This window comes from Haemaphysalis longicornis, unplaced genomic scaffold, assembly GCF_048455015.1.
Source record: "Haemaphysalis longicornis isolate Haplotype H1 unplaced genomic scaffold, Haemaphysalis longicornis Haplotype H1 scaffold_2, whole genome shotgun sequence".
Classification (NCBI taxonomy): domain Eukaryota; kingdom Metazoa; phylum Arthropoda; class Arachnida; order Ixodida; family Ixodidae; genus Haemaphysalis; species Haemaphysalis longicornis.
Window position 1 is genome coordinate 122,871,414 of NW_027526295.1, and position 72,089 is coordinate 122,943,502.

Here is a 72,089-nt window from a genome sequence, read left to right on the forward strand (position 1 = left end):
GACAACAAATGTTTTGATAACCACCAGCGTGGTTTTAGAAAGTATTTTTCATGTGAAACGCAACTTTTAGTTTTCACTAATGATTTATTTTCCATAACAGACCGGGGTGCCATTGTCGCTTGTATTTTTCTTGATTTTCAAACAGCGTTCGATTCAGTTTCCCATTAAGTTCTTTTGTTAAAACTTAGCGCTCTTAGCATAGAAAGCAGCTTACTCAAGTGGATAGAGTGTTTTTTCTCTAACCGAACACAATATGTAAGTGCTAACAATTGTAACTCACCGTTGCAACACGTAGCATCTGGGGTGCCGCAAGGTTCTGTGTTAGGTCCCTTACTCTTACTAATTTATATTAATGACCTTCCTAACATTATTTCTTCTACAATTAGACTTTTTGCTGATGATTGCGTGATTTATCATGAAATAACTAACCCAGAAGATTCCGTCTCTATCCAACATGACATTAATACCGTATCTCCTTGGTGCAATAATTGGCTGACGCAACTTAACGTTAACAAATGTAAAATAATGAGAGTTTCTTCTGGCGTTAAGCAGTACAACCCTTCTGAGCTACTTCCGTACGAACTTAACAATGTACATTTATCTTCTGTCTTTTTTTATAAGTACCTTGGCGTCCACATTACCACTACTCTGCAATGGCATGAACATATTATGTTGCCAATAATGCTAACCGCATGCTTGGCTTCTTGCGACGTAATTTTGCTCTTGCCCCAGTGTCTTTAAAACTCTTACTATATAAAACCCTTGTTAGATCTAAATTAGAGTATGCATCATCGATTTGGGACCCTCATATGGTGGGGTTGTCTTCATCCGGGAAGCCACTCCGAACCGGGCTGCTCGATTCATTGTTACAAACTACTCACGAACCGCTAGCATCACGTAAATTAAATCTTCTCTTTCTCAGTGACCTTGCTGTTAGAAGGAAAATTGCGCGCTTGTGCCTCTTTCATAAGATTCACTTTACTAACCCCATTCTAAAACAGGCTCTCATTTCTGCTCAATCCTACAACTCCGCACAAAACGATCACAGGTTCAAGGTAGGGGTTCCTCGGTGTCGCGCAAACCCCTACTTTCACTCGTTCATTCCCAAGACCTGCGACGACTGGAACCACCTCCCCGCCTCCATCGCCAGCATTCCGCATCCTACATCATTCAAAACGGCTGTAACTAATATTTTATGAAATGTAACCACTCCTCTCTTCTCAACCACTCCTCAACGTGAGAAATTGAGGTAAGCTTTAAGCCAAGTGGCGTCACTTGCAGGAAGAATGTCCGCCAAAAATAACCCGGCAGCTATATTCTGTTGCACCATCCGGGTCGTTGGGTTACTAAATTCCCGATATTGTAATTTTACTTTATTCAGCGCTTCAATGTGGCTGTTTCTTCCAGTATCACCATTTTCACCAGTGCAACGCCTAATAACTGCATCCACCATCATCATCATCCACCGCGAAACTGGCGGAAAACAAGGAGGAAGAGAAGGAGAAGGATAGAACGTTTATTTTACATATTTAGAGCAGATGGACGGCCGCCTTAGTCCAGGTAACCGAGTGCTGTCGCTGCTCGGGTGGCCCGCTGGATCAGGTTTTGCAGGTCCTGCAGGTCCGAGCTGGTCAGCGCGCATTCCCATTGCTCGGGAGTAGGTCAGAAGTGTGGGGAGGGGTGGTGTGGGCAGAAGAATACGAGGTCGGGGGTGGTGTCTGGGGTGTGGCAGTCAGGGCAGTTATAGGTGAAACGGGTGGGGAGATATGAGAGAGGATGGCGCCGTTATGGAATGTATTTGTTTGGACACGTCGCCAGATGCCGGATTCTTCGTTTGTGATTGCAGGGTGTGGGGGAGGTATTCTAGGTGGGTGTGGTGATAGGGCGCTAAGATATTGGAGTAGGTGGCTGGTAGTGGATGTCGTGTCGGTCAGGGTGTCCAAGTCGCCCGGCCGCGTCGGCAGTGCCCGGTAGTGGAGTTCGCGGGCCGCAGCGTGGGCTGCTGCGTTCCCGGGGAGGGAGGCGTGACATGGGGTCCAGACGATGGTTACGTTAGGAGGTGATACTGCGGCTTGTAGAATCTTGAGGGCAGGTAGAGGAATTCTTCCAAGGAGGTATCTTCAACAGGCTTGCTGTGAGTCCGTGATGATCGTGAGGAAGTCGCACGTTGCTGTATGCATTGCTAGCGCTATAGCTGTAGCTTCCGCTGCAGATGGGGATAGTTGGCGGTAAGTGGCCGCTGTGTATAAGGTGCGGTTGGTGTCGGTGACCGCTAGGATCGAGTGGGAAGGTGAGTGAGCGATGTCGGTGTATCGGGTGTCGTTGTCCGATGACTACTTGTTATGTAGGTAGCGAACACGAGCGTTGCGACGTGCTTTGTTGTACTCGGGAGACATATGTCGTGGAATTGGGGTGACTTTGATGGTGGCCCGTAGATGAGGTGGTATCGACTGTAGTGCTTCATGGGGTTCTGGTGTAGGATGGCGAAAATTCTGGAAGACTGTGCGGCAAGTGGGGGTGAGCGTAAGGCGAGAGAGTTGGCTGGTTCTTTGGGCTTCTGTAAGTTCGGAGAGCGAATTATGCAGGCCAAGATGAAGGAGCTTGTTGGTAGAAGTGAAAGCCGGTAGTCCCAGGGCTATCTTGCAGGCTCAACGGATGAGAGCATCCAATCTGGAGTGTTCTCGGGCTGGGGTCGGACATAGGGAGTGCCATATGTAAGCCTGCTGAGCAGTAACGCTTGCACAAGTTGACACGTGTCTTGTTCTTTGAGACCGTGTTTGTGCATGCATATACGACAGATGAGGTGGGCGAGTTGCGATATAGTAGAGTGTAGTTGTGGTAGTAGTGCTCTTCCAGATCTATCTGCGTGGAAGCTTACTCCCAGGATTCGTAATGTGCTCACTTGCGGGACGGGTTCCTGGTGAATCATGACCTGAGGGTCCGGTGCCGGTTCAGGGGGTCTTCCAAGGGTACGTGCACGCAGAACGAGAAGGGCTGATTTTGAATGGTGACAGGTGGGACCGCCTGATGCTAGGTAGTTGAGGACGGTGTCCACCCCTTGTTTTAAAGCGGATTGTTGGGCGCCGGATGATCCTTTGGTGATCCAGAAGGTAAGATCATCCGCGTAGAGAGCATGGTGAAGGTTAGTGATTCCGGAAATATGCTTAGGCAGATCTAAAAGGGCGATATGAAACAATAAGGGGGAGATAATGGAACCTTGTGGGGCTCCCTTGGGGGGTGTTGAGAACGTTCGGGAGATCAATGATCCGAGTCGGATTGTGGCAGTTCGGTCGGCTAAAAATGCCCGTACATAGTCGAAAGTGCGTTGACCACAGTGTGTGGTGTTCAGCCCATTGAGGATGGCTTCATGGGTGACGTTGTCAAAGGCACCACGTACATCTAAACCTACGATTGTGCTGAGATGAATTTTGCTGAGATTGTCAATGACTTGTTCTTTTATTTGAAGAAGAATGTCTTCTGTCGAAAGGTGGTTACGGAAGCCAAACATAGTGTGCAGAAAAAGGTAATTATTTTCCAGATGGGCAGTGAGTCTTGCGTATACCATATGTTCCAGCAGCTTTCCGAGACGTGACGTGAGAGATGTGGCACGTAGGTTAGTGGGTGCAATCGGCTTATTGGGTTTCGGAATAAGAGTAATGTAGGCGTGGCGCTATTGAGGAGGGAGCGTGCCCGCTTGCCAGTGGTGGTTAAAGAGATCCAGTATAGATTCTTGGGCCACGTCGTCGAGATTTCGACGGAGGTTGTTGGTGATGCGATCGCGGCCAGGAGTTGTATTTCTAGTAAGCTTGCCGAGGGCCTTGTGTAGTTCCTCGGTGGTGAAGGGGTTGTCTAATGCGGCGTTAGTGGGACCTGACTGTAGCGGGCATTGGGTAGGTTGTCGGGTGCCCAAAGAGGTGGTCGCGGAGAGAGTGGAGGAGTTCTCGGGGAGGAGGAGTTCTCGCGGGTCTTGTGTGTAAGTGGCTTATCCTCGAAGTGATGGGTTGGGGGTGTCAGCCTCCTGTAGGGCGATGACCTGAAGAAGGCTTGGGGAAATTTATAGGGCTAGCTGATTTTTCTTGTTTTTTAATGACCAGCAGTTCCATTGGTAGATTGTGAAATCCTGGAACTCAGTTCCCATCGTTATAGGCAGGGGGTGGGGAGCACTCTTGCTCTTGGAATTTGGCTTTCTTCGTTTGCGGTTGGGGAGCAGGAGCAATTTCGGCCATTTCTTCAAGTTGCGCGACTTGATTGTTGATCGATTCAATGAGTGTTTGCAGGGGCTCTACGGTGGATGCTAGTTTGGCTTGGAAGGCTTCGAGGGCTTGGGTGATGCGCTGGTCAATAATGTGAATTAGCCTTTCGGAGACCTTTTCTACCATGACGTCTATCGGTGGTTCAGGGGGAGTGCATGAGGCGAGGCCCCGGACTGTGTATTCTAGGGTGTCAAGGCGTTGGCTGACCTGCATGCATTGTGGTTGTAGTTTTTGTAGCGTTTGCTGCAGTTGAGAGGACAGGGTGAATTCGGGAGTGGCGGAGATAGGGGACGTGTTAGTGGTGGGGAGGGATTTTGGGGTGTCAGCATTGTTAGTGGTGGACAGGGGTGGGAAGGTGAGAGAAGTGGGAGGTTGCCGAAGAATGGCTGACCAGCTCACCTTGTTTTGGTGCATATCTCGATGGGCAGTCTTCATGGTTGAGATGAACCGTTTCGGAGTGGGCGTGGGCAGGACTCGTTTTGGACATTCCTTTCTGGCGGTAAGGTGGGGTTGCTGGCACAATTTGCACATACGAGGTGGTAGGGTCGGCAGTGATGGAGAACGCAGCCCACTAGAACGTAGTAGGGGACGCGGGTGCCATTGAATGTCATGAGGGAAGATGTGGTGTGTCCCATTAGCCGAGCGTGGAGGAGGAGTGGGAGGTTGGCTTCTAGAAGTTCTTGGAGGGTTTCCTGGGTTGTGTCATTTTCCAGACCGTGGATCACACCACGGCCGGTGTTGGGTGGTCGCTTCATGTACGGGGCAACCTCGTAGTCTGCACTTCCGAGGCAAATCAATGTTACTTCGCTGAGCACGATCGCCAGCTGAGCATTGTCTGTGCTTGCCACCAGCAAGTTGCGGTCCTGTTGAGCTTGTACAATAATTTCGTGGAGGAACTGCTGCCTCGAAATGGCGCTTGATTCAGCGAGTCTTGCCGCAAGTGTTCGGGGAGCTCAGGACGCTATACGCAGACCAGAGCGCGGAGGGTAAATGACTATGTAGTGGTGGCTTCGTAGTCGAGGTAGTGGGGCGACGGGCGTGGTTGCACCAGTTTTTGGATCTTCCTGTAGATGGCGTGGCAGCTGTTTGGAGGCCGACGATAATTGGCGGGTGGCTGCTTGGCTTCAGGTGGTTTAGAGCGGGCGGCGAGAACCGTCTCCCGAGTATTTTCTGGGTGAAATGTGCGGTCACTTAGCTCGTAAAATTCATAGTGGCGGGGGACGTCTGGTGGGATGTTGAAGAATCTCTCTGGTCCAACGTTGTAGCAGTAGGGGACATGATAGATGCAGCGGTGTCACTAGGCCTGGAGGCAAGGCCTACCGTAGCTGGCGAAAAAGGAGACCATGAAGTGGCCGATACATCTGACCTGTTTGGGCCTGTGGGGTCACTCGGGCGTCCACGTGTTCCAGAAAACGTACCGGAACTGCTGGTTCTTGCCGTATGATGGTCAGAGAGAAAGGTCCATTATTGCAGCGAAATAAACGGGAGCCGAAGTGACTCGTGTGCGGTGCCCTTGGCCCCCTCGTGGCGGATCCAAAAGAGGAAGAGAATGATTAAAATTTTAATTTAAGCAGAGGATAAAACAAAGTTCGGACCTTCGGCCATGCGCACAGGTCGAGTTCTGTTTCCTGGGCCCAATTATTTCAGGCCGCTGTGCTTGCCAGTTGAACGACAGTCCTTTGCGACTCAACCCCCGGGCAATTCAGCCGGGCCGACTTCCACGCCTGTGTGTTAAAGGATAAAGTTCAATTCGTCTCAAATGCCCACACCATATGGAAACTATGAGAGACTTCCCATCTGTTCAGGGTCGAAATGATTTGCGACTGCAGTGCAAATAAATGTGATATACTACATGAACTGTGGTATTTGCAACTCAGCTTTTTTGATACCCCTAGCAGCGGCTAGAAAAAAACTGACTCCTATGGTAACATTGGTTCAGGATTTCTCCAAATCCCCGAAGCGGTTTCCCAATCGCCGAGTTAGGAAAGCTTTGGTGCGGCTCCAGCGGCGTGATCGCCAGGGTAGCCAAGCCTATTGCCACTTTGTCTCCAGGGCGGAAAGACCACACAATTACTTTAGGTGTGTGTACTACATTCCGCACCACTCATTTTAAGATAATGTGGGGAAAATAGCTTTCACAGGCTCGGCGTGAGTCCATAATTATATATCTGGACATTTGTTGCGAGGCTGCGAGCGTAATAGTTATCGCCTCGGCTTGCGCGCAGTTCAGAGCGCGGTGTTACGAATAAGCCCACCACTGTACTTTGTTTAAACACTCCTTGGCATTGCGGCGATGCCTCCACAGCGTGCGCTTTTCAAACAGGCCCTCCCTTTCGGTGACTCAAGCTTGCAGCAAGCTCCGACGTGCCTGGATCTCTGGCTTCACCTATCCGCGCGATCAACCTTCGGTGGCGTACCGGCGCAACACGCCGAGACTTGCCCCAAGGACGCAGAAGCCCCGCGTCCGCTGCGGAGACCTCCTCTCTCCCCTCTCTCGGACTCAGCGTGCGCCGCTACTACTGACTGCTCACGAACTCTGGAAAGAGCGTTCTGTGTGTCTGTGTCATTCGAATTGTGTGCCCAATCTAGAGAGAACGCTTGTTTCGACCTTTAGAACTTTGGGTATACAAAAGACCCCTCCAAGTGCTGTAGTTCATTCCTGTTTGAGCAGTGAATCAATGCTGGCACTCGGTTTGAGTCATGTACTGTAGCCTCGCCCATCGGGGCATTGTTCTCTGGCTTCGGCTCATCTTTCGCTATGAAGTAAATGAGTTACGTTTTGCCTACGGCATCTGGACTTCTTCGCGACTGCAACATTGGCTGGCGGCTCGCTTGAAACCACGCTACCACACGTATGTCGGAGGCGACGGAGCTCGGCTCGGGTCGGCCTTCCCGTTCGCAGCAACGGGTTGTCAGCAGTGGGGTGACAACGTTGCAACACCGGTAGTAGCGCCGGTCGACGTTCTGGTCTTTATTAATCCCAGCGGGAACGAATATTCCCAGAGGCGATCAACAATTGCGACGTAATCTTCGCAAGCTCAAACCAGCACTCGGCCTTTAGAAACCAGACAGCCGGTGGCAGCCCATCCCGGTACGACATCGGTGGAGGTAATGATTAGATATCAAAGTGCTCTGGCTTTATCTCTGGACCGCGCACAAGATTTTGAAATGCCGTTGGGTAATTTCTCCTAAACAATGCCAGGTAAATGAATGCGCATTTGGAAATAAATTGGCCGTATATGGCTATTACTGATTACCCGACTGTTCAGCCCATTGGTATAGCGAATTGGCTTCTGGTGATAGTGGTTACGCGTACGTACAAATGCACGAAAATCTCAGGATTTAGCCCGACGCATTCCCTAGACAAGAGAGTTGGACCTTTAAAATTAAACGGCTTAAAACGCGTAAAAGGTCGTATTAACGCCATGCCAAGCTTTTGTACTTACAGACTTGTATTTTGGAGTACAATCGAACGTGATGTAAGAGCAGAGTATGGCTGAATTAAAAACAAATTCCTGAGGCAGTTGGAAGGCGAAAACTATTTTGTTTGCGGAAGTTGTTTACGTAGCAGGCATGTTGAAACATCAAACTTCTGTGCGTTGAATAAGGTAATGAAGCGGATTTTATAAAAGTTGTTCTACAGGGTTGTTTTCTAAGCAATACCTGGATTTGGGTAAAAGAGGGATTTTTCTTTATAAAGAGAAGCTTTCTATGCCTAAAAGGGTCATGGTTTGGGCCTGTTGGTGATGCATAATGGAAACTGAAAGCGCAAAATGGACACGGACAAAGAAAGGGGACAACAGGACGAGCGCTCGTCCTGTTGTCCCCTTTCTTTGTCCGTGTCTATTTTGCGCTTTCAGTTTCTTTTCTATGCCTCACTGCTTGCGTTCGATGTCGTATAAAAACGCACTGCAAGAACGCCGTCTTTATACAAGGGTTTCGTAAAACGATGATGATAACTGAAGGCACATCAGTCACCTCAAGGAAAAATTGGCCGCGTATCTCATCCTTTCGTTGCAAATGCCGTCAAAAGACAATAGTCTTTCTAGACATTTGGCAAGGAAATGTCCCCCTTCGCTTTCCTGCTCACCTCTCATGCTGTTCCTGTCCCGTCGCGCTCATCCCAAGGTAAACACACTAAAGGATTGCTCAAAGCGATTTAAATTTACCGCATCCCACTGCTACAGGCGGGGTTCCTCGATGCCAGAGCTGCAGTACGGCGGAGACGCGCGTGAATCGAGGCGTCCGACTTCAAGGGTTATAGAACCTCGTTGCAGTGCTCCCCGTGCGTTCCAAGTAGAACGTGAAACCTAGCTAGTGGAACCTTTCTTTGCTGTTGCTGCGTGATTTCTCTTATGCCACCAGGAGGTGGCGCGGGCAACAGCAGGCGGTACGCGTTGTTCTGCAGTAGATGTAGAATATCATTTGCTATAAAAAAACCAAGCATCCATGCATTTTGTAATAAAGGAACACTGTAAATATCCCTCGTGTACTGATGTCCTGTCTTATATTTGCGTAATGTCTTGTTCTTGTTCAACAAAGTTGACACGTATGAACATATAACCGGGCTTAACGTTTACGTTTGGCTGTGAGTATATAAGACTATGGCGCAGTAAGCATTCTACCTTGGCCGGGTGGCTGAATCGAGTCATTGACAGATAGACAGACATACAGACAGACCAAATTTCTGGGTTTAAGTAGCCCAAGAAAGACTATCGTTTTTAAAACGCTTCCCTGGTCGTAATCGAACCTGGGTCTCTCGTATTACGAAGCCGACGCCTATCCGATGTCGCCATTACGACATGTTTGAAGCACATTAGATTTCGAAATTTGACTCACGTGTACGGGAGAAAGCTTCACGTTGTACCGATATTTCCGTTTTAAAAAGGGGCCCTTGATTTCTTCAATGTTGTGTTCACACCATTGATGTTTCCTCGCAGTTATTACCTATATAAATTTTTCGAAGCAAGTTTTACGATATTGTCGTAACAAACGTGAAAATGGGCTACAGGGCCTTTTTAGTTGCACACCAGACAAAGTCATCGCGTGGAAGATGTAATGTTAACGTGATGTTATTGTGACACGTGACGTCACCATCATACCTCATATTATTCATTATCATCGGCGGCCGCACCAGCCAGGCCCATTGCAGAACGAACGCCACTCCCTTAAACCAACAGAAGTCGTGATATTGTGAGAGAGTATTCGCATTGTGGCGTGCGAGTTCAGTAAAACTCAACTACTTTGATATGCTCCTAAAAAGTTAAATATTTGACAGAACTTTCGAGTGTAAAAGTTCTTGGTAGCGAAGTCAGGCAAGAGCGCAAGAGTTAACATGATTTCCGGGCGTAGCGGAAAGAATTGGCCGTCAAAATGCGATTTCTCGCTGTTTTGCGACTGATGCGTATTTTGCGTCAATTGTCCTTAATACAATGAGCAATACCGCACTTTTATCCAGATCTCAACACAGCTCTCTTCACTTGAAAGTGAATCTGGGGCAGCTGGAATGCTTCACGACAAGCCGGTACATGTTACTATTTCCCCACCAAGACGTCGTGCTGCTAAACACAAGGACGCGGATTCTATTGCCGGCCGCTGCGCGGCCGCTTTTCTGATGGAGGCTAAAAGCGAAAACGCTCGTGTGTACGAGATTTCGGCGCACGGTAAAGAACCCCAGGTGGTCAAAAAATTACCCCACCTTCCCGCCAGGGGAACACTGTGGAGATGCCAGGCATCTTGGGGTTCATTTGGTGTTTCCGTTGGGTTGATTCTCTAATTGCGTGAAACGTGTGAGGAACGCGTATGATGTATTCTTTTTTTAACACGCGGAGTAACGTTAACGATGACGGCCTCGTGGTCGCTGAAGTGTACGGGTAGTGGATGGTGAAGGAACGGGACCACCGTGCAATTTTCAGCGAAGATCAAGTCTATGCACGTGCCCGAAATCGGAACGCCGGTGCTGGAACGACCGCAGCTATGACGCAACGTGGCGCGGCTATGACGCAACACCATCCAACACAATCCACCTTAATCCAATCCAATCCAAATCCAATCCAACGCAAGCCAAATCAAGCCAACCCAATCGAATGTAATCCAATGCCCCTCGCGAGAGAGTGTTCGCTATCGGAGAGGAGAGGGGGTGAGCGGCGGAGAGCGCAGCTCGCGCGGCGAGGAGAATGGGGGAGGGGTGTGGACGGACAACAACAACGCCGTATGGAGGGACAAGGCGAGTGAATGAGTCAGTCGCATCTAAAATTAATCTGGAGCCCTCCAGTACGGCGCGCCTCATCGCCGGCGTTGCGTCGGCGTGTTAAACCCTCCAATCAATCAAATATTTCTACGCCAATAAACGAGACAATTTGACAAGAACCGACATAACAGAGAAAGAAACAGCCCGTGGAAGCCGCGGTGCTGTTTCGCCACCAGCCTAAGTTGCTATCAATTTGATTGTTATGACCATAGGATCTTTAACGTGTGCTGTAATATCACCACACGGGCGTTTTCACTTTTTGCTTTCATCCGAAACGAAGCCCTCGCAGCCAACGTCGAACTTATGTCTTTGGGCTTAGCAGCATCAGGCCAGAGCCACAGAGCCACCGCGGCGGGTGCCATTGCAATCTCGATGGGTCCTGTGCCTTTCCTCGTCGTGCTTGTACGCATTGCATAGAGGAGTGTGAGGGTACTGCAGCACCGCAAGGATGAAATAATGCTAGTTGCGGTGACGAAATTGCATTGTAGGGAATAACCGATGGAGCGATAATCGGCAACGGGCGCTCTTGACTGAGAGAAAGTGGCCAATGAGAGGCTTACTGTGAAAACTACAACTGCCGTGATGTACGAGAGGCGTTCGACAAACAGCGTGTAGCGGGCGACACAAGCCAGAGCAACAATTCCATGCCAGGTTAAGACACATTCAATGTCGCGAGAACATGTAGGGGATGGTCCCGCATTCCTAACACAACTGTTAATTACCCTTCAAAAACTTTAGGGTGGTTAAAACAGCGACTAGTAGTTAAATCTGCCGCGACACGTAAAAAACTGCCCTATGTTATATAGCTCTTTGGGAACCCGAGCGTGGTACCTTTTAAGGGGACAATTCAGATAATACAGAAAAGGCACCGTTACCTGTAGAAATATTTCTCTGCTACAAGGACGTGTGCCGCCAGCAGGCAGGAATTTTCAATATTTTACAGCACCATGAGAAAAGTAATAAGGACAAGTAAATCAGGCACGGCGTAACGACACAAGTGGTCTTAACACCAAACTGTCATAAAAAGTGTTGCTGTGTTTCTGCGTTCTAACAAGAGACAAGGTAACGACATTTTCCCGACGTATGACAGAACACGCAATTTCAAGTTTGTTCGAACCTTAAAGGAAATTAACCGGTACTGGTACATCATATTCGGTACAAGAATAGCGTGCTCGTAGTGGATAATAGAGGTGTAATTTTTAACATTTATCTACACTAGCTTGAGAGCTATACAGCATTTGGACGACAGTTGACTGTTCTGCAAAATGCATTGTGTCCCATTTTGAAACAAGAAGTCAGACACGAAAGTGCCACTTACAGCGTATCCGTGTACGGTTTTATTCTACAATACAAAACGCTCCATTATCTTTTGATTACCTCTGAGGCCGGTTTAGATATCGAACTCTTGTTTCCTAAATGAATACAAGGTACACGTGTATACTGAGTAAATTTACTGTTTGATTCAAAATTTCCTAATATGGAATATTAAGTTATTTTGAATCATTCCCGTCTGCGGCGGCCGCTTTTCTGGTCTAGGCGAAAAGCAAAAAGGCCCGTGTGTACCAAATTTCGACGCACGTTAAAGATCCCCATATGGTCAAAATTAATCCGGAGCCCTCAACTACGGCGCGCCTCATCGCCTGCGTTGCGTCGGCGCGTTAAACCCCACAATCAATATATCAACTTAATATGGAATTGGCGACCCCTATCAGATATACCTGCCGTAATGTTTGCAGGTCCCGTATTCCTTTGAATTCGAATTTGATGGTGATTGACCAGTACAAATCCTGCGTGCATGCGTCCCTTACCTGCACGGTAAATTCGAAAGTCGGGTGCGGTATGCGACAAGAGTTGGTAGGCGTCCAATCCTGGGCGTCATAACACCGTACCTTTCTTGGCGTCACAGGCACCCGCAGCCCCATTTGAACACTCGGATACTAAGAACCGCCGCAGTAGATGTCGGTAAATGATGGCGGATGTCGGAGAACTGTCGGGAAATGATCCAGTCTTCCCCTCTACTCCTATGTACCGGCAATTTCTCTGCATTTTTTCAACCGTTCCGGATGCAATTCTACTCTGCATTGACCGCTACTATATGTTTATCTAGAAGGCGTATGTTTAGCTTCGTTGCAACCAAATATATTTCGTTAAAATATTTCTGCCATCAACCATTGTCAGAAAAAGCTCACCAGTTGGCCTGTACCTCCAGTGGGAGTTCTTCCTGGATCGAGGTAGCAACCAGCGGAGTAGACGGCAACACTGTGTCCCGTCCTCCCTCTCAATAGTTCCGGATCCGAAGGCGCTAACGTGGGATATTCCGACCGAACACCCACGACGGACCGTTTCGGCACAACGCCGCACGTCGCATTGGCCACAGGGGCCACACCGCACGATGTTCGCCCTGGTGCGGCCCGGCAACTTTTGAACCCCCAAATGACACTGAATATGTTGATAGTGCTGCCATAACGAAGAGCACATAGCCGGTAAGGGGAATTGTTTAGGAAAAGTGCTTGAAGGAAAAGTGAATATAAAACATCATAAGGAGGTCAGACGTTGATTACCAAAAACATGGTAACAAGGTGAAGATCTGGGTGTAAAAGATCCTCCTCCTCCAAAAACCTGTCTGTGCAAGAAAATGAACCGGAACCTCTACGCCCGAAGGTATTTCCAAATTGTGACTTGAATTGTGCCGTAATAAAGCGTGCAGGACAGGTGATGAACATCAGGTTGACAAAACTTTTAGCAGAAGTTAGTGGAACACGTACGCTAAGTTTCATGATCGAAGAATGCGTTGTAGCGATTTATTGTTGAGTTGTGAAAGCGTGTGTGTAAGTGGGCATCTTGATGTCACCGACAAAAGTAAAAGTAATTGGTCAATTAACAATCAGCCTTTGGTGGCTGCTGTATGCATCACTGGCATATCCCAACAAGTGGGTGTGCCAGAATCTGGGGCTGGTTTCTCGACTTCGCATTCTAATGTTAAGTTGCGTATTGGCAGTAAGCTACTCAGGTAGCTAGCATCATCATTGAGAAATGTCATACAGTAGGTACGTTTAAATTCTGGATAGGAAATCGGGCAGTGCCGCGAACGAAATATCGGTGGGTGTGATGAGCATCAGCTTCTGGCAGAATAAGCAATAAGCCCGGGCTAATCCAGCTGAGTGCCTATGACATCGTCGCAGACCTGCTGTGAAGAACATTAGGTCGTTATTAACACTCTCAAGCAAGAAAATACCACCACGTAATGTTTAGGTTATGCGAACAACTCTCGAACGCATGCATCCTACGACGAAGACGAGGAGGCAAAGAATAAGTATATAAAAGAAAAAAATGCCGGAACGAACACCCCGGCCGCAATTTATGCTCGTAACGCGACTGCCGCATTCTGAATTCTGCTCGCTGCCACACGAGCATTGTTTCATCACCCGTTTTCTTCTGACGGCTCCAGTCATTTTCATTCGCAAATACGTCAAAGTCTCGGTGTAGTTAGGCCGTAGGGTCGCGAGAAATTTATTGGAGTGTTCACATACACACAGGCAACAAAACGCTTTGTGGACCTAACGGTGATTTCGCTCACAGGTTTGGCAAAGGGGGATTCTATTTACCTGCGTCGGTTCTTTCTGCACCAAAACGCAGACGTTACGTCAACTGAGTCCCGTAATTCTTGCGTGCGCTCATGCGAAAACCATACTTTGCACCACTTTCCCTCCCGAAGCAAATCGTTACCAAGAATAAACTCGAACAAATATTTGTGAGCAAGCCAAACCTGAACCGGAAGAGAAATGGCAAACACAATAAGTTACGCCGCATTTACGACCCGTTTGTGAGGATTACGTCGATGATACTCGCTATACAGCACCTGCTTCATTCCCCTTTCGCGTGATCTTTTCATGAGGGCTGTGATTTATCCACAATCGATTAATAAACTTATGCACGTGTATACTTGCACGTGTAAACAAAGCAGTTTGGGAAAAAACGGCTATCCCACGCCCTTTGTTGCGATCTTTGTTTCACGTTGACTGAGCCAGCAGGTACAGGGTCACAGCAGATGGCTCAAAAGCACCCGGCCAGCATGCATTAAAATGAGAACAGTGGTGAAGCAAGCGGTGTAAGAGAACATACCACCCAACGCGTTAGATCTAAGTCTTCACAAAGGCCACGTCCACAGACTTGCTCCCTGTTCTCTGGCAAAGTTCGTTTTCCGATCCTTCCAAAACCAACTTTGTGAGTGAATACTGGTGTACTAAATAAAATACCCGCGGGATTGAATTCCATCGTCTTAGGAACCGCTAATCAATTTCCGCAATGGGTTTAACAAGCCCATGATAATGATAAAAGAAAGCACATCAAGCTCATCGAGAAAGAAGCGCTTCCCGAGTTCAGATTATCCTCCCCTTTATGCCACTTTTGCCAAGAAATTGAATCCGAAGAGCATTTCTTTCTTTTTTGCCGCCGATTTTCTAACCATCGGAGAAGACTGCTGGAGATTCCCCTGCTACGTCTTGGACTGCCTTTGACTGTACCGGTGCTTTTGTCGTTTCGGGGAACTAGACTGGGCCGATGCCATAGGGACGTGTGCAACGCCATTCACTCCTTCATTTCGGAGAAAGCTCGTCTGCAGTGTTAAAACATTCCGATTAGGCTGACTTTTACTATAGTTTTCCTACTCTTCTCTCTGTTGTTTTTTCGTGTTTTCTCTCTCTCTCTCTCTGATTAACCTAGACCAAGTTCTTTCTTCTGCTCCATTATTTTGCCTCGCATGATTCATGATTGTAATGAAAACATAACTCTTCTTGGCCAATCCCCCTAAGTGGGTATGCGCCATTTTTCGGGCCACCACCACCAAACTGACCCGCCGCGGTGGCTCAGTGGCTAAGGCGTTGCGCTGCTGAGCACGAGGTCGCGGGTTCGATTCCCGGCCGCGGCGGCTGCTTTTCTGATGGAGGCGAAAAGCAAAAACGCCCGTGTGTACGAGATTTCGGCGCACGATAAAGATCCCCAGGTGGTCAAAATTAATCCGGAGCCCTCCACTACGGCTCGCCTCATCGCCTGCGTTGCGTCGGCGCGTTAAACCCTACAATCAATCAATCAAATCAATCACCACCAAACTGGGTCCATCGAGTTATGAAGCCCGTGACTGTTAGATGGCGCCATTCCGACACGGTCGAAAGAGTTTGGAATTATTACTGCGGCTCTGACTCAGGTTGAATTTGCGAAAGGTTCATATTTCAACCATCTTTCTCTTAGGCCACGGGGTTTGATTGTTTTTAGTATCTAGACAATACAGCCTACAGGTTGGTTGTTCGGTGCATGATAGAAATATTGCTACGCGCCGACAGGCAATAAACTATGCAAGATATGCACAATGCATTTAAGAGTACAGTCAGACCTAGTTCACTCGAACTCGTGACATATACAAAGAAATTAGCGCCCTTCCACTCGGTGAAGAAGGATGACCTGTGAAGCTAGACCAGGTACGCGAAATGCAAGAAACAAAACAAGTTCCTTTTTGTAATTTGCGATCTCGCAATTAGCACTTAACTGAATGAACCTTTGAAGGAGTCGAGATTTGTTTAGTGGTAAAACATGGAGCTGTCTTTTTCCCTCCAGCGTTGTAGGCATCTTTCCGTCTGCGTAATACACCAACCAAATCCGCTCAACCACTGAGAGACCTCACATTTCTCATTGGGGTGGTGGAGCTACACTTAAAGGGGCCATAAATTGCCTTTTGAAGGTCACTATTTCAATCACGTAATTTCAATCACTATTTCAATCACGTAAGGTCACTATTTCAATCGCAGGACACCGTATACCAAATCTTACACCTCTGCGTAAAGCAGGGGCCGCACAAACACGCAAAAAAGGTCGTTTCTTTTTTTTTCTTGTTTACCTACCGCATCCTTGTCGCCAAACTGCCTCGCTCCAACGTAGTTCTGGCTCGGACGCAGCCTCTATGACGCGCGAAGCACTGAACCAATCTTACGGCGCCGCTATTCGGGGGCCCCTCTAAATGCTGTAGCAAATCAGCGTTCCCAGGGGGTCTCTGGGAGAAACGCGGGCGCGCGGGTGTGGTCACGGCGGCGTATTCCCAAACCATATCCCTTAGGGGCCCAGGCCGACCACACCCCCTTCAAACAGCGACGTCACAGCGTGACGTCACTTTCTCATTGTGCGCGACTTCGTGCGACGTGGATTTTTTTCTCTCGTTTTGGGCGGCGGCCGATGGTTTCGCTTCGTGCGCGAGGCTGGGGACGCGGAGCAGGGGAGCTGACGTACATTTAGTAGAAGTTAAAGCCCCAACCACATGCAGCGTACTTTCGGCGTTTTCTCGCGTGGCGAGGCGAGCTGACGCGCGCGCGCGAGAGAGAGAGGATCAACTTCATCGAAACTCTGGTTTTAAGGAGAGGGAGTGGCTGTGGCCCATAGTGCCGCAGCGACGTCGAGGGCCCGACCAGGGACCAATTCTTGGCGATCGCGGTCCGAGCACCCCAGAGCCTGTACCCAGAGGGTGGGGGAGGGTAGAGGTTGAAAAGGATCGCGCGGACATTCGCAGAGCGAGTGATAGAGCGTGTCCGGTGCGTCACACAAGGAACAGTTGGGAGAGGGAAAGAGGTGAGGGTGCGTATGCACTAATAGAGCGCGGTGAGGAAACGAGTGCATCTGAAGAAGGCGCCACATGTGGGCAGCCTCAGCGGTTGGGGAGGGGTAGAGAGGAGGGAGTTGTCTGCGAAGGAGGCGGTAATGTTGGGTGATGTCCCGGTATGTGAGAAGTACTGAATCGGACTTCTCCGGAACGCCGTGTTTAGGTGTAAAAGAAGCGCCTGCCCGGTGTGTCAAAGCTCGGGCTTGGTGGTGGGCAGCCTCATTACCACCTATGCCGCTGTGGGCCGGGGTCCACAGCAGCGTCACGGGTTCGGAAGGGGGTCGAGTGCGAAGAATATGGAGCGCCAGTTATGAAATGGTGCTCTCGAGGTAACTTCGGCTGGCGAGTTGCGAATCTGATAATGTAATGAGAGGGGTGGGTGTTTGGGTAAGAGCGAGGGCAATTGCCGCCTCCTCTGCGGTAACTGAAGTCGAGGTGAGCACCGTGGCTGAAGCTTGCGGGTCGGCGGCAGGTTCTCCTGTGACCGCAATACCAAAAGCGGGCTTGCTCGGATACTCAGCCGCGTCTACATATACGACGTTCGGGGAAAGGGGGTAGCGTCTGAGGTGATCCCTGGCACGGGCTAAACGGCTGCCAATGTGGAAAGTGTGATTCATATTGCGAGGAAGGGGTTTGATGTGGGTGCAGGAGCGGATTGAGAGAGGGATGGTAGCCATAGGATCGAGTAGGATGGGTGGGTCGAGATGCGCTCGTTCAAGAATGCAGCGGCCGGTGGGCGTTTGGGATAGGCGAGTGATTTGGGCAGTGCGGTGCGGTTGGAGTAGCTCCGTCACCCTGTTGTGCAGACCTAGGGCTACAAGTCGTTCGGTAGGGGCGTGTATAGGCAAGAGAAGCGTTGCACGATAGCCACGTCTTAAAAGAGCGTCCAAGGACTGCTTCTGGGTGAGGGTGGCATACGGTAGGTGGCAGCAAAAGCCAGAGATGAGGAAGCTACCAAGGAGGCGAAGGCGATCAGATTCAACGAGGCCATTTTTACGGGTCGTGATGAGTTTAATGAGGCCAATTATCTGCGTGGTGTAAGTTAGAAGCCGAGCGAAAGTGTGTGTGCTACTGCGAGTTGAGTGTATGATAAAGCCAAGGATGCGGACTTGTGATACATGGGGAATAATGGTGCCATCGAGCGAGACCTGGATGGATTCAGCGTCACCGTGTAGGGAAGTGCACCGGGATCGCCGTGGAGGTAATATAAGTAATTCTAATTTGGAGACAGAGCAGGGTAGACCTGCAGCTCGGGCATGCTGGTGTACGATAGAGGCTCCTTGATTGAGGGTCTCTTCGATCATGGCATCACTACCGCTTTGCACCCATAGTGTGATGTCGTCAGCATAGATCACAGATCGGACGTTCGGGGTGTGTTCAAGTGCGCGAGCGAGAGGCGTGATAACTAGGTTAAAAAGAAGCGGTGAAAGGACAGAGCTCTGGGGCGTGCCACGAGAGGGCATAGGGAAAGTTGTGGAGAGGAGTGAGCCGAGGCGGAGTGTAACGGTGCGGTTAGAAAGGAAGTTTATTATGTAGGTGTGTGTGTTACTGCCAAGATGTGGTGGCTGACAGAGTCGAGGATGGCGTGGTGGGAGACATGATCGAAAGCTTTATGTATATCAAGTGCGAGGATGGCGGCGTTGTCAGTTTTAGGTGGTTGGGCGAGGATGTCAGCGTGAATCCGGAGCATAGCATCCTGGGTCAAAAGGCCATGACGAAAACCAGTCATATTGGGTGGGAGCAGCTGATTTTCGTCGAGGTAGGCAGTAAGGCGGGTGTTGATGGCATGCTCTAAGAGTTTCCCTAGGCAGGAAGTGAGTGAAATAGGGCGTAGATGTTCAAGTGCAGGAGGTTTCTTGGGTTTAGGAACTAGAGAGATGTTTGCGTGTTTCTAAGTGCTGGGAAGATCGCCGTGCTCCCAGTGGTAGTTAAACAAAGTGATGTGATCAATACAAGTATTGTCAAGATGTCAGAGTAGCTTGTTAGTGGTAGCGTCCGCGCCTAGTGCGGTTTGGCGGCGCAGGGAACGTATGGCCTGTATGATTTCCTCGCGAGAGATTTCAGTATCGAGGGTGGGGTTGGGAGCTCCGGCGTAGCATGCAATGGGTGGCTCGGAGGAATTAGAGGTCGGTATGTATAGGGCTTTAAGGCGGGATATGATTTCTTGCTTGGTGCCATCTTCCTTGTGGATAAGCTGTGTGATACCTAAGGATTGGCTGGATTTGGATTTGGAAGGGTCAAGCAGGTGTCATAATAGAGCCCAGGAGCGACGCATGTTGAGGGTACCGCACATTTCGTCGCAGAGTTGGTGCCAGTTGGCCCGCCTAAGGCATTCGACGTGTCGTGTAATTTCAGTGCTGAGGAGTTCCAGTCGTGGCGCAGGGCTCGGCGGTGCTTGTGTTTCCGCCCCCGTCGCTCGAGGATACTGTAAGACTCCCATAGATGCATCATTTTGCAGTCCACGTAGGCGGAGGGAATTTTCGGGTCTATGAGTTTCTCGTGTTGTTGTTTAGCGTACAAGTTGGCGACCCACTGCTCGAGGTCAGTGTCTTTGTCAGGGAGAGGGGGAGCGAGTGATATAGTGACTGTGTAGGCGAAATGCATCCCAGTTCGTTATATGCGTGTGCTGTGGGTGCTCGTGTGAAAGGATGAGTATCGTGGTGTGCAACTCGGTGATGAAGTGGTCGCTGCCCAAGGTATGTGGAAGAGGGTGCCAAGTGGCAGGACCGAGACGATGTGAGCAAGTGATATCGGGGGTTGTGTCGTGCTGTACACTATTTCCTATGCGTGCGGCGAGGTCGGGGTCGTTGTGAGTGGTGAGGTGGAGTCGATGGATCGCCTCCCACAGCAGGCGCCCTTTACGAGTTGTGCGGGAGTAGCGCCACGCAATATGCGGGGCATTAAAATCGCCCATAATGAGGAGGGGTTGGTGGCCTGCGTGCTGGAGAGCCGATTGGAAGATTTCATTGAATGTGTGTTTCGTGTTTCGGGGAGAGCTGTAGATATTAAGTACGTTAAGTTGTCTGTGTCCTATAGGTTTGGGTAGGATGGTCGTGAATATGCGTGGAATGTGCAGGCTGCGCTGCTCTACACTGCAGTTGCGGTGTATTAGAGTTGCCAGCTGAGGAAAATCGGAGTGTCGGTAAGCTTTGTAATTTAGCAGTTTGACATTAGGGCCCGTCTCCTGGAGTGCAATGACTGTAGGCGTGTGAGACGGTGTGGTGATGAAAGCTTGAAGCGATGCCCGCTTCGTCTTGAAGCTGCAGCAGTTCCATTGCAAGGCTATAACGTCTTTAGAGGTCATTTTCGGTGTCTATGGGTATGGGGACATCCGCCGGAGTTAGGTTCGTCGAAGCCGGTGGGTTCTGAGCGAACGAGCACATCCATTCTAGCATTTCCGAATGTAATTCCTGTGTGGACAGTTGTAGTGCCGTCAACTGGCCCTGAAGCGACGCGCACAGAAATTGACATTCAGCGCGGAGTTTGTGCGGAGTAAGAGGCGATGGTTGCGACTGGGTAGCGGATCCAATACGGCGCGATGGTACCCTGAAATAGGACCTGCACTCTCGTGGAGCCATGAAGTATTTTGGCGTCCATGATGCGTAGCGACGGATTGTACTGTATGATGCTTTGAAGGATGGTGTCGGCATCTTCCTCGGGGGGCACTGTGAATAAAGCGGCGACTGCTGTGGCGCTTGGTGGGGCGATGTGGTTAGCAAGCGCGTACACAGTGCCTTTCCAGTTCAAGGCAGCTAAGTTCAAGGCAGTCCAGTTCAACCGATCCCAAAGCTCATGGTAGTGTTGGGCTCGGCTTTCATTGGGGGTGCTCACCACAATAAAGTTGAACCGATAATGGAGACGAACCTGGTGTCGGGCATGGCGAGGGAGCTTGGCTTGGTCCTGAAGTACGTCCGCGAGATTCGCGGCGTTGACTGTGGTGAGGTAAAGGCCTCCTTGAGGGCGGAGGACCACTTTGGCATCGTTTTCAGGTAGCGGGTCTTCGGGCGGAGGAGATTTGCACCATCGGCGCTGATGCCGGCGTTTGCGACCGGAGGTCTGTTTGCTGTCGGGGTGTGCCGCCGTCGCGGCGTCAGGTGCAGTGGTTGCGGAGTTCGTGACGATCTTGAGGCAGAAGGTCAGCCCCAGGCTCTTCGAGAACTTGGGGGTCGATGTCCTCCCCCTCAACCACGCACTCACTGTGGTGGGAAGGCAAGGTAGATGTAGCGTTAGCAGCAGCATTGCGGTCGGTGGCTTCGGCCATAGCAGGAAGCTAGGCGAGGCGCGCCGACGAAGAGACGCTGTGCGCCAAGCAGCACGTGGCCGCCGCAGTGGTGAGTCCACGCGCAGGGCATGCACGCTTGCGCAGCGGCCAGCAGCAGGCCGGCCCCGCGAGCGCGAGCTGTGGTCGCCCTAGCTCTAGGTTTTAGGCTTCGCTGAGCGGCGGCGTGGCCGGTAGAAAATCTTTTCTCTCAAACGCGAGGATCGCTGGAGAGGTCGGAAAACTCACTGTGCTGGTTCCCGTGAGGGTATTGTCCAGACTCGTGAGGTTGGCATACGATTTTCAGGGACAGAAATGTCAAAAAAGAGACATTGAACGAAGCGATGTGGAATTGCGTTCGCACTGCTCGGCCGCCTAGCGGCGAATCGACGCGCGAGCAACGCCGATGTCTACACTCGCCAGATATCGGCGACGACGCAGCGGAAGAAAGCAGCGGAAAGCGGGCAGTAGCGGTCGGGCTTCACGTCCTTCTCGTGCTTTGGGGTAATTCCTTTCAGCAGAACAGAGTCAATTTCTTTTTAACTTGCGGTTATCGGCTGCCTTGAGACAAATTGCGAGCTCTTTTTGTTCGAAAGAGCTTATTCATTTGTGGCTTGTTTGGTTCTAATCGGGGAGATCCGGTATTAGCGATAGATTTTTTTTAGTTAAAAAAAAGAGCTCTGGCTACGTCGCTTGTAGTATTAGCATGATGGGGCTTGGCTGCAAGATTGGTGTGTGACTACCAAGCCTTATCAATGCCACAATGCTAGCGGCGCACGCAATTCCATTCGTTGCTCCTGTGGCTTACGTAGGGGAGACCGAGGTTTTGCGATAGCTTTTGTTGACTCAAATAAGGCGGCTGTGGTTACATCGCTTGTAGTAAAAGCATAACTGCCCTGAGATTCAAGATGGGTGCGTAAGAAACAAACCTTTCTAAGGCTGAAACTTCTCAAACACGACCAACGCAAATCACTCGGCAATATTCGTTGGCAGCCTCTGTTATGGTACCAAATTCTTGGCACCCGCGTCTTTCGGCGTGGTCGAGTGGTTGCGCGCTTGTGTCCTGGCGTTTTGTTTTGAAAGTTTATGGTTCGAATCTTGGTAAAACCTCGTTTTTTTTGCAGTGGGGGTTTCACCGGCTTTTCTTTTTGTTCAAGGCAAACAAAGGGGGCCAGAGTGTCTTGCCGTTTAACCTACAAGTGACGTTCGACGGTACCCTCAGTATGAAGGCAGCCCCACTATGAATTCATAAAGCTGCTGTCGGTACATAACATAAAGGTTAAATCAAGTAGCAGGTAAAGGTGTGCTAATTGCGTCTTCGTTCATCATTCTATCTCATTTTGTTCAGATTTCACGGTAATGACACAATTATAAAAACGGATCAGCACGCTCGCTGATGGTAACAGGAGGTGAGCGACCGACCTACGCGTGTGCTGTGGACCGTTTGGGAGCAAACGTTCTGCGCTTCGGTACGGAATCCAAAAGACCACCCAGGATCAAAAAACATTTTCGTCTTCACTGTAATGATCGAGAGTGTTCGCTTTCAGGAACGTAAACAATGACCACATGTACGCAAAAAAGCGTACGCCTGCGCGCGCACTTAGAGCACCGCGCCCAGCGTTAGCTTAACTTGGAACACGATGGAAGACGAGCGTCGGCAGGCTCTCAAGAGAGTGCGGAGAATGAGAAGCGACAATAGGTATACAAAGCTATACGTGCTTCCGCTTCACAGCGCGTACGTCATGCTCGCGCACGGAGAGAAAACCAGCGACCGGCGCGAAGCAACGTGACGACAAAAGACCAAAACAAAATTTTGTCTTTACTTTAATGAGAGTGCTTTCCGGAACGTATAGGTAAGAAAAGGCTAAAGTCTTAACTACATGGACGCAAAATCACGCGTCGTACGAGCGTCGCCGTCGTTCGACGGCAACGCGCAGACACGGGCCCTTTCAATCGCGATTGAACGGAATCACGATCGAGTTTTCAAACGCGCACGACGCACTGCCTCTGCTACACGGCACGTTTCAATCGCGATCGAATAGTTGCACTGGTTGCATTCGTGTACGCCAGATGGCGATAAGAATGTACTTGCGGCCGGACTCAGGTAACTATGCGTGGCCGTAGGTATACGTAACTATGTAAATGTTACCGCACGCTCATTTGGGTCAATTTGTGGCGTTAGTTGAAGTTGTCACCTTCTGTGCCGTTACTGAGCGGGGACGAGAGTATCGCCGCTTTCGTTCGAGCGTGCTTCGAAGCCTGGATCACGCTTGAGAAACCAGGATTGAGTTCGAGCGGGATCGAGCTCGATGGCGATTGAAACTGCCGTGTCACAGGGGCATGAGACCGGCGAAGTCACGCTATAGTGTATTAGTATAGTCGCGGGCTAGCCGACGCTGCGATGAGCTGCTGCACACGTTTGTATTACACATGCCATTAGTTGAAGTCATTTATGAGCAGTTATTGTCGATTGTTGAACTGCCGTTAACAAGACCCTAGCCTTAGAAAATATTTGCGGGCAAATGTTGACATCCTGCGAAATGTATTTCAAGCCATTACCGCCAAATCTGAAGCAAATAAGATAGGATGATGAACGAAAACGCCCTTAGGCACCACATTATTTGCTACTTGATTTAAGCTTGATGTTATGTACCGACTTCGGCTTCATAAATTCAAAGTGTGAGCAAAGCAAATGTCGGGGTTGCCTTGATACTGAGGTTACCGTCGAGCGTCATTTGTAGGTTAAACGGCAAGGCACTATGGCCCCCTTTGTTTGCCTTGAAAAAAAAAAGAAAATCCGGTGAAACCCTCATTGCAAAAAAACTAGGTTTACCAAGATTTGAACCATAGACTTTCAAAACAAAACGTCAGTTTTTATAAATCAACTAGAAGTTATGCTCACCATATGCATGTCCCAAGAGAAAGCTCAAGCGCCCATGAATGTTTTCTTACTTTTTTTGAGGATGTGTTTGCTAATCATACAATAATGTATCACTTCACTAGCGTGGAAGGTTTCTACTCAAGTTAGTCGGAATATAGGACAACCTAGAGGAGGCGAACACACAAGCAATGTGCTAAAGCTCGGCGTTGTTGCCTATTCTTTGGCTTTATTTGTTCACGGGGTAATTCAATGCGAATATTTCTTAACGACACCCTCACCAGGCTCACTCGCGAACAGGTACGACGACGGCAAAATATCATTATCTATATTGGCTGCAAAAGTAATGATTTCAGGCATGAAAAATACTGGTGCATCAAAATACCGAAAGATATATATACAGGGTGTCCCAGCTATCATGCACCAAGATTTAAAAAAAGAGAAATTGCGTAACTCGAAGAAAACCTAGTGCATACTGTTTGCAGTACTGTGAGGAAGTGGAGAGTTTTTTTTTTCGTTAATGAGACCTAATTAATTAATTGTAATTAATTATCTAACTCGATAAATAATGTCCTAATCACTAAAGTGTCAATGAGGCTCTTGTAGGTAACCACGAGGGGCATCTAACCGCGCTATTTTCAGCGACGAACTAATTGCGTACTCATTTATTCTGACTGATAAAGGAAACCCGCGAAATATGAAAAATTCCACGTGACTACGCTTACGCGCGCATTGTAAAGCAGCGTCCCCCAACAAAGCTGATTGAAAGCAACTGCTTCGCGTGTTACCCGCCCGAAGGGACAGCGCATCACCTTGATAATAGCATGCATGGAAAGAGCAGCAGCAGCAAGATTCGCGGTAGGCGTGTGCAGATAAGGAACAAACTCGGTCGCGATTTCTTCTTTCTTTCTTTTGTCTATTTCATTCTGGCTAACTCAGAGGCAGCCTGTTTGAGGGCGTTACTTTACGGTACGCGCGGAGGCGCCGTCACGTGGTATTTTTTCATATTTCGCGGGTTTCCTTTATCAGTCAGAATAAATGAGTACGCAATTATTTCATCGCTGAAAATACCGCAGTTAGATGCCCCTCGTGGTTACCTACAAGTGCCTCATTGACACTTTAGTGATTAGGACAGTATTTCTCGAGTTAGATAATTAATTACAATTATGAATTAAGCATCATTAAAGAAAAAAATACTGTCCACTTCTTCACAGTACTGCAAACATTACGCACCTGGTTTCTTTCGAGTTACGCTTTTGCTGTTTTTTTAAATCTTGGTGCATGATAGCTGGGACACCCTGTATATAGTTACTTCAGAAAGACCTTTTCCGAAATCTGCCTTTTGTTTACGACATTGTACCTCGGGTCTTTCACGTGAGCCTGACAGGAAGCCGAAAAAACCTATCAAAAATAGAGTGCGAGTGCTACGGTAATTCTTCCTTTAAGAGTCGTATTCTTCACTTGCTGAGAGAAAAAACCTCGGCATGAAAACAAAAACAAATGGCACACATCGTTGCGGTTGCACTTGGTTACCACAACTTGGTATTGAGTTTGCGAAATAGTTGATATCACGATATAGTTGTGAGAATAAGATGCGCCATGAATAAGAGCAGAAGAAAACGAAAAAGAGGGGATGGGGTGGTAGTTAAGGAAGACACTCACGGAAGTGTGCCTACTGTAAGGCTCTAATTAGACAGCTACTTTCAACGCCTGGCGGTGAACGATAATCTAGTATTCGATTAGGAGGCTAGCCAAAGATGCCTCCAATGTGTGGTATTGGTGTGTTGTGTTGGTGTTGTTCTCCAAAGGCCAGATAGCTGTACTCCCCTAAGTACGATGCTGTGGAGTGTAGTGTTACGCGCAACGGTTAAAATATTCATTTGGCATGTTCTAAACATATCGCTAAGTTCGACCTGTGCTGTTCATTTGAATGTGCCTCAGTGTGTTGGCGTCGTGATCATTCAGCTGTTATCGCGAATGTGACGTCATGAGACACGGAGCGGCAAAAACCATGTTGTTCTTTCTAAGCTGCTATTTCTTGCCAAGAGTTCCCACTCCACCTGCCGGTGCCCAAGAGTAAAGTTTCCTTTGTAGTTTCTAATAAATAAATGTGGCTCCGAAAAACTCTGCAAGTACTACTGTGCTGCAGGCATGCCAAAACTTTTTATACGCTGTTGCACTGCTAAAACGAACGTATGTCCTTACATATTTTATATGGACTTCCTTCTGTTATTTGCCAGAGCAACCCGCACAGCTGAAAAATGATATGTGAGTGCTAAATTAAGCGTATCAGCGTGACAACGTTTATTGTTGCGGAAGAAGCGTTTTAGGGAAAGTTTGGCGTGTGAACTCATTACAGCGCAGAGGTAGACAAAAACTGACAGAATGTGCATCTCGTCCCGTGTTATGTCTTACCCTTCATGTAAATTTGCGCTGTAGTGTGTTCCACGATGTTTAAGGTAATCTTTGCTTGGAGTAGTAGCCACAGTCGTAATATTGCTAACATGACGCATCGATTTGCGAGTCTTTCGGGAAGCTTCGTACAAATCTACAAAAGCGGCAAAGTGGGCTGCAACTCCTCACGTTCTCGGAGCGTACTGAACGTCATACGGCCATGTCACAATCCCTGACGTTTGATGTGGCCTCACACTTTCAATTATGCATGAATACAATATTAACACAAGCATAAAAATATGAAACTTAATTTTTCAGAACACGACTAACTCAGTAAAAGTCATAGACTGATGTTTTAAGCATTTTAGGTCACGGAGTGCAGAATTGTAAATAAAGGGTGAAACCAAAACTTCGACAATAACTTTCTCCAAACTACAAACGTACATCTCTATATGATTACTGCAAAATACTTCGCAATCAAGCCACAAAACATCAGCTTTAGAAGTTTTAAACACATCTGTTTTGTCTGCAAAAGTTCTCGTGCCATTTGTGCGAAGCTATGGAGTCGCATCGTGCATCGACATAATGAGGAGTGCCCTAGAGAAACTCACATTAACGAAAATTTTCGTTACTGAATCTTCTCCAAGTTACAGATTGGTCTCTTTTGAGCAGAAAATCATCTGCACTTTTGCAGGGACCTAGGCGACCTAGTAGCCACGTGAGCCCGTCAAAGCGTTGTGGTATTCACGCCGAAACTACGTTCGATCCAGGCTGTGGTTCCCGTTACTTGCCGTTGAGAAAAAAGGAACATTTATGGGGAGCCATTCTGCTCCTTGAGAGTGAATGATGAGCAAAGCTGCATATAAGCAACACAAACCCTGGATTTGCAACTTCTTCCTAAAACGGAAAGCCATGCATTAAACTACGGGTGCGGATGTTACGTACACAAAGAGAAGGTAATTTAAATCTTGATCAACTGTATGAATGACTGAATAAGTTTATGATGAAAGCAACTAAACCCACGAATATTTGACATTGAAACCACATTCCGTTTTAGGGAAACCTTGTCAACACACCCTAATGGCAATCGTCGGGCACCTAAACGGGGTGTTTCGAAACGCGAGAGCAAGATGTTACAGTAACATTTAAATAAGTGGCGCAGACAATGAAACTTTCTCGCGTGATGCCCGGCGCCTTCACATATTTTTGCCCAAACGTGCGTATGTGTATGCATCACGCACGAGTATGAGGCAGAGGGTGTTTTTTGATGGTAGCTTCAATATGAACGTTTGTTCCCATCTAGGCAAGGAAGGGTTGGTGCAGTTTGTGTGACATTTTTGTGGGCTAGTGGCAGCCATTTCAAGCATATTGTTTGGAGCCCTCATCACTTCTGGGTGAATCTGCAACATAAGCATGTCGTAAAATATAACTATGGCGAGGATCTGCCGTCGATTTTCCCGGAGACCTTAATGTGGATGCCCGCAAAATACAGAAGAGGTGTCCTACCCAGTGTTTTTGGAGTGAGATTTGGAGTATACGACACGCGAAGAGCGTTTATTACCCGGCCAGTCGTCCGCAACTGCATGTTGGATCAATGAGTAGGAACCATAGGCTATCCATCAGTGATGGTGAAGCTGGACGTGCAAATAGCGGCACCTCCCGGAGAGTGTGACTTGGTGGGAGGACGAATGAGACAAACCATAATGGTAATGGTGAAGCAATGTAGTTACGAGATGTCTGCCAATAAAGGCCCCGAGGCTTTGTCATAAAATATTCTCTTATATCATGACCGATTTCTTGGCTACCGGTTTGGAAGATATGTAGAAGAATATTTTTCAGGTGACAAGCAGAATGGCTGTCGAGGAACTTGTTCGCCAGGAGCACAAAGAAGGGGTCCAATCGCAAGCCTGCACCTCAGATATGTTTATTAGTGGTATTGTTTGTGTCTCTACAAGACTCTGCTCACAAGACTCTGTTCACAAGCAGTTCAAGATGAACAAGGGACGAAAGTAGTGGCTGGGGAAAAAAAAGGTGGACTGGCCAAAGAAACTTCATTTTTTTTGTCCAACTCACGTGTTACTGTGATGTATTGTTTTTACTTTTGAACCTATTACCCCGAAAGCATATCACCATCAACTCACAGGAGATGACGCCACCACCTTCAAACATACCACAATAACACATATCCGCACCGCACGCTTCATGTGCCATATATCCAACCGAATATCAAGCTACTTGCAGCTGCTGTGTAGCACCCTGTCTCCGGTACCATCAGGCATCGGCAGTAAACTCCGGATCTTAATCCTATGCCCAACCCCTCCATGCGAGAGTAGAGGGCGTGGTTGACCAACAAGAACCCTACGTTTTAGCTTGAAATGGCGAATAGGGCCCCCGCTGGCAGCCGCAGCCAGAGGATCCCGGACTAGGGATTCTGTGAATCGCGCGGGGTTTCTAACAAAAGCAACGCGTTGTTCTCGTTAGAGATTTTACTCACTCATTCATTCTTACTCACTCTTACTTACTTACTTACTTTACTCACTCAAAATTCTTCTTGATGACTCAGCGTCCTTTAATGTTGGAGAAAGAGCGAATTCCTTTACGAGAGACACTTGAAACGAGCAGAAACACAAAGGATTGAAGCAGAACCTAAGGAGCCACTGACCCCACCGTTTAGGAAAAACCACCACTCGGAATATCGCTGTCACAACAGCCTAGCAGGCACGTCAAAACTTTCCGTTGGATATTTCGGCCTCGGGCATTCGTTTCAGCTAGTATCGAAATAACGTTTACTTTTTGAAGCATAGAATGTACACAAAAACACTAATGAACTGGCTGATCCTCTGAGTTTGAGAAGAGAACGTTAGTGAAAGCCAGGTGCCTATTTTTTTTAAAGAGTGCGGCAGTTCGAGGGTTAGCCGAGCACGAGGGCGCGGGTTCGATTCCCGGCCGCGGCGGCCGCTTTTCTGATGGAGGCGAAAAGCAAAAACGCCCGTGTGTATGAGATTTCGGCGCACGTTAAAGATCCCCAGGTGGTAAAAATTAGTCCGGAGCCCTCCACTACGGCGCTCCTCATCGCCTGCGTTGCGTCGGCGCGTTAAAACCCTACAATCAATCAATCAATCAATCAATCAATCAATCAATCAATCAGTTCGAGGGTTACATTATTAACACAACTCTAACAGCGTGCCAGAACACAGGATATCTAGTAGCCTTCGTTTTGTCGAGCGCCCTGGCCTCGATAAGGAAGAGGACGCATGGGGTCGGATGATCTGGCAGTAAGCACTTAAGTTATCACGATTACGTCCAAATGCCCAGCGACTACTCTTATCAATCGCCGCAGGTTGGCTTCACTACAACACTCGAAAACGACCAATCATCTTGTCCAAATGTGCCCATTTGGCGAACGAGGAAGCCCAGCATATTATTAAAGCAAAAAATTGTATCTGCGCTGTGACAACAGCGCAAGGCGTGTATATGCGGTGTTGTTACGGCGAAAATACCATTTTTGCTTTAATTGTATGCTTGACGGCGTCATTCGGCAAACTTACAATTTGGTTGTAATGATATGTCATTCTTCAGTGTTGCAATGAAGCCTTCATGCCCTGATTTTGAGGAGCGGCTTCATTATTCTAATAGACTTGTCGGGAACCGCGGGGCGGCAGCTTGGGGAGGGCAGCTGCAGCGTGGGCAGCAGCATGGGGAGGTGCAGTGACGGGCGCGGTGCTGGAAACTGCGATGGTACCAGCACATAGACGATCTTCTAGTGATGCGCGAGCAAGAACCGCCCGGCGAAGACGAACGACGGCTAGGACGGGGGGAGGAGCCGCATCGGCAATCAGAAGACGTTCGAAGCGCTTTAATGGAAGCGGCGAGTTGATCGACCCGAGTCTCTAAGCGGGAAACGGCCGATGACTCTGCTGTCGAAGCCAGGGTGGAGACTGAGGGAGAAGTCGCGTCGTGAACTCTATCAGCAAGCTCGGCGGCGCAGTCGAGGGTCAAGTCCCCTGCAGCAGCTAAAACCATGCGAGTGGACTGTGGCAAGCGCTGCAGAAAGAGTTCTTTTAAAAGTGCACCGTTGGAGTCCACGTTGCTCGCGCCCACGAGCTGTCGCATGGTGTTGAGCAGCTGGGAAGGGCGGCGATCTCCAAGCTCTTCGTGGGTGAGCAGGTGCCGGAGGTGCGCGCTCTCGGACGCCGTGGTTCGGTCCAGAATACTCTGCTTGAGCCGCTGGCACGGAGCATCGTTCAAAGGTGCACTGATGACGTCTGCCACTTCATCAGCCACCTCAGGAGGCAGGTTGCAAAGCAAGTGGCGAAACCGAGTAGTCTCCGAGGTGATGCGGTGCAGATCGAATATGGCTTCGACCTGGGCGAACCAAACGTGTGGGTTCTTGCGCACGAAGGTGGGCAGACGGAGCTGTATGACTGCGACGTCCGGCGGCCGCGAGGAAGCGTCAGGCAAAAGAGGGCCCGAGGGCCCGAGGGCGCGAGGTTGCTGGGGTCGGTCATGACCTAGTCCGGTGTCACCACTGTCGGGAACCGCGGGGCCGCAGCGCAGCGCCACTGAAAGAGTACCAGCGTGGCAGGCTTTTGGAATCGAACTGCCCGTGCCGTGCTGGCGCACCAAGCACGCGCTGCTCGTTTCTTTATTCTCGTCTTTCATAGCCGGCACCAAGGTGCCGGCTAAGAGCGCCAACCAGAGGGCGCTACAGACTTTCCAAAGTAGCATCTGGGCATTCATTCTTTCCTACCGTGACCTCCCAAATCGGTATTGATAATATAAATCCGCCTTGTACAAAATATAAAAGGCGTGAATCTACAGCAATCGCTTATATTTATCGGCCTGTGTGCTTTATCATTGTCCTTTGTTATTTTTCAGCGCGCCGCTTACCTGTTCGAGAGTGCTACGCGCCTGCTAACAAAGTTTTGTGCAGTGCACCTGGACGAGGCAGAAAGCCCACCTTCCTCGAAAACGTGTTGAGACAGGCCTCTACCACGATGATTCGAGCCGCGGCAGTCGCAAAACAAAAAAAAACTGTTCGGCATTCCGAGACTTGAACCTGCCAGCGGACGCCGCTCACCCAGATCTCGTCTCCCTTTCTATCAGTCTTAACGTACTCTGCAACTGCCGGCCCTCAGGAATTTGGGAAAGAGTGCTCGTGTGAATTTGTGCTATTTTCGCACTGTCTGCAAAAGCAACAGGAAAGCGGCGGAGCCGGAATTGCTTATACGTACAAAACCAGTGGTTTCTGTGGCCGATATCAAACCTCATCGAGCTTCAGTTAAGAGCGCAGATGTGTCGAGCCGTGGTGTAAGCTCGACCGAAAAGGTGAGGTTCATTAACCGACGCTGTTCATCTCTACCTATGCACTAAAAGCAGCGAAGTTTTCGTTAGGCGTTTGGTCGTCAATATCAACACAGCAAAGTTTGCTGGCCGCTCGAACATTGCGCTACCACACATGACGGAGGCGACTGAGCTCGGTTCTGCGAGGCCTTCCCCAATGCAGCAACTGGTGCCAGCGGTCCGTGATCCGATACCACCGATGTCCCGGCGCTTCGGACTTCACATAATTCATGGAGGTCAAGGGGAGTGCGGGACTTTTCTTCACCACTTCTACCAGACTTTTGAGAATATCTGGTAGGACGTGTGTCCATGTTACGTGGGTTATTCGAGCCCAACTATTTTTATGCAGTGGGAAAGTACTATTTGAGAGAGCCATTAATTGCAGAGCGTTGAAAAAACGCTTTTTTTGGAGCTTGTAAAATAGTTTCGCTTTGATGGTTCGTGCGAGCTGAGAAGGCCAGAGCCGATACAGGCAGCAATGCTCACGGTTGGGGTGACGATGATGAGCTGTCGGAATGAATTGTGCTGATTAATGAACGGGAGACAGCGACACGCCAGGCTTCAAGGACATAACAACAGAGAAGGCAAGAGAGGGAACGCGAATTCCACAAAAAAAAGCTCCAGCTAGAAGAGCGAAAGCGAGAACAAGAGATCGAGAAAGGCAGAAGCAGGAGCTTTAACTGGAGGGGTAGAAGCGAGAACAGAAAATCCAGCCCGACAGACAGAAGTGAGAACAGCTTAAACTTCAACTCCAGGAGGAGGAAGCCAACCAGCAACATGAGCTGCGGATGAAGCGTCTCGAGGTCAAGGCGTCTTAACCTAAACGTCATAGAGGCCGCAGCCTGCAATTTGTGGAGATTGCTCAATCTACGTCGCGAAGGAGTAACCTAATGCGACACTACGATGCAGGAAACAACGCTCCTTTTTTGTCAATAACGAGGGTACGTCCGAGAAGCCACCGTTTAGCCGAGAAAGGTGGGTACAAAAGCTGCTTGCGGTTTTGCCGTGTGAGGCATCCAACGCGATGGCCCGCCTGTGAAAAGAGGAGGCGTAGGGCTGTCTGCGGAAGCATTTCGCCATAGAATCCCTGAGGTCTAGAGAGCTAAGGGCGCGTCATAATCGGAGTTCCCCTATAAGCTGATTGCGAACATGGAAGAGTGGCTCAAAGAGGCACCGGCTTTAGGAGAGCACGAGGATGTGGCTGAGTGCTTCGGTGTAGAGCAATTTTCCCGACGACCACCGGAAAAAGTTGGGCACTGGTGGCACGACCAGCCGGATATAAACACCGTGGGCCGTGCAGCTCACCTCGTGGGTGAGCATCACAAGACGCGGTGCGAAGGTGCCAAAAGACAGCTAAAATGAGTTTAGGCAGCGGCCTGACAAGTCAGGACAAAAAGGCGGAACGTCCTTTTACAAACGCGAGCCAACGCGATCGCTTTCAGGGAAAGTGAAACGAACCGGGAAAACAGAATGGCATAAACGCAGACGAGCAGCGCCGAAACAAACCTTTCAAAACGTGCGAACAGTGGGAGGGGTGCAGGGTTCCACTCACGGAGCACACTGTAGACGGCGTTGCGAAGTTACCGAGCGTGCCCCGAGCGGAGGTGCCTGCTCACCGGAGGGCACGTCGGCGACACGGATTTGTCGTCTGCTTTAGCGATGGTTGTTTTCGGCCTGTTTCGGCGCAACTTCACGTTCATTGCGCGCTTCCTTTGCACGGCTTGATTAACTTGTTCTACAGCTCCTCCAGGGTAACCCGGACCCGACGGAATCGTTTCGGTATAATGCAACGAGACGTTAAGGAATGGTTTGTAGGCGCGGAAACAAAATTTAGAGACCACATACAGACATCTGGCCGCTACAGAAACGCTTCCGTTTGCGCACGGCTTTCCACGAATGGGACTCCATTTTCTAAAGTGGTGAATGAAACTAGGTTATGTTTTAAGAGGTACTACAAAAGGCGAAAGGAGCAAGTGGTTCTGATAAAAAGTGAGATTAAAAATTCCCTAAGCTTTCTCGCTATTCTCAACTTACTATACTAACTAGTTTTAATCGGCATAGATGGGAATCTCTAAGCTCACATGCCGAATTGTTTTGCTGTCTGCGCTTGTGTCGTGCGGTGGTGTAGCTCCGAGATAGCACATCAGGGTAGCTAGGTTGCGCTGTCTCACCCTTCGAAAGACGCTCCCCTCCGTTTTCTCTCCCCCTACTCACGGCCGGGCTACAACGCCAGCGTCCGCCGCTCTAGCCCGGCCATGGCCGACTGCTGCTGCGTTCGGGATGCCGCCACGCGACTTGCGGGTAACGGCTGCAAAATCTCTGGTTTCATTCTTTGTTGAGCCAGGTGTGTGAATTCAAGTGACGTCGCAAGGGCAATTGTTGTGGGTGTCGCTTAAAGCTTTGCTTTCCAACCAGCTTCACAGCGTGGGTTGGCGCCAATTTTTTCCCGATGTATGTTGCGCCCGTTACGATGCCATTTGTTTTTGTGTAGGGCATTCCCGATCACACATTATATCACCCTTTCAGATTCGTGTGCTTCGCCAAAGTACTGCTGGGCTAAAATGTATTTAGTGTAGTTAGTTCATTACATCATGTTGTCGCAACTGAAATCCTGGTAGAGCTTCAGAGTGGAATTGTCTTCACACTTGCAGGCGATGCAGCTGTGTTTTTTGTGTTATTCTCTCGCTTGCCTGACCAAGCTAGCGACGTTCCAGGAATAAAGTTTCCTTCCGTGACCGGCTCGGTGAAGCTATTCTTATTGGCTGTACATAAAGCGAGCGTTCAAACAAGACCGCGATAAAGATTCAACGTTATCAAGTGCTACGACGTCATAACTACGACAGTTATACTATACATGACCCGTTCGTGGACTGGTGTTTCCTTTTAACGCGATAGCGTTATTAGGCTCATTTTTCTATTCTACCGGGGCTCGTAGCCATCCGCTATCCTACGTGCCCGTGAAGAATCCACGGAAATACGTCACCTCTGCAACCCGGATGCTACGACCGAGGCAGCAATATTCGAGGCCTCCGCTGAATCGTAATGTGGTGCAACGGAAGCTGAAGGTCTGACTGAAGGACAATGATACGATGGCGGATAAGAAACAAATAGCACGCGTTTTTAACAGGTGCCGCGCTTGCGCTATGAAGTTTGTTCAATGTCCAGTCGGTTTAGGCATGCTCGGCTGCTACGATCGCCATCCATGCTGGAAACTCGGGCCACCACAACAAAGCGTGTTTTCGACAGGAAATAAAAAAATATAAATTTACTATTTTCCATGCGCCTAAGCTACACTTCGGCTACGAGGTGCGCCATAGTGGTGGTTTTCGACATAATTTACACCACCTCCGGGTCCGTATAGTACCCCGAAATCTCGACACACTGACTCTTTTACTTCCCAATCTCGACCCGTTTCCACTACCTTTTGGTTTCTTCCTTTCATCAGGAAAATGGCCGCTGCAGCTGGGAATCAAACCCGCGTCCGGGAATCGAAGCAGCGCAACGCCTTACCCACTGAGCCACTGCGGCGTGCTTTCCTCCGGACCTTTTGCCGGCACCAACATTGGGTGACCTAACTAGAACACGGGAAAAGAATTTAAGCCAGTAGCTTGTGAATCAAGGAAGGCACAGATTACAAATAGAAAATAAAATAAACTTCACTATATGTTTTCAAAATACCCTTCGATATTCCCATGGTTTTGTCTCTGCTGCAAGCTCCATTTGGAGAACGAGAGATGGCGTCACGCGGCAAAGTTAAAAATCAGGTAAAAACAGGTACGCATGTCCGCCAAAAGGACAGTCACATAACAGTGCTAACCGTGGCTCCAGCGACAAGCAGTTGTTTCAAACTCACAATCACCCCACTAATAAAATCTTAAATCAATTGTCCACAAAAGGCCCAACCAAGAGGAGAGCAAGAAAAAGAAAAATCAACAATAATGTTGGCGCAACAACTGATCATGACCCCAATGTTACAGAGCCTACCGTACCACAAGTTTACGTGCATCAGAAAGGGTGAAAAAAACACCATCATAAGGACAGCATATAAGGCAGTCCTCAACCTCGCAATTTTGAGCATGAGACGGACCGACGGCGGGTGGGCCACTAGGACAACAGAATGGACATGCATAGACGGGTAGGAGAAGGTGAAGTACAATTACTGAATGAAGGGATAAAATACTAATATTCGGAGCAAAGAATGGACTCGGGAAGTGCACGACAGGACAGGGTGCAGGTCAATCGGATAGGATTTGGTCCTGCAGTCGTCCTAAATAGCATGTTGGTGAAAACGAAGAGTAGTACGTCCTCAACTTGTGTCGCTGTAGCAGATTTCAACAAATTGGAGATAACACTCTCCTTGCACCAAGAGAGCGGATTGAAAAACAAAATCGAGAGGCGCTTCGTATAGAATCGAGGCACCACTCCCCCATTCTGAAAAGAAACTACTGCGCGGAATGATAGACATGGCCCCGATGCAGCCACTCTGCATAAATACTCTCCTCTACCAAAATTACGTATCTGATCCTACACAAGAAGAGGCGATATGGGAGAATCAAATTCAATCGGGGAGAGTTCAGACCACACTATACGCCTCCCCGGGATGTACGAAAGCACGAGGCTAAAATTGTCGTAGTAGTCCTTAAACATACCGGAACAAGGTCGAAGTTGGAGCCATCTGCTCGGAAATCCGAATAGCTCAAGTATCAAACACAAGCATAACAACGTTACGGACTCTAATTGGACAGTACACTCTTTTCTACAGGAAGTATGCCTAAGCGCTTCGGTAACATATTCCCATTAACAATGCAAAAAGTTAAAAACTTTTAAATGGACCGCCGGACAAAATCGTCTGGAAGAGAACAACGCACTGACCAAGAGGTGCACAAACTTGCATTCTGTGCTCTTAGTGACCACGACAACCACACTGCCCTCTTCGAAAAACGTTAAAAAATTGTCCTCATTCATTGCCTAGGAACAGGATCTTTCCCCTTGCAACGAGATCTCAGTGATGAAGGATCACAAATTCGGTGGATGCAAACCTGACAAAAGTATCTGTGTGCGTTAAGGTGATCGATAGAAGCGTAATACATTACCCTTAAACCCGGCAAAAATTGGAGAAACAACCTCCCTTTTGCGCGCAACCCAGTGATGTCTAAGGGTATGGTCAGTTAAGAACAACTCAAACATAATATCATGTACTTCTTTGTGAGATAGGAGGCAGCATTGACCAGCTCGTTACCTTAAGGTCCACGCGAGCTGATTGAGAGGGCCAGAGAAGGAGCTACAGCTTCTGGTGCCCTAGACTTCATGTTCCACCCTTGAGTTCGAAGCCGTCTCTTTGCCCCATCTTACTAAACCACAACTATTTCTTCCTGAACCAAAATAGTTTCTCTCTCTCTCTCTCTCTTCGTAAAAAGCAACATTTTTCAGCTGGAACCAGACATCAAAGAATAAAAATTTTGGAACACTGACACTGACGCCTCCTCGCTCAAACTGACCAACACATCGCAGCCGAAGGCTTTCACGCCCCCATTTTTAGCCACAGAAGTACAGAGAGCGTTTATTTTCCTGTGCCACTGCGATTCAAAACCCTTGGTGATAGTTTTTTCTCTTCAGTGACTTTAAGCGCTCGTGAAGCATGGATAGGACATTCAGCAACTACGTACCGAAACTCTCCGTGGGAGTCAAATCATCAAATTTCGCACCTTACATCTTAGTATACAAAGGTAGATGTATCTAACTTTTTTCAACAAGGCCGAAGCACTGTCCACACAGCACGAGCAGTGAGCGCTCTCCTGAAGGGCCACGCGTGGTTTAGATGCGGTGATTTTAGTGCGGGGCAGACCTCAACCGCATCGAGATTGTCTGGAAAATAATAAAAATGCACCTTGCCAACAGAAATGACTGTGGCAGCACGGATGACGAGCTCTGGAATGCAATTGCAGAGGAATGGGAACGCATTCGCTCCGGTACCGAAATTGTAAAGTCTCTTTACGGATCGCTTCCCCCACGCATTGTCAAGGTAATAGACAATGACGGCAAGTTTGCACACACCTAATCGGCTTGTAGGAAACCACTCGTTCTATCGCCTTTTATGAAGCGAATAAACCATACCAGTTGTTTTCGCGGCTTGATATCAATGACACGTTTGTTAAATAACAACCAGCACTGGTTCTTTTTCACTCACTTGCTTGAACGCCAGTTTTTCGTAGTCGGTGAGGTGACAATAAAACAAGCTCCCGACAACATACTGCAAAGATGAACGGCGCCGATGTGCATGTATGCGTATGCCACACGCCATCGGCAGCCGCAAAAAATTGTGCCGAACGTTCGGAGCACCACGCACAGCACCGGTGGTTGCCACATTCAAGAAAGACGAAGTGCTGCGGGCGAGATCAAGAGAACTGATATACATTGACTGGACGGGAACATGCATGCGCCCTCGGCTCTCTCGACAGGAGGCGCCCAGCCCGAAGGTTTCGCGCTGATAGTTATCGCGCACCGCTCCCTTGGTCCGGTTTATTTTGTGACCGCGAGTACATTCGAACTATTATAATAGTAAATGTGATACCTCCGCCAATTCTGCTATTTTGTGCATATCGGGGGCGTTACACAGTTGTTCTATTTTGGCGATTTTGCATTCGTGTTTCCGTTGTTTTTTCTAGGCTTTCAGTTGTGCCTAGTTTTTTAGGTGGTGTAGTAATACAAGATTCATTTTTTTATTTCCATAGTTCCCTTTTACTTATTTTCACTTCCAGCTTGGTTCATTCTGCTGATGAGTTACCTGCATTTGCACTACGACAATGGTATAACGCGTGAACTCGCCAAATAGAAATTTGTGCGCGAATGCATGGTGTTGCACGTTTGGGGCTGTAACGTTATTCGGAAAAGAAGCATCGAAAGCAACGGCTCCTTAGCTGTAGTAAGAGATGTGGTTAAAGCGAGGGTGATTAAGCCGACACCGACCCAGCGACTGAAAGCGTCCTGTCAAAGGGCAAAAGGTCAGTAGGCCCGGATGTAGCAAAGGGGTTGAAAGGGTGGGAGAGCCATGCTCTCGAAATGTTTCCCAGTATGCCTGCTTGAGCATGATTTCCATTTTAAGCACAACTGCCTACCTTTATGCCCTCCCCTTATTCCGGTTGAAAGCCCGGCACGGGGCAGCTTGAGTAATCTTGGTGACGGTAAGTGGCGACACCGCGTACCCCGAGCCCCCCATACTTACGCTGTCGCCTACCGTGGCTAGAAGTTGAAAGGTGAAGGGTTAGAAGCCGTGAACGGTGGCCGTGGGAGCCTTGGTCAAGCTCCGGCCGATGGGCTCCCTGCCTGTCTACCAGGCAGGGAGCTCCGGGACCTCTTTGACTACCAGGGTAAGGTCAAAGGAGAAAGTAACCCCGTCTCCCTGCTTTCCAATGTATCATATGGCATTTTCCAACCCCCCCCCCCCCACCCCCAGACGTGATCGGCCCCCGAAAAGGGGCCGCACCAAAGTTTCTTTTCCTCCTTTGCAATCGATCTCTCCGCCAAAGCCTGATAATTTCTCGCGGTTTTTGATCATGGAATCTGTTGACAAGACAAAGCCCATCACTTCCCAGTCTGTGCTTCTAATCTCCAAGTTTCTTGAAAGCCTTATCGGAAAGTCGTACAAGCCTAAGAAACTAACAACGGGAGAAGTTTCGATAGAAGTAGAAAACAAACAACAATCCTCTAACCCCCTCAAGCAAACGCGCATGGTAGATGTTGACATCAAGATCACGCCCCATCCCAGCCTCAATAGCTGCCAGGGCGTGATCTCTGATCGGGATCTAATGAATGAGACTGAAGCAGATCTGCTCGAGGGCCTCCGAGATCAGGCGTGACAGCAGTGAGGCGAATCACCATACGCCGAAATGATAAAATAATTCCTAACAAGCACATAATCTTGACACTTGACGGCTCTAACCTTCCTCAGTCGGTCAATGCAGGTTTCTTGAGATGCCCAATCCGACCCTACGTGCCGAACCCACGCCGCTGTTTCAAGTGTCAGCGGTTTGGGCACGGCACAACCTCTTGTCGTGGTAAATTGACGTGCGCAAAATGTGCAGCACATGATCATCGAACAGACTGTAGAAAAAGAGGTAGAGGAATAAAGAGACGAAGAAGAAACTGCTGGGAACGGTGGGCTCCTGCCTCTCTGCTTCTCTTCGCCCGCCTCTTTCTTAACATTTGGTGCCGAAAACCCCGTGCGGCAACGATTGACTTCTACGCACGACCTCAAGGGCCCGTCTTTCATCTGCTCCGCCCCTTCGCGCTGCGAGTGGGGGAGGAATCGTTTAACGAAGTGGTCCTGGAACGTCACGGCTGGGGGGACGATTAGGTGCAGCCTACCGCGTAATGGAGCGACTGAAGAGCAAGATTTCTCCGCGAAGAGCCAAGAATACGAGGCTTATAAAGGAAGCTCGCTCGTTGCTCGACGCTGGATGTCAAGACATCGCCAAGCTCACGGGCTTGCAAGATCGACTCATGGCCAACCACGCCGAGCTCTTGAAGATCAGCGAGGAGCTCGAGGCCTTCCTTACGGCGGAGGAACAAGACATCGAGTATCAAGCGGCCGAGGAATACAATGATAGGACCCTCGACACGTTGGCGGAAATTCGATGCAAGATCGACTTTCTTGAACGAGCCGCTCAGAACGCCCCACATTCGCCGGCTGTTAACGAAATGGTCCCGTTCAGACAGGAAAGTGCGGCCACGACCTCGGGACCTCGGCTTCCGCCGCTGGACGTACCGGTCTTTCGAGGTGAGCTTCAGCTTTGGACGGGTTTCTGGGAGCAGTTCGAGCAAACCATCCACAACAACAACGCTCTGACGCCCACGTCGAAGTTTTATTATCTGCGCCGTTACGTGATGGGGGAGGCGGCTGCAGCAATCGCAGGCTTACCGACCACAGACGCCTGTTATGCGGATGCTATAGAAATCCTCAAGCAGCGATACGGGAACAAGCGAAGGATTCAGCAGCATCATCTTTCCGCACTGAGGAATCTGTCGCCTGTAAAATCGTCTGCTGACATACGGGGGCTCAGGCAGCTCTACGATGCGGTGCAGCTGCATAGCCGCTGCTTGAACTCTCTGAAGGTGCCCACCTGCAGCTTCTCTGCCATGCTCGTAGATATATTGCAGCACGCGCTCCCACACGATATTGTGCAGAATTTTACTAAAGAGAAGCGGCATCGAGAGCTGACCTCCTCCCCAGGGTACTGCCCTCCTCCAGCCAATTCATCGCGAGAGCTGAACCCTTCCCCAGCAGACGAGGCACTCCCAGCCCGCTCATTGGCAGTGACAGCTGAAGCGGACGATGAATTGAAAGAGCTGCTCACCTTTGTGAGGATGGAGCTAGAGAGCCGCGAGCAGTGCTGCGAGTTGCCCCAGCGACAAGTTGCTGGCAACCGACCAGAGAAGCAGCGAAGTTGCCCCTTCACGGCGTCGGCATTACACGTCACTGCCCGCAAAGACCGAAAGGAGGAGTGCTTCTTTTGCCATTCCTAGAAGCACAGCACGTGCATGATGCACCGCCGACCTCTCGCTGGCTATTAAGAAAGAGCATCTCGCAAGGGACAGGAGATGTTTTAGGTGCACGACCAAGGGTCACCAAGCGAGAAACTGCAGGGCCAGATTGAGTTGCGCGTCGTGCCACGGGAGGCATGCAACCACCGTGTGCGACCCTTCGTTCAAAGGCAATAATGCAACCGAGGGTGCACCGGGAACAACGGTCTGCGTATCGGCCCCGGTTCAAGCGTCTGGAGAGAGCAGCAACGAACAGTCGAACGATCGTTCTAAAGACAATGGGGTGTACCTTCAGACGTTCCGAGCATGGTTGAGCCACGACGGGAGGAGCCGACTCGTTCGAGGTATACTCGACGGCGGAAGCCAGAGGTCGTTCATCACCGAAGACCTCGCAACCAAGCTGCGTTTGAAGGTTGTGAACGAGACGACGGTCGCATTCAACACGTTCGGCAATGCTTCTACTCCGTGTGCGCAGAAGCGAAAAGTCGTTCAAGTTCCCCTTCGGAGCCAACACGCTACAGATGTCCACTCCATCGAAGCGATAGTGGTACCTGTCATCTGCCAAGATGTATCAGTACCATCAGCTGATATCTCTTTCGTAGAAGATCTGCGAAGGCAGGGCAAGGTCTTTGCTGACCAGCAGATGTTCATAGGAGTAGATTCAGAGCCCGGCCTCGGTCTGCTCATTGGATCCGACTACCTTTGGCGTTTGCTAACGGGAGAAGTTATTCGGAGCCCGGATATCGAAGGCCTGGCGGCGATAAACACTATTTTTGGGTGGACGCTTCAAGGTCCGTCTCGGCAGAAGGCATTCCTAGATGGGGGAACTCACCTCATGGTCTGCGTTCTGAGGGTGAGCAGCGTCACGGAGGACGAATCCGCGTCAGAGCTCTTGCAGGCTTTCTGGCAACTGGAATCAATGGGCATAGCGGACTCGAGCGAACAATCTACTGATTGCCTGGTACAGTTTAAACAAACAATTCAGAAGAACAACGGAAGGTACACTGTTGCACTCCCCTGGAAAGAAGGCTGGAAGAATTCCTTGACGGACAATCGTGACATCGCACTGAACCGGCTGCAGAGATTAGTAAAGCGACTTTCTCACCAAGAAGGGCTGCTACAGAGGTACGACACAGTGATCAGGCAGTACTTGTTGCTCAACCATGCTGAAGTCGTACCCAAAGTAGTTCCTGACGATCGGGTGGTTTACTACATGCCGCATCGCGAGGTCGTGCGCGAGGAGTCACTGACAACCAAGCTGCGAGTTGTTTTTGACGCGTCCTCGCATTCACAAGGTGTACCATCCCTCAATGACTGTCTCGACAAAGGAACGACCCTCAACCCAGAGTTACTTCAGGTTCTGCTGCGGTTCAGGTGGTATCCCATAGCTATAAACTCGGACATAGAAAAGGCATTCCTTCAAATCGAAGTGCAAGAAACGGATCGGGACGCTTTCAGATTTCTCTGGTTTGAGAACATTCCCACCAGTTCCACGGAAAAGATGGTCGAATGGAGAATGACGAGAGTGCCATTCGGCTGAACCTCAAGTCCCTTTCTGCTCATAGCCACTATCCACCATCATCTGGATACAGTGAGCGAGGACGACCATGACTTCGCCAGAAAACTGAAGAAGTCGTTTTACGTGGATGACTTACTCATAGGAGCGGACACATACAACGAAGGATCGGACGTTTACGAGAGATCGAAATCTATAATGAGTAAAGCTGCTATGAATCTTCGTAAATGGAAAACTAATAACAAGCAGCTTCAGAAGGTTTTTGACCAGAAAGAGGAAAACGTTGACGGAGCATCAACTTCTGGGACCGTGCTGGGAATGCTTTGGAATACAGAGCATGATTGTTTTGACTTATCGCCCAAAGCAGTAACCCAGTACTTGGCTTCGGTCACATCTAACTCGAAGCGTTCTTTGCTGAAGACAGCGGCCAGGATCTTCGATCCACTTGGAGTTCTCGCGAAATTTTCTGTCACAGCTAAGATCCTGTTTCAACAATTGTGGATGAGGCAGGTGTCATGGGATGCTGAGCTACCCACCGATGTAGCTATGTTGTGGAAAGCTTGGTGCGCCGATTTACTCCAGCTGGTTTCGATTAGGATCCCACGGTGCGTGAGACATGGGCTTGACACAGTAGTGAAAGCTGCTGACATTCATGTTTTCGTAGACGCCAGCTTGAAAGCATATGGAGCGTGCGCATACCTCAAGGCTTCAGACACCAATGATCATGTTGTCACTTCCTTGATTATGGCCAAATCTCGAGTGGCACCGATGAAAGCCTTGACTCTTCCGAAACTGGAACTGATGGGCGCAGTGGTAGGAACGAGAATGGTGAAATACCTGCGAACATCGTGGGATACGTTGTCGCTGAGCGTTGTCATGTGGACGGATTCTACAACCGTACTCAACTGGATCCGAGGGCATCTGAACAAACAAAACCAGTTTGTCCGGAACCGAAAACTTGAAATTACAACTGTAACCAAACCAGAGGACTGGATATATTGCCCAGGTGAAGATAACCCTGCAGATTTGTTGACGAGAGGTGTGTCGGCGACTACTCTACGTGAGAGTCGAATATGGTGGAGAGGCCCAGAATGGCTGCCGAAACCGCGTTCTGACTGGCCTACCGACCCAAGCAGATTGAAAAACGCTTGCGGGGAGCAGATGGTGCCCCCACAGCCGGGTGATTAGGTCTCTCAGTTTGCAGGGGTGCTTCTTCAGACACAGGAAAATTCAGAGCCCATTTTATGCCTCGAGAGATTTAGCAGCCTGCGAAAGCTGCTGCGTATCACAGCACAGGTCTTCAGATTCATGGAACGTTGTCGACGTACGCGAAGGTCGTTTCCTGCGTCGATCACCGCCGAGGAGATGGACAGGGCCGAGATTTTCTGGATACGGCATACCCAAAATGAAGTTTTCTACCGAGAGATCGGGCAACTTCGATGTGGCCATTGTGTCGACAAACAATCTGTCCTGCATAACCTCCACCCATTTTTCGACAACAACCGAGTTCTTCGTCTAAGTGGTCGTCTTCAGGGAATGAAAGCTGCCTACGAGGAAAAGCATCCGGTCGTACTACCCAAGCGGCATGCCTTCACAAGGTTAATGGTTGTTGAAGCCCACTGTCGTGTATTTCATGGTGGCGTAGCGAGCACTATGGCCCAGTTACGTCAACGTTTTTGGGTTATTCATGCTCGGCAGGAGGCGAAGAAGGTGACTCGTGCTTGCTTCCTCTGTAAACGATTCAGCAGCAGACCTGTTAACGTACAACATGCTCCGCTGCCTGAGGACAGACTACTGGCTTCCAAACCATTTGAGGTAACTGGACTCGACTTCGCCGGTCCACTTTACGTGAAAAACACCCCGGGCGCAACTACTTCAAGGACTTATGTATTGCTGTTCACGTGCTCTACCACAAGAGCTGTGCACCTGGAGTTAACAACCGGACTCTCTTCGGACGCTTTCCTTCTCGCTTTTCGTCGGTTCCTGGCACGCCGAGGGGTACCGTGCACTTTGTACTCCGACAACGCGATCGCATTCAGAAGAGCTTCAAGAGACATCAAAGAGGCACGGAGGATAATGGGCACCTCTCCGTTATCCTCATTTCTCGCCACCAACCGGATTAAGTGGAAATTCATAGTCCCAGCAGCGCCGTGGTGGGGAGGTTGGTGGGAGAGGCTGATTCGCTCCGTAAAGTCAGCCTTGCGGAAGGTGCTTGGAAAGACGAGCCTGAGCGCAGAGGAGCTGACCACGCTTCTTACAGAAGTAGAAGCTGTCATCAATTCAAGGCATCTTAATTATACGTACACCAGTGCGGAGGAGCCCTCGCCTATATGCCCTGCGCACTTTCTCATTGGAACTTCCTTGCTGAGCATACCTGGCCCAGGCACTGAGGACGACTCCTACAGCAACCAGGTGACACGTGAAACCACAATTAGCAAGCTTCGGTACCGGCAGAAGCTTTTGGACCCCTTGTGGAATCGCTGGAGAAGAGAGTATATCCTTGAGCTGAGGTCCTTTCATCATCATCCAAGTGCGTCCAACCGAAGTTTACAAGTTGGGGACGTGGTCTTGGTGGAGGCAACTGGCACCCCCAGGAGCCTTTGGTTGCTGGGCCGTGTTACAGAAGTTTTTCCTGGACGAGACGGGCTCACTCGGGCCTGTAGCTTGAAGACGCAGGATGGGAAGATAATTAAGAGACCGGTGCAGACACTTCATTTCCTAGAAATGGGACCTCCATCTTCTGGGGGGGGGGAGAATGTAGAAAAAGAGGTAGAGGAATAAAGAGAAGAAGAAGAAACTGCTGGGAACGGTGGGCTCCTGCCTCTCTGCTTCTCTTCGCCCGCCCCTTTCTTAACACAGACAATTGTAAATCCGAGAACATCACCTGTGCTAACTGTCAGGGGCCACACGCTGCCTATTCTAGGAGCTGTGAAAAGTTCAAACAGGAAAAACAGATAATTTCCTTGAAAGTCAACGAAAACATCACCTTCCCAGAGGAGCGGAAGAGGTTCGCCTCTTTCCCTCTGGGGAGGTACGCCGATGCAGCTCGCCGGGGGCGGATCGGCGTCTTGTTTCGGCGGGGACCCAGTACCGAGAGTCGGACTTGGTCCCGCTCCCACCTCCCCCTGGGTTGCCTCTTGCAGCCCAACCCGCCTTCACACTGCCCGCTGAGTCGGCAGCGGCTGTGGTGGCAACCACGTCTGGTGGGGACGCTGCTGCACCCACTGTTTCCTCTCCTCCACCGGCCCGAAGCACACGCGAGGGCCCGGACGAGACGGAGACGGAGGCAGTCGCAGCGACCCCCTCCCCCGCATCACTGCCTGTGCCATCTTTGGTGCTCGCCAAGCGTGCGGCACTGGCAGCGCAGGCAAAGAACACCCGAAAGGCTACCACGTCAAGGGGGCCCAGTCCGCTGGGCACCCCCTTGCCTTCAGATGACGACATGGACGTCGAGCCCTTCCGGCTTTCATCGCAACGAAAGGAAAGGGCTGCGACGTCCAGGTCAGCAGAGAAGGCAAAAAAGCCCCTCCCAAGAATGCAAGCCCCGAAAGACCCTAAATAATTAATCACTCTCCAGTAGCTCTAACACATCCTAATGGGAAGAGAAAACATAGTCTAATGGAACTCCAGAGGCCATCTGAATAATCTTGACGACGTGCATGAGATTCTGCATGCCAACCAGCCAAGTTTAATGTGTGTCCAGGAAACACATCTGAATTTCAAACACACAAATTTTTTGAATAGTTACCTGGTATATAGGAAAGACAGGGATGGCTGCACACACTCTTCTGGCGGTGTGGCCATAATTTCCCGCAAATCCTTAGCATGCCACCCTGTCACCTTGAACACCGTCCGTGAGGCTGTACCCGTCCGCACAATATTATTTAATAGGTTGATAATGGTATGCTTGATGTACATCTCTCCTTATCTTGCACTTCTGAGCTCTGACCTTGAGGCGCTGGTCGACCAGCTTCCTGAACCGTACATCTTAACAGGCGACTTCAATGCACACAATTCTCTTTGGGGCTCTTCTCGCACAGATGCCCGAGGTCGCCTGATAGAGAAGTTTTTAACATCCTCTGGAGCATGCCTTTTCAACAAGAAACAGCCTACATACCATAACATAGGACACAATACATACTCAAATCTTGTCTTGGCTATTGGTGAGGCAATTCTCTTTCCATGTCTTGAGTGGGGTCTGGGCTCTGACCCATATGGCAGTGACCATTTCCCCACTTCATTAACGCATATAGGTACAGGCCCGAGCAGTCCATCTTCCCACAACAGGTTCACCGAAGCAAGAGCTAACTGGAAAACATTTACAGAGACATCCAAACTACACGACACATCCATAGGACACCTACACGTTGAAGAAGCTACCCAACTGCTCACAGCGCACATCCTCGACGCCGCCGAAAAGTCAATTCCCCACGCCTCTGGTACCCTGCGCAACTAGAGGAGGCCGTGGTGGAATGAGGACTGTAGGCGAGCGCGAGAGGCCCAGAACAAGGCGTTTGGTATCCTCCGTCGGTACCCCACGTCGGGTAACCTTATTTTCTTCAAACGGGCCAAGGCGTTCGGCAAACGTGTGCGCCGTGAGGCAAAACGAGAGAGTTGGCACACCTTCTTGACATCCATTACTTCATACACGGACACACACAAAGTCTGGACACGTATACGTAAGCTCAAAGGACAGCAGACACATAGCCTGCCACTGGTTAGCACAACAGGGGACACACTGGAAGACCAGGCTAACACACTCGCACAACACTTCGAACACGTGTCCAGTTCAGCACACTACACAAACACTTTCATGAAACACAAAACATCTGTAGAAAAGAAGTCCCTGCGTGATAACAACAAGTCGCACACTTCTTACAATTCTCCTTTTTCAATTCATGAGGTGGAGGTTGCTCTGAGCACAAGTAAGCCTTCAGCTCGATGTGCAGACAAAATCACGTACACCATGATACAACACCTACACCCAGACACTCTTGAAACACTCCTACATCTATGCAACAACTTTTGGCTTTCGGGACACATTCCTCGCTCTTGGAGGGAGGCCATAGCGGTGGCTTTCCTGAAGGAAGGAAAGGACCCTTCCTCTCCCGCTAGCTATCGGCCCATCGCCTTCACAAGCTGCCTGTGCAAGCTCCTCGAGAAGATGATAAACAGGAGACTCGTGTACTTTCTTGAGTACAATGGTCTTCTCGAGAGCTGCCAGGCAGGTTTCAGGGCGGGGCGGTCCACCAACTACCAACTCGTCGCGCTCGAGTGCTATATAAAGGATGCTTTCCTCCTCAAACAATATTGTATGACGGTATTCTTTGATCTGGAAAAAGCGTACGATACCGCGTGGCGGTATGGCATCCTAAGTGACCTCAAGTCCTTCGGCATAACAGGTAACATGATGAACACACTTGCGAGCTACTTGTCTCAAAGAACCTTTCTTGTGCGAGTTAGAACTGCACTCTTCGTGTGCTGGAAAACGGCGTGCCGCAAGGTGGAGTTTTAGGTTGCACCCTTTTTATTGTGAAAATGACTTCTATTCGGAAGGCGCTACCACCATCGATTTCATGGTCAATTTATGTAGACGACGTTCAACTCTCTTTCAAATCTTCTAACTTGTCTATCTGCGAGCGGCAAGTCCAGATCTGTGTGAACAAGCTTGCCGGCTGGGCAGATAGCAACGGTTTTAAATTTAATCCAGAAAAGTGCACTTGTGTTTTGTTTTCCAAGAGGCGTGGCGTACGGCCGGATTTAGACATTCAACTCCACGGTGTCTCTATTCCTGTAAAAAAGGAACACAAGTTCTTAGGTATTATCTTTGACGAAAAGCTCACATTCATCCCACACATAAAACAACTAAAACATAAATTCTTAAAAACACTGGCTATCCTGAAGGTTCTCTCGCACATTTCTTTTGTCGCTGACAAGCAACTCCTTTTACGTGTTTTTACCAGTCTAATAGGTTCACGATTGGACTATGGTAGCATTGTTTATGGGTGAGCAAGTAAAACATCCCTCAAAATGCTGTACCCAGTGGTCCATCTCGGGCTCCGCTTGGTGTGTGGTGCCTTCCGAAGTAGTCCAGTTGAAAGCCTGTATGTAAAGAGCAACAAATGGAACCTACAACGTCAGCGAGAATACACAGACCTCCTTTATGCTTTTAAAATTTCATACATGCCTCACCATCCTTTTAAATCAGTTTTTCATGATACCTCCATGACTGAACTCCTTTTAAATCGACCATCGTTCTCTGCACCCTTCTCTTGCTGTCTCCTTTTTAGATACTATCCAAACCTCTCTAACAGATTTTATAGCACCACGGCATCTCCGCCCTGTATCATGCGACACATCTTTCGCACAGGTAGATAAAAACCGAGCTCCCACATGTGCAATTCTGCAGCACTTTTTGTATTTGCAGCAGAAATACCAACGTTCTGAATTTTATACGGACGCCTCTAAAACTTCCACCTCGGTGTTCTGCGCGGCGCATGGGCCCGGCATTAGTGTCACGAGAACTCTTAACAGTAGTAATACAAGTATCTTTAGGGCAGAGGCTTACGGTGAACTTCTAGTTGTTCATCATATCCTTCATAGCCACATCCCACAATCCATTATCTATACAGATTCCCCCAGTGTTGTGCGGGCACTGTCGTCAAGAATGCCTTCAAAAAACCACGTTGTCAATCTGATCGTCAAGGGTATTATGTCTGTGTATGTAGGCAAATTTGAACTGGTTCTTTGCTGGGTCCCTGGGCACTGTGGTATAGCCGGGAACGAAGCAGCGGACCGAATGGCTGCTGCTGCTACACTCTTGAATACAGTAGACATAACCACATTACCCTACACCGACGTGAAAACACACATCAGACAACAACTTCGCAAAACATGGCAAACACACTGGAGTGAACAAACAGACAACAAGTTACCTCACTTGGGACCATACACCACCGACACATGCAATAGATACTCTGAAGTCGCCTTGGCCAGATTACGGATATGGCACACACATGCAACGCACCCGCACCTTCTCACTGCATCTCCAAGACCTTTGTGCAGCAGGTGTGGAGAGGCCCTATCCGTAGTGCACATACTAATCACATGCAAGGCACTTCACACAACACGACACAAACACTTCAGAGAACTCTACAGACAACATATCCCACTATATTCATCGCTGTTTCTAGGTGATGATGCCATTGTTTCTGTGAAACGTGTGTTTAAGTATTTGTCCGACGTTAAGTTTTTAAACCTCATTTCCTGTCACGCATAATCAAATCTGGCCCTATACACCAGCCATCACCATTATCTTTAACTGATTTTACTATGTTCGGTTGACACGTTTTTTTTTTTCCTACCTTTTTGTGGTAACCACTTCACTTCATTAAAGTGGCACTGACACAAAATTTTGAAGGCGAGATAACGTCGGAGATAGATTGGTGGGAACACATATACATCATCTGCAAAATATCAGCGGCGAATACAGCCTAGAACATATTTAAAATCAATTTTGAAGTGTGCGAAACGCAACCGAGCAGCCAGCAGAGGACCACGCGCAATTGTAAATAAACAACATCCAAACACGTCACGAGTTTGGGTTTGCCGCTTCCGCACTACCGGCGTTTTACGCGGGCTCGCCCGGCTCGCCGATCCAATCGGAGGGCCGGAGGGCGGAGCTTCTGCTCTCGAGAACGAACGACCCGATCGTTGGCGGCGGAGGCGCCGTGATTTCGTCAGCTAATCGGGCAGCTGGCCGCGTCCAAAGTTCTACAGCGATTCCAGGCACTCTGTTTCTATTACTGTTTATTACCATTGGATGCGAAAACACGCCGGAGGCACGAAAAGCCCACTGAGCTAGCCGCACGGTCGCTGTGCAGGCGGCGGCCACGGCCGCGAAGTGGCCCAGGCCGGTGCAGGTAGCTCGAGTGATAGCTTGTTACCGCTGCACGAAATTGTCCCCAAGTCCTGACCATGGAGGTTTACATGAGAAAGGAGTTAATGATGCGATGGCGGGTTGCATTAAAAATTGTCATCTGCACCGCTTACGAGAGCGGCACTCGAATATCCGCCGCAGTGCTGAGCCGAACACATCTGTAGGCGGACCTGTAGGCAGACCGGCCGGCTGCTCCCAGCGCGCGTCTTGCCACCCACCGCCTCGAGCGTCGCGCGTCGTTCTTTAGCCGCGGTAGCATTTTCACTCGCAGCGCCTGCGTCACATCCACGGTCGCTTTTTAATTAAGCGCCTCACGAGATCAGTACGTGGGGGCATTCGCAGAAACTGCCGTCGATGCGGATTCGACAGTGCTACGGCGGCTCTGCTCTGTGATATGCCTCCGACGGTCACGTGGTCAGCTTTGTTCACACAAAATCCACAAAATCCATCGTTTCGCGGCACTCGCTGAAACCGAAACTGCGACTGGCCGCATTTAAAATGCCTCTAATTAAACAACCATCGCACGCTGAAGCAAATGAGGTTTCTACAGGTTATAAGTAGTCACTAGCTACTTATCGCAACGAAAAAAAACAAGATGCTAAATTTTTGTGTCAGTGCCCCTTTAAATAAACTTTCCTCTGGCGCTCTTTTCCCTTAGTCGGCCTTGCGCCATAAAAACCCAACCATCATCACATTCTGGTTGAAAGCACCTGCCGGGTGAAAGCAAAGACATTTTGTGTGCCACTCCGCAGCGCGGACAATAAAAGCCCTGAAACGTTGGCCTTTTGATTCTTGCTGACCTTTTTTTGACAACACCTGCTTGCTCCAAGGGAGAGAATCGCGGGCCGACTCTGTTGCCCGTGATGCAGATAATGTTTAAAAAAATTGCTATGGCCTTTCCGGTTCGGTTGACTTAACTGCGAAATCAGGAACATTTTGTTAGGTCCCTCATGGCCCCGCTCAGACAGAAAACAATCTCACTGAAACAAAAGTGTTCTCCGGAAGGCCTTAAACAAATAATTTCAGGGCAGCACGAGCATCAAAGTAATTAAGCAAAGAAATCATTGAGTATTCAAACAACCCAAAAGGCTAAACGGTCGTTTTTTTCTACCACATTACCAGAAATGTTACGTAATAACCCAAAACGATTTTGGAAGACTATTAACCCTAACCACCCCACTTCGCTGTTGCTAACCGACGATCATAACCACCCTGTACCAGCACATGATGTCGCCGAAATTCTAAACAAACCTTTCAGCTCCGTCTTTACCAGAGAACCTGTGAGTGAGTTACCTGACACCCCTTTCTTTGACCACGACATCATGCCATCATTAGTGTTTGATCCTAATGGTATTTTGAAAGTTATAGAATCATTGTCACTATCATCTTCCTCTGGCATCGACGGAATCAATTCAAAAATACTAAAAAACACAAAGCATGTCTCAAGTATCATTATGGCGCACATTTTTCAGCAGTCTCTTGTATGTGGTGTGGTGCCGCTGGACTGGAAGGTGGGCAGAGTTATCCCAGTGGCGAAAAAAGGTACTCCAAATTCAAATAATAACTACCGTCCCATTTCATTAACTTGTGTTTGTTCTAAAATCATGGAACATATAATCTACTCCCACATTGTAAAATTCCTAACTGCCAATAAATTTTTCCACCCTCACCAACATGGCTTTCAGAAAGGGCTTTCCTGTGACACGCAACTCGCGCTATTTGTGAATGACATCAGCTCTAGCATGGATACTAACTCACCGGTAGATGCCCTTTTCCTAGACTTTGAAAAAGCTTTTGACAAAGTTCCACACAAACGCTTGCTTTTAAAACTATCCCGCCTAAATTTAAGCCTTCAGATTTTCGATTGGATCCGTGACTTTTTGACTAACCGCCAACAGTTTGTTTACGCCAACAATATTGCTTCAGATATGTCCCCCGTTCTCTCCGGAGTTCCGCAGGGCACTGTTCACGGCCCTCTGCTATTCTTGATTTACATTAATGACCTTCCTACTAACATTCAGTCCAATATCAGGTTATTCGCTGATGATTGCGTTCTATACCGCTCTATACGTCATCCTTCCGATTCCGCAATCCTTCAGTCCGACCTAAACCTCATTCAAACATGGTGCGAAACATGGTTAATGCGCCTGAACGTTAAAAAAACTGTACTCATCTCATTTCATCGCAAGCAGTCACACCAAACATTTACGTATTCCATTTGCGGTACCGCAATTCTTTCTGTTAGCTCCTATAAATACCTAGGCATCAATCTAGCGTCCGATCTTTCTTGGTCATCGCACATTTTGCATAATTCTAACAACGCTAACCGTGCACTCGGCTACATTCGACGAAATTTAAAACTTGCTCCCCCTTCACTAAAGATCCAAGCTTATATTACACTAGTTCGGCCTAAGCTAGAGTCCGCGTGCGCAATTTGGGACCCCTTTCAATCTAATCATACGTACACACTTGAAGCCGTTCAAAACCGTGCGATTAGATTCATTTACTCCGACTATTCACATCATACTAGCGTATCTGCCCTCAAACGCCGCGCCAACCTTAAAACATTAGCTTCACGACGAAAAACCTCTCGCCTTTGCCTTTTTCATAAATTCTACCACGCATTGCCTCCTTCATCTGCTATCACACCCGCCCACCGGACGTCATGCCGCACTAGCCATGCAAAAGCTGTTTATCCTCCAGCAGCCCGTACATCTGCCCATCTGCACTCGTTCTTCGTGCAAACAGCCAAAGACTGGAACAGCTTGCCCACCGACGCCATCCAACACTCCGACCCTACTAAATTCAAGGATTTCATCGATCACCTTATCAACTGATGTATCTGCCCACCCCTCATGTAATACCCCTACTCGGGGCATTTGAGGTACCATAAATAAATAAAAATAAATAAACCCAAGCAGAGAATCATTCACAGACCACCGAACCCCACTCTACACCGAAAATGTAGTACTTTTCACCCAACCACGGAAGGCCTGCATTCGCACAAAGTAGATTAATTACCAAATTTACACGGTCAATCGGTTTAATAGTGTAAACAGAAATATGTGGTCCAATTGAACTTACAATAAACTGGAAAAAAAGAAAATACAATAATTTAATAATCAGTTCACGAAGGCAGGAATGTCTATCCTATAAAACGACCCCACAAAACAAACACAAACATTAACGAAGTTCCGAAAGAGACGTCACAAATTGAAACAAAAACATGAAAGATAAAAGGCATTGAACTGCACCTAATATCTGTCCTAAAATAAATAAATTTAGAAGTTAAGGGCCTTCTTCGCTATTAAAGTACAATTGTATATAATTGGCGGAGAGACTCAGAGAGAAATTAAACAATAAAATAACCCAGGGTATTTGGTCACTCATACCCAATTCTGGCTATAGGAAACACAGAAGGACGAGAAGTCACTTATGCACAATTACGCAATCGCAGACAATTCTCTGAATTCTAAGAATTTCCGAATACCAATTAGCGTGATCCCAAGAAGACGCCATATGCAGATTTTCTTGCTCTTTTGAGGCAAAAATGCACACACGTCACTCGTTGAATAAGTGTTGGTTCTAAGAGCCGTATTTATGAATCCGCGCTTCGCAAGTTTTAGGAAAGCTTATTAGCTCATAGAATAGACCAGAACAATACCATTTTCTCTCGTTATGTTATTTCTGGCTTAGGCGGCCACTGCACTCGAAGACAATGAAGATTCCGAAAGCAAAACAGCAAAATGGGATGGCTGCATGGTAAGTGAGCCACTCTTTGTGTCAGGAACACAGAATATCTTCCATGTTGTTGAATTTCGCAATTACGGCTGATCACAAAGACCTTCGCCCACAGCTTTGTTTTCAGAAAAAAAAGAACATTCCCGGCGCTTTTCTGCACTTTCCGTTCGCACTTTCGGAATAAAATGCTTTTCCGGGTACGCGTCAAATGTTTTGTCGGAGCTTGCAAGAACGTTGATAATTTTTGCGGTTAATATTTCCCCGTTTTTGTGTATATCAAACGCAAAAAAAACATTCAAAAATTGCATGCTTAGTGGCGTGCATTTCACCCTATAAACACGGCTTACAGTGCAAGTTTTTCCCACTAATTGGATTAGTGAAATTTTTGCGGGCTTTATAGAAGGCAATACTTACGATGTTTGAAATGTTTCTGCTTTCTCACCCATTGGAGAGCACCGCAAATACTGCATAGAACTCACCAATTTTTCCAGCCATTCTCGTTAGAGTGACAAGATGTCCAAATAAACTTACTGCCTTGCGGCATGAGTGCCCAAGCTCTTCGGCTCGCTTTCCGCACTACTGTGGAAGCCATCAGCAATTTGGTACTAATCATTGCCTAATTTGGTTCTAATCATATTCGGCACTTCATAGGAAACTGTGGTATTACTGCGTGACAAATACATGAGGCACACCGGTAAGTTATTTTACAGCTCTGATCACTTTTATATGGCCGTATACGTAGGGCGAGCATTACAAGGGCACAAGGCGACATAGTGTAGATTACGCGTAGAGGGATCTTGAAATGGACGGGCGTGTTTCAAGCAACCTACGCTTCGACGGGCCTTGCGACTCACGCTACCACTGGTGTTTTGTAGAATAGTACCCAGCCCGTGCCGGCACCAAGACAGCAAGTAGTGGGAATGGCTAGGACAAAACACCAATACGGCAGGCCAACAAAGAACAGACAAGTACCCAACGCCACTGTCATTGCGAGCAACTGTAACCACTGCGATGGCACCAACGTTAAGCGCGGTTGTCACGGTGTACAAAAGACTTGGGAGGAATGCGGCGTTGGGAACTTTTGGATAAAAAGCAAGGTGGATGGGTCGGGCAGTGCCTCAACTTCGCAAATAAAAGGCAGCAGGTACTTACCAATTCTCACAGATCTACAAATGGATTGTCGGGAACCGCGGGGTAGCAGTGCAGCGCAAGAGAGAGAGTACCAGCGTGGCAGGCTTTTGGAATCGAACTGCCAGTGCGTGCTCATGCACCCAGCACGCGCAGCTCGTCTCTTTATTGTCGTCGTCTTTAATAGCCAGCACCTTGGTGCCGGATAAGAGCGCTGACAAAAGGGCGCAACAGGGCTCACCGCCCAGACGGAATGTCGAACCTCACGTGACGGCGAGGCAGATGAGCGTTGGATTTGGGGGCGAGGAGTTGAGTGCTTATGCCTGTGATGTCTGAGCGGAGTTCGTTGGGTGGCGTCTCGAGGTAGGCCGGTTTGAGGCGGTCCAACGAGACGACTTCTTCTCGGCCATTCAACAGTATGGTGGCGGACTTCTGGGTCTTGTTAGGGAAACGGTACGGCCCGTCGTAGGAGGGAGTAAGAGGCGCCTTTACAGCGTCTCGCCTGAGGAAAACGTGTGTCGAAGACGCCAAGTCGGGATGCACAAAGATGCGGTGGTCAGAAGACCGAGGCGGAACGGATCGCAGGTGCTGCATGCAGTCCTGTAGGCTTTGGAGGTACTCAAGCGGCTGGTGCGAGGAGGCCGAAGGCACGAACAAGTCCCCAGGAAGCCGCAGGGGTGCGCCGTAGACAAGTTCAGCAGTTGAACAGCCGAGGGCGCGATGAAGGACGGCACGCAGGCCAAGAAGCACTACGGGAAGGTGATCGACCCAGTGTTGTCGATCCAGACGCGCAGTGAGAGCACTTTTTAGCTGGCGATGGAGCCGCTCAACGATGCCGTTGGCACATGGATGGTACGCCGTGGTATGGCAGTGTTATGTGCCAAGCAAGCGGCTGAGGGAAGTAAACAGAGTACATTCAAACTGCCTGCCTCGATCCGTGGTAACAATGCCGGGGCATCCGAAACGGCAAACCCATGCCGAAACGAAGGCTTTTGTGACCGTTTCTGCCGTGATGTCCGGAATCGGTACGGCTTCGGGCCAACGGGTGAAGCGGTCAACCATTGTCAGAATGTAGCGGCAATCACGAGAGGGAGGAAATGGCCCTACGAAATCGAGATGCACGTGGTCAAAGCGACAGCTAGGTGGCAAAAAAGGCTGCGCTGGAGTCTTCGTGTGGCGGGTCACCTTGGCTGTCTGACAAGCGAGGCACGAACGAGCCCACTGGCGGACATCCGCATTGATGCTCGGCCAGACGTACCGCGGTGTAACGAGGCGCTGAGTGGCTCGGATGCTGGGGTGGCAGATGTCGTGGAGCGAGTGAAAAACAGCACGACGAAAGGCAGCCTGAACGAAGGGTCGAGGCGCTGCCGCTGACATGTCACACCACTGTAAGCCAGGAACGAACGGATGAGGCATAAGTTGTAGACGGAGGGAACCCGGGTGGTCCCGGAGTGCTTTCAGCTCAGGGTCTTCAATTTGCGCCTGTACAAGGCGTTCCCAGTCCACAGCAGATGCAGCAGTGCCGATGAAGGTAATGAGTGAAAGTGCGTCAGCAGGCTCGTTGTCGGTACCTTTGATATGCCGAATGTGCGTCGTGAATTCCGAAATATAGGCGAGCTGACGGAGCTCCCGTGCGACGTATTTGGAGGAGTTCGTACGGAAAACGTACGCCAGAGGCTTATGGTCCGTGAGAACGTGAAAGGGCTGGCCCTCCAAAAAGTGCCGGAAGTGCTGGATGGTGGCGTAAATGGCGAGCAGCTCACGACCAAAAACGCTGTAGCGCGTCTCGGCAGGTTAGAGCTTCCGAGAGAAGAAACCCAGCGGGTGCAACTCGGAGTCGATTCTCTGCTGGAGAACAGTGCCAATTGCAACGCTGGAAGCATCCACCATGATGCGAGTGGGGACGTCGATTCTAGGGTGGATGAGAAGCACCGAATCGGCGACGGCTTGTTTAGCAGCGTTGAAAGCCGACTGAGCTTCGGGAGACCAGGAAATCGCGGATGAGGAGCTCTTGGTTGTGCGCAGAAGCTCAGTCAGTGGAAGCAGAAGTTCGGCACAGTGGGGTATAAAGCGTCGCGAGAAATTCACCAGGCCCAGGAACTCACGAAGCTGGCGGAGGCTGGTACGTTCGGGGAAGTCCTTCACGGCTTGAACGTGAGAGGGTAAAGGGCGAATTCCTTGCGCCGAGATGTGATAGCCCAGGAAGTCGAGCTCGGAAGCCCCGAAGACGCATTTCTGGGCGTTGACAACCAGGCCAAATTGTTGGAGGCGTTCAAAGAGTTCTCGGAGGTGACGCTCGTGATCTTGGGGAGTGCGACTCGCGACGAGGATGTCGTCAATGTACGCAAATACAGCCGGAAGGCCGCGCGTCACCTCAGCAATGAACCTTTGAAATGTTTGATCTGTGTTGCGTAGCCCAAGGGGCATGCGCACATACTCAAACAAGCCGAAATGTGTAGTGATGGCCGTCTTCGGGATATCGGCAGGCTCGACGGGGATTTGGTGATACGCCTTGACAAGGTCCACTTTGCTAAAGATTGTGCACCCTTCCAAGTGGCTGGTGAAATCCTGGATGTTGGGTAAGGGGTAGCTGTCGTGGACAGTCTGAGCGTTGAGCGCCCGGTAATCGCCGCACGGGCGCCAGTCTCCACTTTTCTTTGGAACCATATGTAGGGGATACGCGTGGTTGCTGGACGATGGGCGGATAATACCGAGTTCTAGCATGTGCTCGAATTCACGTTTAGCAGTCGCCAGACGCTCACCGAATAGGCGGCGCGGCCGAGCTGCGACTGGTGGACCACGCGTGACGATGTTGTGGGTAACGCTGTGCTTGGGCGGCTGGTTTAAGTTGCAAGGTCTCGTAACCTCAGGGAAGTCTTCGAGGATTCCTGCGTACGGGCATGAGCGAAGCAGCGTGCGGATGCCAGTTGGAGCGACAGTACACAGTACGCCCAGGATGGAAAGGCGTGTCTTGCTGTCAATCAGGCGATGGGGACGCATGCTGACGTCGAGGTCAAAATGGGTGAGGAAATCGGAGCCGAGGATGGGCTGATTGACGTCGGCTACTACGAAGACCCACCGGAAGGCGCGCCGCAACCCGCGGTCGAGGGTGAGGGACCACAGACCATACGTGGCGATAGAGGTAGTTCGCTGCACGAAGCGTAGGTCCAGGTGACTTGGAAGTACGCTCATCCTTGGTGGCTGGTAATACACTGACCTCCGCGCCCGTGTCCACAAGGAAGCGCAAACCAGAAATGCGATCCGTGGCCAGAAAAAGGCGGCCAGGTTGTAAGGCGAGGTCACATGCCGTCATCAGTGATCTCGGGTCGCGTTTGCCGACGAGCTGCATGGGGAAGTGCAGTGACGGGCGCGGTGCTGGAAAGTGCGATGGTACCAGCAGATAGACGACCTGCGAGGGCTGCGCGAGAAAGAACCGCCTGGGGAAGACGAACGACGGCTAGGACGTGGGGAGGAGCCGCATCGACGATCAGGGGATGTCCGAAGCGCTTCAATGGAAGCGGCAAGTTGATTGATCCGAAACTCTAAGCGGGACACGGCCGATAACTCTGCTGTCGAAGCGAGGCTGGCGACGGAGGGAGAAGTCGCGTCGTGAACTCTATCAGCAAGCTCGGCGGCGCGGTCGAGGCTCAAGGCCCCTGCAGCAGCTAGAACGACGCGAGTGGACTGTGGCAAGCGCTGCAGAAAGAGCTCCTTTAAAAGCGCACCGTTCGAGTCCCCGTTGCCCGCGCCCACGAGCTGTCGCATGGTGTTGAGTAGTTGGCAAGGGCGGCGATCTCCAAGCTCTTCGTGGGTGAGCAGGTGCCGGAGGCGCGCGCTCTCGGACGCCGTAGTTCGGTCTAGAATACTCTGCTTGAGCCGCTGGTACGGAGCATCGTTCAAAGGTGCACCGATCACGTCTGCCACTTCATCATCCATCTCAGGAGGCAGGTTGCAAAGCAAGTGGCGAAACCTTGTAGTCTCCTAGGTGACGCGGTGCAGATCGAAGACGGCTTCGACCTGGGCGAATCAAACGTGCGGGTTCTTGCGCACGAAAGTGGGTAGACGGAGCTGTAAGACTGCGACGTCCGGCGGCCGCGAGGAAGCGTCAGGCAAACGAGGGCCCGATGGCGCGAGGTTGCTGGGGTCGATCATGTCTTAGTCCGGAGTCACTACTGTCGGGAACCGCGGGGTAGTAGTGCAGCGCAAGAGAGAGAGTACCAGCGTGGCAGGCTTTTGGAATCGAACTGCCAGTGCGTGCTCATGCACCCAGCACGCGCAGCTCGTCTCTTTATTGTCGTCGTCTTTAATTGCCAGCACCTTGGCGCCGGATAAGAGCGCTGACAAAAGGGCGCTACAGAATGTTTACTTTTTTTGAAGGAAAGCTTGTATGGCCTTACTTCCGCCGGCGGTGGAGGAGCACGCCCAAATGTCTTGCGGAAAAGCATACTTTATCCACGTGCTTTAATGACGGCGCCGATGATTATGATGATGATGCCCTTGAAGCTTTCAGCACGTACCAAATAGGAATGACTATTCCTATGTGGTACGTGCTCCTATAGGATTATTTGGTAGTCCGAATAGTCATATTTGGACTATTCTTCTTCTTCTCACGCTGCCCTCGTTTAAAGCGGTGTTTCACAGTTTAATTATGAACCAACTAGCCCAAAACCCACAGTTTAGTTAGAAATGACTGGCCAAACTTCACCATAACACATGTCGTCTCAGCCAGATTATACACCATCAAGAAACGCGATATCCTTGTCCAACAGCGATATTGAAGCAACACTAATGCAACTATCCCCCGCTCGCACAATTTCCGCGCCTCCGTTGTCTCCCGCGTGGGTGCGTCACGGCTCCTAGCGAGCTCCACACGAAAAAGCTTGTCAAAAGAGCTATTGCTACACTGTGCGTCAGAAATGCCTTTTCAAAATCATGCGCGCACATGATGACAGCTAGCATGGCTCAGCAAGCTGAGCTACTATCGAGTTCCGGCTACCCCATACACCTGGTTGTGTCAGTAGCCGAAAACGTACTGAAAGAATACCTAAGGTGGCAGAGCGAGGCACGAGGCCAGCAGGTGACGAGAATCCCGAGGACAAACGAAAGATTGCGGTGATTCCGTCCATCCACCAGCTGAGCCCCAACCTCAAGCGTATCGCTCGACGTGCAGGGACCGATGTGGTTTTTTGCGCCCGACAAGCTTGCAAAGCTTTGTCGAAAAGGTCAACGCCGCTCGAAAAGAAGAGAATGGGTGCTGCACGGAGTACCAAAGTAAGTTCGTTGCCTGCATGGAGGGAATGGTGTAGCTGATACCGTTGCGCTGCAAAAAGGTATATATCGGCCAAACTGGCGGATGTAATAATGACAGGCTCCGTGAGCACAAAAATAATGTTAGCAGCGCGATAAGCGGCCATCTTGGCACTCATTGCCGTGGCTGCAGGTGTGTTCCTTTTTTTGAAAAAACAAAGGTGCTCGCTGGGAGCCGTGATTCGCCCACGCGGGAGATAATGGAGGCGCGGGACATTGTGCGCGCGGGGGATGGTTGCATTAGTGGTGCTTCAATATCGCTATTGGGCAAGGAAATCGCGTCTCTTGATGGTGTATAATCTGGTTGAGACGGCATGTGTCATGGTGAACGTGTGGTTTTTATTTATTTTATTTTTTAAATATTTTTTTAAACTTTTCTTGGTTCCACATGTCTACGCGTTAGTAGTACATATGTGCGTGGAATCTGCACAGTTTGTTAGTCGGCGCTAAGCAGTGTGTCCTCTTCTTTCTTCCTGTCCTTGTTGCGCGAAGTTTATTTCTATTATGTCGGACCAACTTGCCTGTCAGGATGATTTAATGAGCCTATAATTAGTAGAATGGCATAGAATTGTTTATGTTGAGTTGAGGAAAATGTTGAGAAAAATCACCCTGACGCAGCTGAAGCCCTTCACGTTGGTGGGTGAACAGCGCTGTGCAAGACATGTTGAAGTAAACAACACGAGCTATGACGTATTTTCGCATACACTAATGTGCATACATTAATCTTGCGTGCACTAATGTGCGCTGCAATTACACTAATACAGCAGTTGCACGTAACATACTTCAAGAGCAAGAGTACCAGAAAACTAAATATTGCGACTAAGAAATTACAAATGAAAAAGAGCTTCAGGAATTGTATTGTTAAAGCTTTAGCACGGATTAAAAATAATGCAGGTAAAAACTAATTTACGTACATAAGCCGTCACCTAACCACTGGATTGTTTTGTTTAAGAAATCTTTGGTTCAGAATTTTTGGGCTAAAAAGACGCAAACAGCTAACAACAAGCTAAAAGAAGAAGAAACGCACATTCACTCTAACCGGGTACAGTGAGAATAAAAATGGCGAATGTTTCATCCTACAAGAAGATCTCAGAAGAAGATCTCACAGTAAATTCTCCAATCGAGACATCAAGTCAGGCTTGAATGATAGTTTGTTTAAGATTGTGATGGTTTACTATGACATTACCTCTTTTCCATAATTTGTCATGGTTGTGGGAGTTAGGAGTAACCTACGTATACGTGTTCAGGAAGATTAAGTTGTGTATTCTTCATTCTATAGAAGCTTGCATCAGTGTAAATTGAGAAATTTGATACGGCCAAGGCTAGAATAATCTACGGAAAAGTCGAGGCATCCGCAGTTCACTGATGCAACCTTTGTATATAATGTAAAATCCCAGCTATCTTTTCTGCTAAAATATACATTGTTTATAAATTTATCCAGCTGTAGTTGAATTTACCCTTGCACCAAAGCGTAACATGGAGTAAAAAAGGCCGGTATGGAGCTCTACCAGCCACAGCGGAATGATGTGGCAATGCGTAAAACATATCCAAATACTGTTTATTCATTGGTCATTTGTGTAATGTGTGCGCTTGAAATTGGCTTTTGTTTATTGTACTAACAGACCATTTTCCTTGCTGGTCCAGTGGATTTCGGTGCCTTAAATAGTACATCTTTCTTCGTTATAGTCGCTTTGTGCATTAGGTGAATCATAAACTTTTGTATTTCTAGAACAGAGTTGCCCTAAATTTGAGGTGGCCGCAGGGAAAACGCAAAAGAAATGATTTTCACTTTACGATAGATAGATTACATCTTCGCTTGTGGAAAAGCATAGTTGTTCTCCACATCCATCTTCAACTCGAGGAAATCTGAACGGACGTGACTTCATATCTTAATTAAAAAATAGGGTACAAATTCAGACCACTAAGTCACACAGCGGTGACTTCTCAGAGGGCTTGAAATAGTCTGTGCAGGTTTTAAACGATGTTCTGATGTGCTTACTAAGTCTCGATCATATTGTGGGCTATTCCTCTATTTTCAAATTTGCCTTATTGAATTAGTGTTTTGTTGGTAATAAGATCAGAGTATCTCCTTGGGTTTAGAAATTATCCTAGATTCAAATTGTTCTTTTCAATATTTTTATGATTTTATATTTTATTTGAAGGAGTGAGTGTTGTGTTAACCTCTCTTTTTGAAACCATACTGCGCAGTATGATAGAATTGTTGCGTTGCCAGAAGCCGCAGATTTACAACCTTTTACAAAACTGGGTAGCTAGACACATTTAGGCAGCAAACAACGTGAGTTTGCAGCCGACTGCCGTCGTTCTTGTTTTCTTCCAACAGCGGCCTAGCGCCGTTTGTATATATGCAAGAATAACAGGAATTACACCATCACATCTCTCCCGGAAGATAAAGAACCGTCCCGGCGCTTTCCAAAGAGAACCGCCTCGAGATAGCTGATATGTTTTAAACGGGTGACGTTGACAATACTGGCAGGCGGGCCACTAGAGGATGAGGATTCTCGTATAACGGTGGAACAATAGTAGTGATATCCTCTCGACGCAACGCTTTCTATGGTCCAGAATACACCTTAAGCAATTTTCGGAGAGGCCCACACAGCGCACAGCGTGCAAAGTACCAGAGCCGGACGAGCTTGCCCGAAGGGAAGAGGACCGTGCGGGGATGTTCGTCGTACTATGTCTTCTGTTATACCTGAGAAGCATCAAAGTGTTTTTGCGGGAGTTGATGAGGCTCAGCGATGGCAGTTTGAGCATACTCAGAAGAGGAGACGGAAATTAGTTCATCAGAAGATAAAGCCGGTTCACGGCCAAATAGAAGATTAAAATCTCAGAAGCCGGACTTGTCGTGGCGGGAGCTGCAAATGGTAACAGGAGGTCCCACTACCGGTGGTCAACCGACACGTGCATTGACAGCATATCGGTCGCCGTTTTCGGCCACTTGCCCATTTTGTGTGCTTCCTTCGTCATAAGCTGAGGTTTAACATTTACGCTGGACTTGCACAGGCCTTCAAGACGGCCGAACGCAACACTTCCGAGGCACAGGGATCCATCCTGGTGGACCCCCAGATCTCAAGCGCTGGATATGGGGTCCCCAGCATCGGTTCCTTCTTGAATTTTGGCACCTTACGGGTGCAGTGTTGTACCTATAAAAACTTTTTTCTCATGCCGTAGGGCAATCTTTTGCAAAAAGAAGTCAGCGTCCAGTTCATGCATTGGGTCAGTACATTACTTTATGGGTGATAGGCTTTGGCAAGCTTGGATTTCATCTTGAAAGAATGGATGATATTGTCTATCACTTTGGACAAAAAGTCCTTGCTGTGGTCAGTCAGATGCTAGAGGGAAGCGCCGTGGTGCAGAAGGTCGTCGTAGAAAAGAAAGTCCACGACGTCATTTGCACAGCTCGTTGCAAGGGCATGTGTGGTGATGTATCCCGTCGCGTAGTATGTCGCAAATGCAATTCACTTGTTTCCTGTTACGACCGTGGGAAATGGATAAGTAGATCGAGGCCGACCCGAACGAATTACTCAAGTGAAATGGCGATCCCTCTTTATAAAGGTGCTGCTAGCAGAACACTCCCCAGTTACTTGCCACCGCATACAAGAGGTACTCGGAAACCGAAGGTGATAAATGTAGAACCATTACGTTTACCAACTGGAGTAGTTAGTGCGAGCCTTCAGTAGGAATATCCTAGTTAGTCACACTCCCCTTAGCTACATGCTTTAACTGACTGGCCACGCTTAACCTATTATAAAGCGCGACCTTAACCTAGTCTGTACACAATAAACATTATTACACTTTTTTAGCCAAAAATGGTGTAATAATTTTGCCCCTTGGCACACACCTTTAAAAGCTGTTGTAAATAAATACAGGGTGTAAGGCCGGGTTCAGAATGTTGCCAAAACTGCCGTAATACCTTTAAAAATTGACGTCATTTCACGTCTCAGCCAACCGATTAGCGAGACCCGCTGTTTTGTTACGTGCATAGATCACAATATGGCTTTTTTGTCACTAGCCCGAACATAGCATAAGCATAAAAAACGGGCCCGCTTGTGAACACCCTGAAGTAAGGGTGTGGGCAGCGCATCTACGGGTACCAATGTAGATCGGCTGAGTGCGCAGCACGACAAAGACACATCAAACACGCACATATACACTTAGTCCACAAATAAATTGAAGAACCCCAACGGTATCCACAGGGAGAGCAGGTATAACTTAGTTAACTTAGAAACACATCTGCTGTTTTACGTGTATAGCCAGCCGTATCCTGATAGAGTCGGTGGGCTTGTCATAAAAGTCAAATAGTTTAACAATAATATTGGAATTATGCAGTTTAACGTCAGCATATACCAGTCAGCATGTGGATTTGCAAAAACTGTAGTCATGGGCCGGAGTAAAAAGAATGGTACTAAGGCACGCCAGGTTTTCTTGCGCAATTTACATATGGGTTGGTTACAAAAATATTACGGTACATCGAACGGAAAACGAGAAATAGTGTTTGGAATGACGGTTCACAAGCGTGCTTATAGCACCACGCGTTCCCTGTAATTTACTATCATTATCACTTCTTTTACTGAATGAACACTGCGGAAAATCTGCAGGACGCCACAGTGATAGAAGACTAGGCCAACAAGCCAAATATTTTGTAAGTATATTCGAGTACTTCAACCTGAATTTTTGTCGCCAAGAATAAAGCTAATAGCGCACATAACATGACAAGCGCATCCGCTAAAAATTACTGGTACTTTCAAATACAAACGCTGACAGGGTCTACATGATGATAATTTCAATGGAATTGTTCTTCTGCAGTTTTTTTCGCGGAACGAAACCATGCCAATGGTTCAAAGGACTTACGACCCCAGTGAAGGTTTCGAAAAAGTCATATGTGAGATAAGCAGCTTTGTTTCTAAAATGATTCAACGCACGAAGTTACACGTTGGTTCAACTACACAGATGTAAAGCTTTCCCACCGCCTCAGTCAAGGTGGCGCAGAAGTATGGTGGTGGTGGTGGTGGTTGTTGTGGGATCAGGCGGCGTTAGCCTGGCTGGATATGCCGGCAATTTCTCCGCCCAAGCTCCTCCTCATTAGCCAATGGTAGTGTCCTTTTACCACGAGTTTGCCAGCTCTGTCTCCTCAAGGTAGCTTAGGAGAAGGCGTGACACGTCTCTTCACAGCACCCAATGTCCCCTTACCCGCCGCGGTGGCTCAGTGGATAAGGCGTTGCGCTGCTGAGCACGAGTTCGCGGGTTCGATTCCCGGCCGCGGCGGCCGCTTTTCTGATGGAGGCGAAAAGCAAAAACGCCCGTGTGTACGAGATTTCGGCGCACGATAAAGATCCCCAGGTGGTCAAAATTAATCCGGAGCCCTCCACTACGCCGCGCCTCATCGCCTGCGTTGCGTCGGCGCGTTAAACCCCACAATCAATCAATCAATCAATCCAATGTCCCCTTGAAAAGACGATGTGGTCCAGAGTGCTGTGTGGGGCTGCCAGCTTTCCAATCGCTGAGAGCATTGCAGTTCGCTGGACATCATGCTCTGGGCAACACATTACGTAGCGGGTTTCATCCCCTATCACTGCATATGACGAACACTGAGGCAATCGCACGAGTCCCAGCTTGAATAGCCATGCTGTGGTCTTCGCTGAGCCCGTTTGGCTGCGGTACAGCTATGTTGACTCCGATCTTGTCAGCCCCTTTCTGACGCAAGGCTGGTGATAGGGATTTCCCAAAGACTTGAAATACTCGGCCACTGTTTGCCTGAAGTCGTTCCAGGCGATCAGTGGATGCCTGAACAGTAACTGTTTTTACCGTTTGTTGCTACCTTCTAGATAATATATACATTGAGCATTTTTTTTTTGCTAAGCCTCTAACTATGCGTTAGACGCAAAAATCTGGTAAATAGATTCTGCGGTGCTGAAAGTGACACTTTTACCAATCTAGTTTTTAGAAAATACCAATGTTGTACTACACTAGTGACAGGTCTCAGTGCTTCTATAGAGTGTAAACAGTCCTTGCTTTTTTATTGTGGTTTCGGAGTTCACGTGGTCATTGAGCTATGTGGGGTCCGTATGACGGTCGCTTGTATAACATCTTTCTGGGTAATATACCCAATGGGTACCATATACAATACCCGAATCGCCTTTCTGTAAGAAGGAAAATCTGTGAAAATCTCGGTCATCTTCAAGTTAAGATAATTTTCTTATTTGTACTGCAACTAAAGCATAATTTTATAAAGGTCCCATGCAAACTCTTTATGCACACAAGAACACTCAATCTCCATTGCCCAAAATCGCAAAACTTTGGAGTCCTTGAACAGCATCTCAAATGCACCTTATAGAACTGTAATTTCAACTCTGCTTTGAATGGCTGTTTACATTACTGTAACGCAGCTTAATGTACGTGGCCAAATGCTAAAAAAAGTTGGAAAAATAGATAAACAATGCAGAATTTTGGTTTACATTATAAAAGCACATTTTGTAGCCACATGGGAGACGTATAAAGTATGCCTTATTATCGTTTATGTTTTTTATTTATAGATTTATTAGAGCGTGGGTCTTGATTGATTGATTGATTGCAGGGTTTAACGCGCCGACGCAACGCAGGCGATAAGGCGCGCCGTAGTGGAGGGCTCCGTTTTAATTTTGAACACCTGGGGATCTTTATCGTGCGCCGACATCTCGTACACACGGGCATTTTTGCTTCTCGCCTCCATCAGAAAAGCGACCGCCGCGGCCGGGAAACGAACCCGCGACCTCGTGCTCAGCAGCGCAACGCCTTAGCCACTGAGCCACCGCAGACCCACACCGAGTGTGGGTCTGACGACAACACTCATTACACTAACTCGACAAAAAACAGTTTTTGGCAGTGGTTTAGGCGTGTCTTTAGCCCATTGGATTAGTGAAATTATTAGCGCGGACCATCATTAAGGAAATCAAATGAATCGTGGAAGCGTAGTGATGAAATAACCAAAAATGCGGGTTTTCATTGTGGGCACCATGATATAACAGGCGGCCATATTAAAACCTGTGGCATGATTTTATTTCTCGAGGTTCATTCCACAAAATAATGTAAGAAAGAATTGTGCCCAGTTTCACTAAAAGCTCTTTTTTTAGGAGAAACGTTGTGAATGTTTGTGTGTGAAGACATCACCAAAAAAGGTTCTGACAAACTCAACAAAAAAACGACTTCAAACAAGTGCGGCGCTTACATAGGATGATCAGAGGAGCTAATATCCCCGACATATGTAGTTAGCCGCGTCTCGGGTATTGCTCGTACGCCTTATTGGGCTCCCGTGGCATATCGCCTGTTTTCTAGCTTGCTCTGCAGTACCAGTGCTCCCGCGGGATGCCCTTGCGATGCACGGTTGGTCATTTGTTTTTCGTTTTTGTTTTTAGTTTTGGTGGTAGTTTTGGTGGTATCAGCTTATTGTCAGTCGTCTACAAAGTACTTACCAAGGTAATCGCTAACAGAGTTTCTGCAACCTTAAATATCAGTCAACCTAAAGAACAAGCAGGGATTCGTAAAGGCTATTCAACAATGGCCCATATTTATTCATAAAAACCTTTCAGACCCTATTCGAGGGCATAGAGTAAGGGGGTTGTTTGAAAAGGTAATAACAATAGAAAGCACAAATTGAAGACAGGAACCTTGTAAAAAAATGTAAATGCATTATACATATTTTGAAAGAAAGAAGTGATCACTTTGATCACACGATCAATCAGGTGGTAGAGAAGTGAGCTGAGTATTCTGAACTCCTATATATAGCCATCATTGATTATGGGAAAGCATTTGACTCGGTCGAAACCTCAGCAGTCATTCAGGCATTGTGAAACCAGGGAGTAGATGAGCATTATATAAGAATAGTAGAGGATATCTACAATGGGTCCACAGCTACCATCATCATCTATAAGGAGAGCAGTAAAATACCTATAAGAAAGGGTGTCAGACAAGGAGACACAATCTCTCCAATGTAATTCACAGCATGTTTACAAGAAGTATTCAGAACGTTGGACTGGGAACAGGTGGGAGTAAGGGTTAATGAAGAATACGCCTGTATCCTCAGATTTGGTGATGACGTTTCCTTGCTAATAACTCGGGTGACGAATTGTAAAGCATGCTTTCCACTCTGGACAACAAACTAGAACCGTGGGCCTGCAAATTAATATGCAGTAAACTAAAGTAATCAATAACCTCGGGACAGTACAGCGGTTTGAGATAGGTGGCAAGGCCGTGGAAGTGGTAAGCGATTGTATCTGCTTAGGCCAAGTTGTTTGATTGATTGACTGACTGACTGATTGATTGATTGATTGATTGATTGATTGATTGATTGATTGATTGATTGATTGATTGATTGATTGATTGATTGATTGATTGATTGATTGATTGATTGATTGATTGATTGACTGATTGATTGTGGGGTTTAACGCACCGACGCAATGCAGGCGATGAGGCGCGCCGTATTAGAGGGCTCCGGATAAATTTTGACCACCTGGGGATCTTTAACGTGCGCCTAAATGTCGTACACACGGGCGTTTTTGCTTTTCGCCTCCATCAAAAACGCGGCCGCCGCGGCCGGGAATCGAACCCGCGACCTCGTGCTTAGGCCAAGATGTGACCCCGGATCGCAACCATGACGCAGAAATAATTCAATGATAAGAATGGGGTTGAGTGCATACGGCAGACGTCCTCAGATAATGAATGGCAGCCTACCATTGTCTCTGAAGAAGAACGTGTATGACAGCTGCATCTTACCGGTACTTAGCTACGGGGCGGAAACTTGGAGCCTCAATAAGAGGGTAAAACATATATTGAGAACGACTCAGCGGGCATTGGAGCGGAAGATGGTAGGTGTAACATTAAGGGACAAGAGAGCGGAGTGGGTCAGGGAACGAACGCATGCCAAGGACATATTATTAGAAATTAAAAAGAAGAAATGGACGTGGGCCCGGCATGTAATGCGAAAGCAAGATAACCGTTGGTCATTAAGGGTAACAGAGTGGATCCCTAGAGAAGGCAAGGGTTGCAGGGGGCGGCAGAAAGTTAGATGTGCAGATGAGATCGAGAAGTTTGTGGGGATAAATTGGTCGCAGTTAGCATAGGACCGGGGTAATTGGAGAATAATGGGAGAGGCCTTTGCCCTGCAGTGGGCGTAGATAGGCTTATGATTATGATGATGATGATGATGAAAGCATTATGTCTTCACTGGAAGCCATTTAGACGAGGCTATAGTCGTCCGATAAAAGGTAAAGAGAGGCATCGCGAATGGTCCTGAAGTTGGGAACGGGGAAATAGGTGCACAAAAGACAGCGTTGCGCGATAGTATGGGCGCCGGCATAGGGACTATATCTCTGGTGATTGAAACATCGTGCGTTTGTGAGAGAAGAAATAAAAGCTACCGTGGGAGCAAAGCGTCGAGATATGACGGTTCCGGTGCAGGAATTGGGTATTATCAAAGTTCACATTGGGCAAATTTATTATTGTTCTTCACACCGGCAGTTTCATTCCTGTTAGTTGAGTGTCCGCGCGAAGTCGTTGGCTAATGATACCCTGCTATATAAAAAATCATGCAGCGACGAAAGGACTTCAGTGTCTTTGCTGGCGTCATCAAACAGTGACCGTAGCCGACACTTAACGCTTCCCCCCTTGTTAGTACCCATTCTGCCAAGTGTGGTTTCTTTTTTCATCTTTTTGTTTTCTAATCGATCAGCGAAGTGTTGCCAACAGTGGCTAGTTTTTATTTTCTTATTTTTGACGAAGTTGTCTAAACTGAATCTATTGCGTGCAGTGAACCGCGTGCGGATTTGTTCGCGCCCCGACCAGCCGCGTCAAAAGTGACAGCAGCGAATCGCCTCACGTCGGCGGTACTGGCGCCACTGCCGTGATGGTCGACCTGCCGTAAGCGTGCAGTGCTCCGTATTGCTGGTTGCGTTCTCGTATTGCTGGTTGCGTTCTCGTTTGCGTCCCGACCGGCCGCGATAACAAAGAATTGTCTCTCGTCGGCCGTTCCCGCTTATTGCGCACTCGCTCAACGCCGCCTGTATAAACATTGCCTCACGCGTCGCGCGCTTTTCAACGGGAAGGGTAGGGACGCTTAGTTCAGGCAATCATTCGCTATGTGGCGCGTGCCGGCGGACATCTCGCCTTACGTCACTGCTGCGAGCAGCGAACGCCAACGTTGGCCAACGCTGCACCCACTTCTACGACGTGTGTCTGTCAGCTTGCCTGTTGAGCTTGAAGGGCCGTTTCACTCACATCTTAGCCGCTTCGGGGCGATAGTTCTAGGGCGCACTGGGGATCTCATTCAATGCGTCGCTCGCTTCATACTTGCTGCATTTTTCCAAAGATAACTGACGGAGGCGGACTGAAATGATGTAAGAACATATTGGGGAAGTCATTATTTTACTGATATGTATCTCTCTGGAGTAGTTAGAGAAGAAAAAATTGCGTGCACATTTTTTGTTCACGCGCTCAGTTCTACCTTTACTTTCCAATAATAACACGCGGTTGCAATATTTCAGAAGATTATAGAAAAAAAAATATAAGCAGCTGATGGCGCTGCCACGCTGTCCGGGCGCTTCTACAGTACAGTCCTTCATTTTAGAAGTGCGTACCGATGCGGAGTGCGAACAGCGGGGACAAAACAAGACTGCAATGCGGAGGGGACAGAGGGGGGATGCCATACTCAGAAAATTCCGGGCCTGTGATTCAAGGGGATAAGCGCGCAAAGCCGGCATCACCCTGCGGCAGCAGAAGTGATTTCGCTTCGTGGCAAAGGCGCTTTTATCAGCGACAGACAAAGACAGACAGGCATGGTGAAAAACAAGAAGGCGTAGGAGCGCCTTCAGGGAAACGCTAAACAAACTGTCAACTATTTCGCATAGTTTC